Source organism: Lactuca virosa, chromosome 6 (genome assembly GCF_052849685.1).
Source record: "Lactuca virosa cultivar CGN04683 chromosome 6, Lactuca_virosa_CGN04683_v6, whole genome shotgun sequence".
Lineage (NCBI taxonomy): Eukaryota > Viridiplantae > Streptophyta > Magnoliopsida > Asterales > Asteraceae > Lactuca > Lactuca virosa.
The window spans coordinates 211847017-211907964 of NC_136431.1; the positions used below are offsets into that span (position 1 = coordinate 211847017).

The 60948-nt window shown below is 37.2% G+C and overlaps 1 protein-coding gene across 1 annotated transcript; it reads left to right on the plus strand.

Moving 5' to 3' along the window:
- Positions 1-56130: 56130 nt before the first annotated feature.
- Positions 56131-60323, plus strand: SCO1 (Translation elongation factor EFG/EF2 protein). The gene is made up of 5 exons (XM_079056370.1): positions 56131-56425; positions 56975-58114; positions 58207-58481; positions 59422-59934; positions 59999-60323. Exons 1-5 carry the CDS (start codon positions 56197-56199, stop codon positions 60167-60169), a joined length of 2328 nt encoding a protein of 775 aa, XP_078912496.1. The 5' UTR covers positions 56131-56196; the 3' UTR covers positions 60170-60323.
- Positions 60324-60948: the final 625 nt, after the last annotated feature.

A 60948-nucleotide genomic window follows, 5' to 3' on the forward strand; every position in this document is an offset into this window, starting at 1 on the left:
AACTGATATACCCTCAACTTCGAAAGTTTGTGATATGGACTTCGTAGATCTCAGAGACAGTCAAACTGATGATAGCGATGATGAAAACGAAGATCAAAATTCGAAGGAAAAGAAATCTTCGAAGGAAGAAGACATTCCTCGAATTGGGGTTGATCAAGTGTATGGTGATACACAAAAGTTCGAAAAGGTGATGAATGAACAAGGTGCTCACTTTCTTGAAACGAATACTGTGGTTTATCCAAATTTCAAGTGTATAGATGATGTCATTTTCCCAAATCAAGTGTTCGTAACTACTGGAAATGTTAAGAATGTCAAACCAGAATTAAAGAAGTTAGTTGAAGAGGATAATTTGAAATCAACAGACGAAGGTTTTTTCGCAAATCAAAGCACAGTTGTAAACAACCTAACAAAGAATTCGTACGTTTTTCAACGTCAAAAACCACAAAGAAAATGGGTTGAAAAATCAAAAATTGAAAAAGAAATTTCAAAACCAGTTGTAGTGGAAAATGAAAATGTGGTCAAACTAAACACCAAGGAATTCAAAGATCAAATTGATAAATTTTCGAAAGAAAATAACATTTCAAAAAGACAAGCTCGGAAGAAAATATTTTGGCAGACTATTGAGTCTCAAAAGATGTCAAATGAAATGACAAAACCTGTTAAGACTGTGAATTCAGCAACTTTTTCAGACAAAAAGAAAAATTCCGCTCAAACAAATAAATATTTGTCTGAATCACATTCACCCAAAAATGTTTTCCAAGCTAAAAATTCATCTTTTTCAACAAATAAACAACCTTCATCTGAATCAAATCATTCAAGGTCTGAAGTGAATAAACAACCAAAGTTTTCGAAAGTTTCAAAAACTACAATTTCTAGGAAATTTTCAAATGAATCAAATCCACCACCAATATTCTCTCAACGACAACATTTTAAATCGACTGTTGATACATCTTATGGTGAATCTTTTCTAACCAATCCAAAAGTTGATTTTGTTCCTAAAAAGCCAAAATTTTCTAATCATACGAAGAAAGAAACTATGAAAATATCACATGAAAAGGGGATAACTTCAAGGAAGAACATTGATTATTGGCTTGAAGGCAAAGGAAAAATGTATCAGTCGAATACATTTTCAAAGGAGCAAATTCACGAAGCCTATGAGAAGTATGTGAATACTTCATCAAACGGAAGTTCATCTTCTAAGGATTCGAACATATAAGTCAAAGCATGGAAACCAGTAGTGAAAGCAAAGAATGTACAATCACAAAATACGAAGGGTAATGTCAGTGAACATCCGAAACCATCAAAATCTTATGTTTCGGTTCCTTTAAATGATGATGTGAACTTAATTGATAGTCTCAAAACCAAAGTTTGTGATTGGGTTAAAAGTTCTTCATTACATTCGAAATTGAAATCTAATTTCCAAGGACCCAAAAAGCCTTGGGTACCTAAATTTTTTCACTAATTGTAGGTACTATGTGACGAGCAATATGATAATAAATGGTATATTGATAGTGGTTGTTCTCGTCACATGACTGGGAAGAAGGAGAATTTACGTGATTTTCGAAGCCTAAAGAATGCTGGAGTTGTGAAGTTTGGGAACAATAAAAAATGTCAAGTCAAAGGATATGGGAAGATAACAAACGGACAATTCACAGTGAATCGTGTTGCGTATGTTGAAGGTCTTCAACATAACTTGATAAGTGTTTCCCAACTTGTTGTGGGCACTGGCAATCAAGTTTTTTTAATGAAGAAGGAAGTGTTATTTCGAATGTCAACACTAACGAAGTTTTACTTAAATCCAAAAGGAAAGGTGACATGTTTACTTTGGACATCAATCCGATAGTAGGGAAACCTGCTATATGTCTTCTTTCAAAAGCAACATAAGACTTAAATTGGCTTTGGCATCGAAGACTTTCTCATCTCAACTTTCGAAACATCAATAAACTTGTGATACAAGATCTGGTAAGAGGTTTACCTGTACTTAAATTTGATAATGATTCTTTATGTGCAGCTTGTGAAGTTGGAAAGCAACATAAACAAGGACATCCAATTACGATAGATTAGAAAATAGTCGCACCTTTGGAACTGTTACATATTGATTTGTGTGGTCCATCAACAGTTTCAACAATCAACAAGAAACGGTACATATTAGTCATTGTTGATGATTTTTCCAGATTTACGTGGGTTTATTTTCTCAGGCTTAAATCCGAAGTTGCACAAATCATGATTGACTTTATCAAAAAGATGGAAACAACATTGAAGAAGATTGTTCGAAAAATTAAGAGTGATCATGGAACTGAGTTTAAGAACAATGTTCTTGATTCATTTTTGGTGGACAAAGGGATTTCGCATAATTTTTCATCTCCATACACACCACAACAAGATGGTGTTGTTGAACGAAGAAACAGATCTCTATGCGAAGCGGCAATGACTATGTTGGCATATGCGAATCTTCCATAATACCTTTGGGCTGAAGCAGTATCCACCGCATGTTTTACTCAAAACAGATCTTCCATTCATCGTCGTTTTAACATCACTCTATTCGAAATTCTCAACAATCGAAAACCTAATGTGAAATTTTTTCATGTTTTCGGATGCAGGTGCTTTATTATGAATCTCAAGGATAATCTTACGAAATTTCAAGCTAAAGCAGATGAAGGGATTTTCTTGGGATATTCGCATAATTCAGTCACATATCGTGTGTTGAACAAAAGAACACGAAAAGTGGAAGAAACTTTTAATCTTACATTTGATGATTACTATATTAAACAAACTGAAACGCATTTTGAAAATCATCCTATTCTAAAAGAAATACAAGATGAATCTGAACCTTCACAAATGTTGCATATTGATTATGATTTAATTTTTGGTATTTCAAATCATGCTGTTGATGCTGAAATTAATGCCAATGATAATCATCTCCCTGAATTAACAAAGCTTACTGATGATTCAACCTCAACTTCTCAAGAAATAGGCGAAAATATGCAAAATAATCCAGTGGCGGGGGAGCAATTGGATTCGAACACTCTTGTTGAGGGGGAGCATTCTTTCGAGGGGGAGAATGAGAGATTGGATGTTGATGTTGAGGGGGAGCATTTAGAATATAATGAAAATAATAATGATTTTAATGATGTTTGTTCGATTGCAGGTTCATAGAATGATGATTTATACGAAGATGCACCTTTGGACTTTGATCCAGCTTATCCACCAATGGAAAAGTGGACAAGAGATCATCCGAAGGATCAAGTAATTGGGAATCCACAAGAGGGTGTTTTAACAAGAGCTCAAATTCATGCAAAGAATGAGGTATTGAATACTCATCAAGAAATTTGCATGTTCAATGTTTTCATCTCTAAAATTGAACCAAAGACAGTTAAGGTTGCAATGGAACACTCAGATTGGGTTGTTGCAATGCAATCTGAATTATCTGAATTTGAACGAAACAAGGTTTGGAGATTAATTCCTAAACCTGAAAATGTTTCGATTGTCGGTTTAAAATGGATTTTCAAAAACAAAACCGACAAAGATGGAAATATCGTTCGAAACAAAGCCAGACTTGTTGTTAAAGGATATTCACAACAAGAAGGAATCGACTATGAAGAAACTTTTGCCCCTGTCGCAAGACTCGAGGCTGTTCGTATATTTCTGGCTTATGCAGCTCACAAAGACTTTGATGTCTATCAAATGGACGTGAAGTGTGCATTTTTAAATGGAGAGCTTGAAGAAACAGTTTACGTGGAACAACCCCCAAGTTTTATTTACGAAGAATATCCAGATCATGTTTATATTTTAGATAAGACAGTTTATGGTTTAAAACAAGCACCACGAGCATGGTATGCAACTCTTACTTCGTTTTTGAAACAATCTAAATTTAAACAAGGATCTGTTGACCCCACATTATTTTGAAAGAAAGTTGGGAATCATCTAATGCTTGTTCAAATTTATGTTGATGACATTATTTTTGGCTCAACTGACTTTGCTTTATCTAGAGAATTCGAAGATTTGATGAAAAGTAAGTTCGAAATGAGCATGATGGGAAAAATCAATAATTTTCTTGGACTGAATATTCATCAAAACAGAGAAGGAATTTTTATTAATCAAGAAAAATATACGAAGAATCTGCTAGAGAAGTTTGGATTGGCGAATAGCACAAAGTTACGAGTTCCTATGGCAACAGGCATAAAGTTGACACCTTCGTTAGATAAACTTGCAGTTAACATAACTCTTTACAGGAGCATGATTGGTTCATTACTTTATCTTACAGCGATTAGACCTGATATCATGTTTTCTGTGTGTAATTGTGCTAGGTATCAGTCAAATCCACGAGAAACACATCTCACTGCTGTGAAGAATATATTTCGTTATCTTAAAGGAACAATTTCGTTAGAATTGTGGTATCCTTCGAAAACAGGATTCTTTGTACAAGCTTATTCGGATGCAGACTTGGGTGGTTGTAATCTTGATAGAAAAAGCACAAGTGGCGGATGTCAATTTCTCGATGGCAAATTGGTGAGCTGGCAGTCGAAAAAGCAAACATGTGTATCAATTTCAACAGCTGAAGCAGAATATGTGGCTGCTGCTGCTTGCACATCACAAATTATATGGATTCAAAGTCAATTGCGTGATTATGCAATCAATATGAAAAAGATTCCATTATATTGTGATTCTCAAAGTGCAATAAGAATTTGTCATAATCCTGTGCAGCATTCGAAGACTAAACATATAGCTCTTCGTTATCGTTTCATCAAGGATCACGTGGAGGATGGAAATATTGAAGTACATTTCGTGAAAACAACTGATCAGTTAGCTGATATTTTCACAAAACCTTTAGATGAAAAATCCTTTGTGAAAATTTTAGAAGGACTTGGAATGATAGATGGAAATTCTGTTCCATGCGAAAAAGGAGAATGATGATTGACCAGGAATGATTCAGAGGTGCTGAATGAAAAACAAAGCAATAACAGTCACCGTTTAGAGGTTACTGTTCATAGTCAACGCTTCGAATCCCTTCGAATTCGTAAATTTATCATATATTTTAAGGGTTGATTCAGAGGTTACTATTCATAGTCAAGGCTTCGAATCCCTTCGAATTCGTAAATTTGTCACTTATCAGGGGATGATAAAATTTCGTGTATTTGCAACAAGTACAGTTAGCATTTAATTTTTGAAAAATTAAAAATCCAAAAAGATTTTCGTTTGTTTTTGTCATTTAATTTTCGAAAAATTAAAAAAAAAACAAAAAACAAAAAGCTTTTGTTTTGCTTTTGTTTTGTCTCTATTTTCGAAAAATCAAAACAACAAAAATATTTTGTTTCTTGTTTATTTTTAGTACTTTGTTGCAGATATTCATGATGATACACAATGGATTATGCTTGTAGTTCTAGGGTCAGGTACAGTTTTTGTACGAATCAATAAATTTTTTTGTATTTTGAACTAGTTAAGTTGTCCCTAGAAGCATGTTGCTGCATGTTGTCCAAAGCCTCCAATGACTTAATGTGTGTGTACGAAAGCCTTAATGAAATTATTCATACGAAAATTTCTTTCCAATAAGGCTTATATTCACATTAGTCTCTGAGCTACCTGACTCTTCTCAAACTGAGTTAAGAGTTTACTGTTTTGTCCAAAAATAACAGAGGTACCTTTCGTGTCTTACACCAATCTTTTTCACCCATAAAGTTCTTACACGATCACACACGAAGACATATGTCCGAGAGGTCTCTGATCAAACCCATCGAGACTTAGATATATCAAAAATCTGTGTTTATGATCTGACATCATGAGACCGTGATGAAAGAGAAACCCAATTTTCTAAACTTTTAAGGAATTGACAGGGAACTATGTTCCAGATTTTCACGAAACATTTGGTTTAGTACCACCATTTGAAACTCCAAATCATATTCAATTCGTATGAGTGGTCTTGATCAAACATTCGAAACCCATGATGTTTGTTACCCAACAAGATCCAGCACAAATTTTTTTCTTGAAAATGATTTCCGTGTGAGTTTCATTCGAACTTCAATGTCACTTCAAATTTATCAAAACAGACTTGTCCCTGACTACACTGGTCAAACAAGTAATTTCTGTTACAATTTATCACCTTATGTTTAGGTTGACATGTAACGAAATTTTTAAACTACCCACGAAGCATTATAAAAGAAGCCCTTTGATACTTATTTACAAGTATTCAATGCCAATTATGAAGATTCAAGCAACTAACTATTACTTGGAGGGTGATGTTTCTAAATAACCAGAAGAATTGAAGATGTTAATCGTTGCCTTAAAGAGCTCTGTTTTGTCTAAGGCGATGTTCAGTTCATTCTCTGTTCCAATGTCATGGCTTTCTCAAGACAGATCAACCGCTACTTACAATAAAGCTTCTGATACAATTACTTTCCATCTGGTGAATGACAAAAAGGTCAGATTATCAAAGAAACTCTTTTGCCAAATTCTTGAAATTCCGAATTCACCTCCGTATGTTGCTTTCAGATTTCCTCAAATAGTTCATATGTTTAATGAGATGGGATATCAGCCTCAGTTATCCAAGATCAGTGATTTTAAGAAATCTAGTCTTCCAAGTATCTGGAATTTCTTATTTGGTATTTTTCTAAGATGTTTAACTGGGAGAACAGTTAGTCTTGACAAAGGAAGAATGGAAGTATATCCCATGGTTGATGGGCTATACTATGATCTTCAAGTGGATTATTCTACATAATTGTGGAAGGAATTCCAAAAGAGTGTAGAACACACAAATGCTACTCATGGTATTTCGTGCGCAAGATACTGGAGCTTGATTTTACAACATTTTTACAACAAGGAAGGGATTTTGGTACCCCATGATGAAGAAAAAGTTGTTTTTCAACCATACCACTATCTGAAGGATGTCACAGATAGTGCTGAGGTTTTTCCATCTGTTGCTCGTATTCCAGATGCAATGCTCAAAAGACTTGATCCTTCGAATTCTGTTTTAGTGGCATATTTGAAGACTATTGATTCTACTATCGAAACTGGGAAACTATTGGACAAGGAAGGTAAGAAATCCAAGCGGTCAAAGAAGACTGAAACTACTTCTCATGAAGACAAAATCACAGAGTTGACTTCTTCTAAATCTCCAAAGAAGAAGCCTCTAACAGTTGAAGTGTATGTTGCTGAGACACAAGTGATTGAGCCTGTTGCTGAAGAAACTCAAGAACACGTCATCATTCCTTCGAAGACTGGTATGTTTCGAAGAATCAAAATGAAGTCAACACATAAAAGCAAGTCTCCAACACAAAAAGTGGTTCGAAAACTTCACATCACTCATCAAGGTGTTTTAATTCGAGAAGTGCCAGCACCCGTTTCTCCATTATCCAAGAAACGAAGGGCTGAGGATATGGCCAAACATTTGTCGAAGAAGAAGAAGAGGAAGACACGAAAGCTTATGCTTTCTACTGAGTCTACAGAAGATGATGATGAAAGAATTCCTGAAACACCAGAAGTAACTCTTCATGTAGAAAGTTCAACTCCTGAGCAGACAATAGTCATCCCACCCGAAGATTCAGTTGCCAAATCAGTTTCTGAGGAGGTACGAATTTCAGGCATCCCTGCAAATGTATCTGATACGGATGCAAATGTCAATATGGGTGAAGGAGATTCGAATAAAGAATATCAAGGTCATCCAACTTCTTTAACTTTCGAACATATTGTTTCTTTATCTCCGCCAATTATTCCAATTACATCAACCATTGATTCCCCTACATTCGAAAACATAATCAATCAACCCTTCACTTCTATTTTTTCTTCTCAATCCACTGATACACCCAAACCTAATTCCACCGTTCAAGAAACTGTTTTTATGGAAACAGAAACTGATAATGAGGGTTTTGGAGGTACGTTTGAAGAATTAGAGTTTCATGAAGACGAAGAGGAGTTTCCAGATCATATGCTGATGACAATGAAGCAATTTAAAATTTTGAATCAGAAGTTGAATTCTATAATTCAATCTCAAGCTGATCTGGAGGGTGGTTCGTCTGTTTCAAGTTTAGAGGTTGATTCATTGTTGAAAATGTTCGAAGCCAGAGTTGTAAGTAAAGTGTCTGGGATGATTACAGACTCTTAATCTCGAATTTTGGAGAAGGTTGATCATAGTGATCAAAATAATGAACTACACATCAATTCTCAAAATTCGAAGTTTGCCGGTGATATGAAAGAATTCAAGCATGTAACAAAGGAAAGACATGTTATATTTGTTCAAGAGGTAAAGAAAGTCAGGGAGGATGTCAATCTGCAGATTCATGAACTTCGTGAAGATATGCAAAAAGAGATTGCAACTGTTCAAAAAGATTATGCATCTCTGACTTAGAAGGTTGATATTATTTGTGACGCTGTCACAAGATTTGTCAAATTATATGAAAATTTGAGTCCTCAACTTACTCATCTTTCAACAATAGAAAGTGCCAACTTTTTGGAAGTGACTACTTTGCTAAAGGAATTAAAAGACCTATCTGTCCAGCCGGTTTCCTCTTCCCTGATTACTCCTGAATTTTTATCTCAAAAGTTCCTAAACTTCGAAGCAATTCTCAACAAGCAACTTGCTCCTCTATCTCGCATATCCAGCCTTCTTCCAACAACAAATGCCCCACCTGTTTTCACAGGGGTGCAAGGGGGAGAAAAAAAAACTTGTGATTCGAAGGCCAGTGGTAATGATGCGAAGGTTGTAGGAAAGATGTTTTCTTCAAAGATCCCAACAACAAAGCCAGTTATAGCATCTGCTGGGCCGATTACTTCAACAGTTGTAACAACCATGCCAATTACAAGACCAATTTCGAAAGGAATTGTGATTGGTAAACCTACTGATAATGTTGGGAGTAGTTCGAAAACAATGGAGGTGAAAGATGATTCAATCGTGAAAGATAAAGGGAAAACAATTGTGGTGGAAAAATCGAAAGAAGAAAGGAAAGCCGAAGCTGAAGCTAAAATCGAAAAGCGAAGATTGATTCAAAGCATAATGACTCAGCGTGCAAGTGATCCGAAGGGGATGAACAAAGGTGATCCGGCCAAACACTACAATTATGAAACAATTGAGGCCAAAGTAGCTTTTAATCATATGTTTTCGTTTGAGAAGAAACCAAAACAAAGTAATATGGTTACGAATACTGATTCAAGTCAGTTGGACTTTCCGATAAACGAAATGATGTTCATCATGCCTCAATTTAAAGCAGAAGGTAATTTCAAAGAAAAGGATGATGGTACACACATGAAAATTCGATTTCATGCTGTTCTTGCAAAAGCCCCTGAGGAAGTTTGTTCATTGATAAAGATCAAGAAAGTGATCAGTATGAAAAAGGATGTGGTATTCGAAAACACAGTCCAAAATATCAAGTATGTGGTTGCCAGGGCAAATGGAAATATTTGCCAATTTACAATTGCAGATTTTCCATTAATGAACTTGTATGATCTTATACAAGTTGCTTTGATTCTGAAAGACAAATCATTTTCATATCTTCAAAACACAGAACCTGATGAATTTAAGCTTGGGCTTGCTCACATCAAGATTTTTATCGAAAATTATTATGAGTGCTTGGCTCTAACATATGTGGAGTTAGCTACTACTAAAGGTATGGAAATTAAAGCTCCAATGGCTCCTACGAAGACTCAGGCAGAATTGAAGAAGTATGGTGATGGTGAAATCTGCTTAAAGCCTTTTGGAATGGTCTTCGCAGGAAAGGACAAAGCTGGAAAAGCAAAACGTTTCTTGTTCCAGGCATGTGAAGTGGAAAGGTATTCAACATCTCAATATACGCACTTAATTGTTCGTATGAATCATTGTAAGAAGAACAATGAAGGAGATAAGAAAGAGCTTAAGAAGATTATTTCTTGGTACACGGAAATTCGAAGAGTTATGCTGTATTCAATCCAGCTTCTTACGAATTAAGATGTTCGACTCTGATTACAAAGGGGGAGATTGTAAGGGTTAAAATGTTGTAATTAGTCGAAATATATTTTGCCTCTTCGAATGTTTTGTAATGTATTTTACTAAGGCGCTTTTATTCGAAACTTTAGTGTCTATGCCTTAGTATATTTTTTGTACGCTTTCTGTTCCCTATAAATATGGATATTTACTAGAGTTAGATAAGAGTTTTTACAGACCTGTCTTTGTACTCTGTAAACATTCGAAAGTGTAATAGAGCTGAAACAAGATCATATTTACATCCGGTGTTCAATTTCGCATTCTTACTTGATTTTATACTTTGATTCATTTTATATTCGATTCTATGATTCATCATGATGTCGCACACTTGGAGTGTGCTACCGCACAAGTGTGTGTGCGACCGTACACAGGTGTGTGCGGTCATACACCCCACACAAGATGTCCAAAAATGCCATTTCCAAGGTACAACAAGGCTAGGGGCATGTTTATCTCGAATATGGAAGTCAAACTCTCACTTTGGAGGTTGTTTTAGGAGTGTGCGGCCAAACTTATGAAGGTGTGCGGCCGCACTCCTTCAAGGGATGAAGAACATGATGAAACTTGATGAATCAAGGCTTAGATGAAGTGGTTCTTCAAGTACAACAAGCTAAGGGATGGATTACTCACGTTTTTGAAGTCTTGGGAGGGTTTGGGGTTGAAGAGTCTTGAGAGAAAAGGTGTTGTGTGCTGCCAGGTTGTTAAAGGATAGAATGGAAAGGGGTCTACCCTTTATATAGGGTGGGTGTGCTGCCTAGAAGGGAGTGTGCGGCCAAGAGGTGAGTGTGCGGCCGCACACCCATGTGTACGACCGTACACTCCCCATAAGGGTGTGTATGGCCTGATTTTGTCACTCTATGGCTTGCTGACTCGTTCCTAAACTCAACCTTGGTCATACTCGAGCATAAAATCACTTAAACGAACCCTCAAACAGTGCCAGAAGTCAACAAAACACGTTTAACTTTGATTGAATTGGCTAAGTGTGCGAGATAAAAGTTCCGGGTTGTCACATCATCCCCCCGTTAGAGGGAATTTCGTCCCAAAATTCAAGAATAAGAATATAACTCATGGTCTTGAAAAAAGATGGAGGTACTTAAGGTTCATGGGACTCTCGTGCTCCCAAGTGAATCCAAGTTCCTGGTTGACATTCTAGCGGACCTTCACTATCGGGATGTGATGTTATTTCGTTCGCTTGACTTCTCGATCCGTGAGCTCGGATGATTCTCTCACAAAGTGTAGACTCTCGTCTAACTCGAGGTTGTCGAGGGGAAATCGTAGGTGTCTCATCGGACAGAGACTCATTTTGGTTCGACACGAGGAAGGAGGAATGGACTTTGTTGAGTTCTCGGGGTAACTAGAGTTTGTATGCTTACGGGGCTTATCCTAGCAAGGATCTTGGACGGTCCAACGTATCCTGATTTTAGCTTTCAACGCCTTACGAAGCGTATCAGGCTTTTCCAGGGTGTGACCTGCAAAAGGACACGTCCACCAATCTGGAACTTCAAGGGTTTTTGACTCTCATCGGCGTAGCCCTTTCGTACGATCTTTTCAGTCGTTTCTCTTTGTGGATGATACTCTTCGTATGAATACTTTCGGGTTTCGAAGAGGCATGAATTTTTCGAAGTTCGCATCTAGTTGTCGTCACGAGCGACGGGAGTTTCGCGATCGAACGATTTAAGACAAAAGGGTTTGGTATAACATAGACTAATGAAATTACTTTCGGGTTTCGAAGAGGCATGAATTTGATGCTAACCCATGAAATTACACATTGCACCTTATTAGTCGTTAGTGGAGCGTGTGTGGTTAACCGGGACACTAATATGGGACTAATGAAGGATGAAAATGGGTAGCTCGTAGTTTGTCATAGATCAATGGAGCGTGTGTGGTTAACCGACGCATTGATTAGATGATAAATGACTTCGAGGGTACCAAGCTAATTTGCATGGTTATTCACACCTTGTTTGTGATCATCGGCATCCTAGTCACAAACTTGAAGGGCATAACTGAGATTAAACATGCCATTGAAAAAGTTCAATGAATCTAGGAATTTCAATTCATTTAAAACCTAATGCTTTTTTTCGTTTTTCATGATGGAAATTGGTAAATCGTCATTTACCTACCTTCAAATATTTTACAATTGGATTACGACATCCCTCTTCCGAATTGTAGAATATTGTGTGTGGTCCTAGCCTTAATATCTCATTTTGGGTGTTATATTAAGGACTTAAATCAACTAACTTGAATTTCTTCCCTTATAGATGTCTAGGTCAGACAACTATGGTCTGCCTTATCCCGTTGGAAAAAGCTATACACATGAAGATGATATTCCACAATATCATACTTCACTTCCTCCACCTCCTCAAATAATTCTCTCTGACCCACATGTTCGTCGACTTGAAAAGTTCAAGGTCACTCAAGCCCTATTGGCAAGCAAACATGAAGATAGAAGGTATGTGTGTGCACATGTCTTGGAGATGAAGTCACATATTGACAGGATGGGAATGTTAGGAGTCGTTGTGTCAAGGAAGTTGGCTGTTGACTTGGTTCTTCAATCACTTCCTAAGTCATATAGTGAGTTCATTAAAGATTACTATATGACAGACCGCGACATGATCCTTATCGATCTTACCTATTTGCTAATTGTTGCTGAATCTGAAATGATTTGCCACACTGTTAAAGAAAATTTGATTGGAAGATCTACTTCCCAAACTTCCATGGACATTGACAATGGAAACATTGGAAGTCCAAAAAATTCTTCCCGAATGGAAAAGAGAAAGGCTAAGTCTGAGATTGTCTTGTGTGCCATTCCAAAAGAATCTGTTTGCTTCTATTGCTAAGAGAGGGGGCATTGGATGCGAAGCTGTCGTATTTACCTGAAAGACCACAAGGATGGTAAAGTCAAAGTGTTTGACTCCGCTTCAGGTAAGTCCACTATCGAACTCTATTAAGTTCCTATTTCTAGATTCTTAATACATGATGTGATAAGATTACATTTTGATGTTTTGTAGGGTCGAAGAAGAGAAAGGAAGCTTAAAGAAAGAACAGGTTGGGTCTGATCGCGAAAAGATGGATTTTGATCGCATGATTCGATGATCAGAATTTTGAGTTGTTGCTTAGGAGTTATGATAGATTGCTTAGAAATATGTAGTGTCACACCCCCAAACCAGAACGGCATAAACGTTCGGGGGCGGAGGACGTCATGTACAGTATCATAACAATGCACAATAGTAAAACAAGCAACAACATCATCCATTGCATTAATAATATAATTTAATACAAGTGTGTTCTGTGAAACGTTTGAAAGACACCAAAATATGAATCAAAATAAAAGACGAGTCTTGAACATGCTCCGTCTTCTCAAAACCTGGTCCAGTGTACCTGTCTACTGGTGACCTGAGAATACAAGTTATTTTGAAAGAGTAGATCAGCATTTAAGCTGGTGAGTTCATAAGTATTTTTGTGTCAATTGTTTGCATTAGTTTGATGAAAGTGTTTGTAAGTGTTTTGATGTAAATGTTTGTATACTTCCTAGAAAATCCTATATTTTCTACTAAAATGGAAAGTAGTCTTCTACCAAGACCCGAATGTATTGTATGTTTATTCTTTTGTAAAATGAATGTTTTCCCAAGTATATGATTATCATTACTAGAAAATAGTTTACATTACCTTTTATGTGAGAAGATCACTATATGAATATAATGGGAAAAATGAAGATGTATGGTAGTATTGTATAAAGTAACTACAGATGTACTAAATACCTTAAAACCAATATGTTTAATTAAGGTAAATGTGATGAGGTTATAACCATACTTGTTTGACTAGTATAAAACATTAATGTTCCTGCTGTTCTAGTTATAGTATGTTTCTTCTTGTTCTAGTTATAGTATGTTCCTTCTTGTTCTAGTTATAGTATGCTTGAACTGACTCATGTATGAACTGACTCTTGTAAGTTTCATTGTTCTAGAAGTAGTAAGTAGTAATCCCCTAAACTGTACCTATTATAGTTTACCAGTATGATTGTTTGATTGATACTGATGTATAGAAAAGACTCGATTACTCACCAAGCATCTAAGTGAAGAATGAACCTTAAAAGTAGGTTTAATATCCACGTATGTATTTAATAAGTATAATTATGATTTAACCAACATTCAGACTAGTGATCCTACCCCGAGCCCACAACCAAACAAGGAACAGGATTTATGGTATCTAGCAATAGTCTTAAGTCTGTTAAAGCATACTTATACGTAAATAGATAGACGGATATGATTTGATATAAAAGAATTTTATAAAAGCTTTAAAAGAGTTTTCAACAAGTTTGAATATAAGAAATCCTTTTGAATGTAGTTTTCACATGTAAATGATTAACACAATATCATTGTGTTATACTTGTATTCCCCCCCCCCCCAAAAAAAAACATTTAAAAGTATAGTTGTAGGGGTATGAACTCACCTGTAGTGAGTGATTCGAATGAAAGATCGATATAGGATGCTAAGTATGCCAAGTGAAGTCTCGAGCACAAACAGATCCTATCAAGCATATAATGACACATATATGTATATAATTAGTGTATATAACAACTAATCATGTAATGGAACAACCTTAGGTACTAGGAAACACTCTTAAGGGAGTGTTAGAATCACATATGATTGATTGAAAGTAGTTCACGGCCACACTAGAAGTGTTCATGGCCTTACAAGGGTTCACGGCCATAGAACACATGATGTGTTCACGGACCAACCTTGATCTTATGAAGGGTTTACGGCCAAGGAAGGAGGGTTCACGGTCCTATCATGCATCTATGAAGGGTTCACGGCCACATGAAGGGTTCACGGCCATGAACTCTTGAAGATCTTGCATTTTGGTGTTTGCTTCATGTGTGGAATCAAGTGTTTCTAGGTATGAACAAGTAAGGGATGAGATACTTACTTTTTGGAAGCCTTTGGAATGTTCACGGTTGAAGAAATTTGAGAGAGAATGGGGTGGGTTCACGGCTAGAGTTGAATAAGTGAAGAAAATGAGCCATTTCATATATATATATATATATATATATATATATATATATATATATATATATATATATATATATATATATATATATAGGATGTTCATGGCCAAGAATGGGTTCAGGGCCGTGAACTCCTTTTTGATGATGTTTCCGGCTCGATTGCAACTCTAAGAACTCAATCTAATAATTCCTAACACACAATCATTAAGTGTACTAGGCTTAGAAACTCTCAAATAGACCCTTAACAAGGCAAAAAGATAACAGAAACAAGTCTGACTTTTGATTGAATTGATTGACTTTACAAGATAGAAATTTCGGGTTGTCACATCATCCCCCCGTTAAAGGGAATTTCGTCCCGAAATTAGAGTTTAAGCAAATACAAATAGACTAAGGGAAAAGATGAGGATATTTCAGTTTCATTTGATCCTCGCGCTCCAAAGTGAATTCAGGTCCCCGCTTTGCATTCCAGCGAACCTTCACTATCGGGATACGACTTTACTTCGTTTGCTTGACCTCACGGTACATGATCTCTACTGGTTCTTCCATGAAATTGAGGCTCTCATTGATCTCGATTTCATCGAGTGGGATAACAAGAGTCTCATCGAATAGACACTTTTTCAGGTTCGAAACGTGGAAAGTAGGGTGTACGTTACCAAGTTCTTGAGGTAGTTTGAGTTTGTAAGCTATAGGGCAGATCCTAGCGATGATCTCAAAAGGCCCTATGTATCTTGGATTTAGCTTCCCACGCTTTCCGAAGCGTATCAAGCCCTTCCAGGGTGAGGCCCTTAATAAAACACGGTCACCAACCTGGAATTCCAAAGGTTTCCTTCTCTTGTCTGCATAGCTTTTTTTGTCGGTCTCTAGAGGCTTTCAATCGTTCACGGATCTGAACAATCTTCTCTGTCGTTTCCCGAATGATTTCTAGACCTGTGAGAGTGATGTCAGGAACTCGTCCTTTAGCTAACTGTGTATCACCCACTTCAGCCCAGCACAGAGGGGATCTGCACTTCCGACCATAGAGGGCTTCAAATGGAGTTGCCTTTATGTTCGTGTGATAACTATTATTGTAGGAGAACTCGACAAGGGGTAAATGAGTATCCCATGCCTTTCCAAAGTCTATCACACAGGCTCGCAACATATCTTCCAGAGTTTGAATAGTCCTCTCACTTTGTCCATCGGTTTGCGGATGGTAGGTTGTACTCATGTCCAGCCTAGTTCCTAGGGAACTTTGTAGCGACTGCCAGAATCTTGAAGTGAATCTACTATCTCTATCGGAGATAATGGATATGGGAACACCATGCAGTCGTATAATCTCCCTAATGTATGTTCTTGTTAGTTTCTCTATCTTGTCAGTTTCTTTGATAGGCAGGAAGTGTGCGGACTTTGTTAACCTGTCTACGATCACCCAAATAGTATCGAGACCACCCGTTGTCTTGGGCAACTTGGTTATGAAGTCCATTGTGATCCGCTCCCACTTCCATTAAGGTATCTCTGGTTGCTGAAGTAAACCTGAGGGTTTTTGGTATTCGACCTTAACCTTGGCGCAAATAAGATACTTGCTCACGAAGGTAGCAATCTCTGCTTTCATGTTAGGCCACCAGTATAACTTTTTGAGATCCAGCTACATCTTATCTGAACCTGGGTGGACGGAATATCGAGTATTGTGCGCTTCAGTCGTGACCACGTCTCTGAAACCACCGAGCTTCGGTGTCCAGATCCAATCCATGAGATACAAGGCTCCGCCACCCTTGACTTCTAAGTTTTTATCCATCCCTCTCAGGGATTCACCCACCATATTTTCAGGCTTCAAGGCTTCTAGTTAAGCCTCCTTAATTTGTGTGGACAGATGTGAATTGATAGTCATAGTCAATGATTTGACTCTATGACCAGAGTATTCTTTCCGACTTAGGGCGTCATCTACTACGTTGGCTTTGCTGGGATGATAACGAATTTCGCATTCGTAGTCACTGAGTAGCTCGACCCACCTTCGTTGTCTTATGTTGAGCTCCTTCTGGTCGAATATATGTTGAAGGCTTTTGCGGTCTGTAAAGATAGTGCTTTTTGTACCATACAGGTAGTGTCTCCAGATCTTCAGAGCAAATACTACTGCTCCTAACTCAAGATCATGTGTGGTGTAGTTGACTTCGTGCGTCTTAAGCTGTCTCGAGGCATAGGCGATGACCTTTCCTCGTTGAATAAGAACACAGCCAAGCCCTTGGTTGGATGCATCACAATGAACCACAAAGTCTTCTATCCCTTCTGGGAGGGATAGTATCGGTGCGCTGCATAAGGCTCGCTTTAGCGTTTGGAACGCCTTCTCTTGTTTCTCTTCCCAGTCAAAGGTCACACCTTTCTGGGTCAATGTAGTAAGCGGTTTCGTGATCCTAGAGAAGTTCTGAATAAACCTGTTGTTGGATTAGTGTCTAAGTCCATAACTATAATTGGTATATACTTAACCCGACTCGGCATGATCCATTTGGGTTGCACTTCACCGGAACAATTGGATAGACAAAATGAGAAAAAAGGATACTAGTGATTTATATTAATATATTATAAGTTCTAATATATTAATATGAAATCATATTATTTAATTAGTATTGATCAAGAATTAATCTAGTGATCAAAAGGAACTAATTAAATATGGACTCTTATATATATTTGGTGGACCAAGTTGTGGTGGACCAAGTTAATTTAGGTTGGGCTAAGCTTTCATGGATAGTCCATGGAGTGTTTAACTCATGGATCCTATGGAAATGAAATGTCATGGGTATTAGGGTTTACATGAATGTAACCCTAATCCTCCACACTATATAAAGAGGTCATTCGTTCATGAAATGGACACTAGTGCATAGAAATAAGGGCAAGGCCGATTTCATAAGAGGGAACCTAAGTATCCTTATTCTCTAGTTATTCCAAGTTGGTTTTGGTGATTTGTGATTCCACTTGAGGCTTCCACACTATTGGGGTTAAGCTCTAAAAGTTCAATACTTCAAGCTACAAGAAAAAGGTATGTATTCCATCTAATTTAATTATGCAAATTACATATGATTATATGCTAGTTAGGGTAATACCTTGGACACTTCAGGTTTGCATGTATAATAGAGAAAACATAGATCCAAGGTATTTAGGGTTGCATGTACACCATAGGAGTGTTAGAATTCTCAAAACCCATCAGTGGTATCAGAGCCTAGGCTTGTTTTCAATTATACTTGATGCAACAGCTTAAAAATCGAAAATTCTGGCTGTCTGGGCACTGGACTCGCCGATTCCACTGATGGAATCGCCGAGTCTATGAAGAAAATCATCCTACTCGTCGAGTAGGTTCATACACTCGACGAGTAGGAGCCCCTGACAGCATATTTTCGAGTTTTAAGGCTGGAATTGGTCTAGAATCATTACCTTAAACTGTTTTGGACCTATAAAACATGTTTTTGATGTGGTAATGATTATGGTAAACCAATTTCAAAGTTATTATCAAAATTTCAAGCTTTATATGATTTTATGTGATTCTTGAAATTGTTGATATGATTGTTCATACACTTATGAGTTTTGGTAGATCATAGGAATTATTTGCAAAATTGGTTGTTAGTTATTTCTTGATCTAAATGTTTTTTAATGGAGTCCATAATTTGTCCTCAAGTTATGGATTACCAAAAGTTTTTCCTTTTAAAGATCCATTAAAATGCATAGGTTACAAAAGTTGAAGAGTCTTTTGTTTTATAAACTCCATAACATGTCCTTAAGTTATGGATGTTCAAGTTATGGATTACCAAAAGTTTTTCCTTTTAAAGATCCATTAAAATGCATAGGTTACAAAAGTTGAAAAGTCATTTGTTTTATGAACTCCATAACTTGTCCTCAAGTTATGGATGTTCAAGAGTCTCTTCATTAAAGTTTTTAAAACCTTAATTAAACTCATAAGTTATGAAAATCCAAGAGTTTTTGAATAGTTCAAAACTTGCCCTCAAGTTTTGGAATTTGTAAAGTTTCCCCTCATGAATACTTTAATTCTAAGTTAAGCCCTTAGAATTTTAAAAGTTAAAATTCAACCCTTATACTTTATAGTATTATAAGTTAATAATATATATATATATATATATATATATATATATATATATATATAAGAGCAAGTCAGTCTTACCGTTAGTAGGCCTCATGCACGAAGTCGGTCTATAAGGGGGGTATAAGGTTACTGCCTATAAAATGGCAGTTTAATGGGTGTCCACTCTCACTCACCGCTTCCTTGACTGGTGGAGGGTCGTTAGCCGAACGGGTAGGACAAAGACTATAATTCTCCCTTCATTAAAAGTATTAATGATAAATACTAAGTAACTAAACACTTATGAATTCCCAATCTTAGTTACTTAGGAAAATGTGAATTTGGTGCTAATCCATGAAATTACACTTTGCACTTTACTTAAGTCGGTTAGTGGAGCGCGTGTGGTTAACCAGCACACTAGCTTGATTTAACAAGGTAGGCAAAGGGTAAATTAATGTTTATCATAGGATCGGTGGAGCGCGTGTGGTTAACCGGCACATCGATTAAGTGATAAATATTAAGGGTACCAAGTATATTTGCATGGTTATTCACACCTTGTTTTGTGATCCTCGGCATCCCAGTCACAAAACTTGAGAGGGCACAATCGAGATTGAAACATGCCATTGAAAAGTTCAATGAATCTCAAAAGATCTAGGAGTTTTAAATCCAATTAAAACCTAATATTCCTATTTTGCTTTTCATGGTGGAAACTGGTGAATCGTCATTCGCCTACCTTCAAATATTCTATAGCTTGGATTATGGCATCCCTCTTCAAAGTTATAAAATATTGTGTTGGGTCCTAGCCTTAATATTTCATATTGGGTGTTATATTAAGGACTTTAAATCAACTATCTTGAATATCTCCCAAAAGATGTCTGGTTCAGACATTTATGATCTTCCCAAAACTCTTGGAACAAGCTTTCCTAATGAAGATGATGTTCTGTGGTTGGATAATGGAAATCATACTTCTCTTCCTCCACCTCCTCCAATTATTCTCCCTAACCCACAAGTTCTTGAATAGTTCAAAGTCACTCAAGCCCTATTGGCAAGCAAGGTCTATGTGTGCTCACATATTGACAAGGTGGGAGATTTGGGTGTCAAAGTCTTGAGAAAGTTGGTTGTTCAATTACTTTCTAAGTCACATAGTGAGTTTCCTTTGGGACTACTATGAAACAGACTTTGACATGAGCCTTAATGATCTTATCTATTTTCCTGGTTCTGCTGAATCATCAATGATTTGAAGGACTGGTGAAGCAAATTTCATTAGAAGATCAACTTCCCAAACCTCCATGAACATTGACAATGGTAACATTGGATATCCAGAAAAGCCTTCTCTTCCCAATGGAAAGGGATCGACCATAGTCAACTCGGTTGACCAAATGGTAAAGAGAAAGGCTAAGTCTGAGATAGTCCCATGTACCATTACCAAAGAGTCCATATGTTTCTATTGCCAAAAGAAGGGGCATTGGTTGCGAAGCTGCCCTAACTACCAGAAAGATCCGAGACAAGGTCTAGTCAAAAAGTTTGACTCTGCTTCAGGTAAGTCCACTATCTAACTCAATTAAGTTCCTATTTGAAGATTCTTAATACATTTTGATGTATGGCAGGATCAAGTAAAGGGAAGGGAACTTAAAGAAAGAGTATGTTGAATCTGATCGCGAAGATGGATTTCAATCGCATGGTTCGAAGATCGGATTCTTGAGCTACTACTTAGAGAGTCATGATAGATTGCTACGAAATATGTAATAGCATAGTTTCCATTTAAAGTTGAATTGTAAGGAAAAAGATTTTTCCGCATCTTATAAATAAATAAAGTTTTTGTTTTATTTTATTTTATCTCCTTGCAATGGCATTTATGGAAATATGATGTTTATATGTTTCTCGCAATAATGGAAATATGAAATTTATTCTTTAATTTGTGGTAGTGTCTAAATTTACCAAATAAGGAAAGATTCTCATCACCCAAGTTTTCAATTGGACCGAAACTTGGAATCATGCAAGTTGTATAGTATGATGAATGAGAACTTTCAGCTTTGGAAAATTAAGACTAATTCCTCGTTCATATGGATATATGAGTCAAGTGAAGGACTAAGGGATCGAGTACACATTCTTGTGCACTGGTCAAGTCCACCACAAAAGATCAATAAGACTATTCGTCATGATTTACTAAAGTTTAGTAAATATGGTTATACTTACAAGTTTAAGTATAATTCTGAGACATTGGAAAAGTTTCGATGTATGGCAGAACGAATGAGAATAATCAAATTAGGCAAAAAGGTAAAAGTATCTCAAATCTGAAAAGATGAGAGAGTACTTTAGTATCATGTTTTGTGATCATCTTAATGATTAAGAAATCATATCACAATTAGTCCTCTAAGGACATCTTAGTGCATTCCTATGGCTAAGAAGAGGAATCTTGAATTGTTGAAATGGTTAAAGCAAGAAGATGAGTCATACTTCGTTCCAAAACAATTCTTATAGTCATACTCCAAGATTGTAACGTGAGTGGCATATCTTAAAGAAGGTTGATAACATTTGTCAAATGTAAGAGTAAATTGTGTTTCTAATCTTGTACATTTGAAATTGGTAAGTTGTGATGTTTTAGATAAAACAAAGACCAACTTAGGCCAGTTGTGTGAAGTGTTTTGTCTTGATAAAGAATCTGCACTATCTCTTGAATATTTGGCAAGCGAGTCTTATATGTCGAGAGGACAGTGGGAGTCTAAAAGATCTTGAAAGGATCTAATCAAGAATAAAAAACCTGTATTTTATCACTAGCTCATGACTTGAGGTTTATAACTTATCGTGTTGACATATTCCTATTTCTGGGCCATTCTAGTTAAAGTTGGCTTTGCATATGAGTTATGAGAGTTCTCAATTGGTTGCATAACAACTTTGAAGCAATGGCAGGCCCTTGTGCTGCCAGGTGGCAAGAAGTTAAGACTGCACAAGTTCAATCCATATTAGTCTGGATTTGTCACTAACCTTGTCTTGTGATTATGGTTTTGACAAATTCATATGGATAGGAACACATACACCATAAAATCTAAGTGTCATAAGGTTTCTCTCCGATTCATGAAAATGATGGTGCGGAAACGCTTTCACTAAGTATATAGTAATCGTGATATTTGCATTCTCAAAATCGTTAGTGGAGCGTGTGTGGTTAACCGGCACACTAACATGGACTTGTGAGGAATGGCAAAGGTCTAAAAAACTGAGACTATGATTACGGTATCCCTTTTTATAGTTCTGAAATTGTTTAGACACACATGTGTGCTATCTAAGGAAAGGTGTATGATTTTGATAAAGTTTTATCAAAGCATCTCGTATCAGAAATCTGAACTTTGGTAAGAAAGTCAATAAACTATTGATTTCTAGAAGTCCAACTGATTTCTGAGTACATGTCAAAGCTAGTGGGAGCATAAGTGTTATGCTAATAATCATCATGTTAGTGGGATCATGATAATTATGATAAGTGTTGCAAGTTAGCAGTGTTAATTATAGAAAACAAAAGGTTTCAATTGGGAAAAAGTTGTTTTGCTATAATTAAGGGAGAGGAAATTATACTTCATTTCAATTCTAAAAGCTTAGATTGAGGTATTAATCATCTTTAGTCAAGGATATATATATATATATATATATATATATATATATATATATATATATATATATATATATATATATATATATATATATGAATTTTATGTTGGGATAGCTCAACATAAGGAAATTCTATATATTGGTCCATTATTTGCGTTCTAAAATTCGATTATGATTACGACATCCCTTTTCATAATCTGAATTATGAGAACTTGGCAAATAGAAATAGAAATAGCAAAAGACTGGTCTAGTATCATGTCTTTATGTGAGACATCATGAATCGTGTCCCATATGCTTCGGGCATAGGATCGATTACATGTGCTACAATATTCATCCTTTTCTAAATTTTCCAAATCCTCAGGGCATTAAGAGGGGAAAAGTCTAGAATTGGATATGACTAAAATGATTAAGTAATTGTCGAGGACAATCTAAGGTTTACCAAAGATTGGTTGCTAATGGACAGTTGGAAGTATATTGTTAATTTTGGAAGGACCATTTTGACATATTCCGAAAAGAGGCAACTCTTGTTCATAAGTGATAGTCAAAATGAGAATATGGAAATATTCCCATAGGAAACTTAATGCAAGAAGGATGTTCAAAGCAATGTACTTTGAATTTGAGACTTTGTTTCCATGGAATGATCTCCATTGGAATACTCTGTAATGTCTGTTGACAAGTCTTTGTGACTTTGTGCATAATCATTACAAGAGGATCAATGCATATAAGTTTAGAATCTAACAGATTTAGGTAAATGGCAGGAATTTGGAATTCTTGCATTTGCGGTAAGGATTTGGGATTGTGAAATGACAATCATTGGAATTATGTTGAATCGATCTATTTCATAGAGTAAAGATCATAGAAAAACTTAGTGTGCATACTTGGTGTATGGCATAACTAATGTTTGGACAAACATAGTGTGCATACTTGGGGTATGGCATGACTAGTGTTTAGAAAACATAGTGTACATGCTTGGGGCATGGGACAACTATTGTTTTAATTCAAGTATAAAGTTGATAATTTGAAACAGTATACAATGAATAATGTGTAATCAATATGGTGATAAATAATATGTGTTCTATTTATATTCATAAATTCTGAGACCATATTGGATTCGGTTATTATTGTGTTTCGCTTTGCATGTTTTGACTTCCAGAATAACTAGGTCTTTCTTCCCGAATGACTAAGTTATTCAAACCATCCACAGTCGATAATATGTTGGAAGTAGGTATTAAGGCAAGACTGTCATGAAGCTGGTTTGTAGATGTCCAAGGTAGTGGACATAGCGAGAGTTGCTACAACATTCATGAGTACTCATAAGTTCTGAGTATTGGGTTCAACCCACACTCATTTGAATCACTTCATGGATTTTATCACGAGTGATCATGAGACGATAATATCTTATATTCTTCAAACCTAGAGATATGAGTCGTTACCTATGAGTTGGTTATACATTGATTGCACGAAAACGCATTTGGTAACTCGATGTTATAAAGCGTGCCTTTGTGTATGATTCAAAAAGTAGTAGAACAAGCATATGAGTCGAAGTTTATCCATTCCTTTTACCCTTAATAGGATAAAAGCGATATCTGTGGGCCCCTCAATGATTTAGTGATGACACCCCGAAGTGCTTGGCCAAGCCTGGACTGATTTGATTTGTTCAATTAGTTGGTCGTCATATATCGGAAATCGGGAAACAACAAATAGACAGAGAGAATGATCATAATCCATGTCTCAGTCCATATGATATCTAGAATGGAGGAATATATGATCCCTTATCTAATGGACGCGTCATTGATTTGTTCAGAGTTCGACATCGACTTTAAGAGCTACGATTGCTAGTTAGGTTTTGAACTCATACACAATAATAGTTTTAGACTTATCCAAGTGGAAGACTGTTGGATTAGTGTCTAAGTCCATAACTATAATTGGTATATACTTGACCCGACCCGGCATGGTTCATTTGGGTTGCACTTCACCGGAACAATTGGATAGACAAAATGAGAAAAAAGGATACTAGTGATTTATATTAATATATTATAAGTTCTAATATATTAATATGAAATCATATTATTTAATTAGTATTGATCAAGAATTAATCTAGTGATCAAAAGGAACTAATTAAATATGGACTCTTATATATATGTGGTGGACCAAGTTGTGGTGGACCAAGTTTATTTAAGTTGGGCTAAGCTTTCATGGATAGTCCATGGAGTGTTTAACCCATGGATCCTATGGAAATGAAAGGTCATGGGTATTAGGGTTTAGATGAATGTAACCCTAATCCTCCACACTATATAAAGAGGTCCTTGGTTCATAAAATGGGCACTAGTGCATAGAAATAAGGACAAGGCCAATTTCATAAGAGGGAACCTAAGTATCCTTCTTATCTAGTTATTCCAAGTTGGTTTTGGTGATTTCATAAGAGGGAACCTAAGTATCCTTATTCTCTAGTTATTCCAAATTGGTTTTGGTGATTTGTGATTCCACTTGAGGCTTCCATACTATTGGGGCTAAGCTCTTAAAGTTCAAGACTTCAAGCTACAAGAAAAATGTATGTATTTCATCTAGTTTAATTATGCAAGTTACATATGATTATATGCTAGTTAGGGTAATACCTTGGAAACTTCAAGTTTGCATGTATAATAGATAAAACATAGATCCAAAGTATTTAGGGTTGCATGTACACCATAGGAGTGTTAAAATGCTCAAAAGCCATCACCTGCGATAGTAGCCAGCGAGACCTAGAAATTGATGAATTTCCGTAGGCGTCTTCGGATCTGACCAGTTCTCAATGGCCTTTATTTTGGAAGGGTCCACGTGAATTCCATCTTCGCTAACCACGTGACCCAAGAATTCGACTCTTCGAATCCAAAATTCGCACTTAGAGAACTTCGCATAAAGCTTCTCTGCTCGTAGGGTTTCTAAAATCTGACGTAAATGTTGACTATGTTCCTCCTTACTACGATAATAGATAAGAATGTCGTCGATGAATACAATAACGAATTGATCTAAGTAAGGACGGCACACCCGATTCATTAAATCCATGTACACTGCGGGCGCATTGGTTAATCCGAATGGCATTACTATAAACTCGTAGTGTCCATAACGAGTTCGGAAGGATGTCCTGGGAACATCTTCCTCTAACACTCGTAACTGGTGATACCCGGATCTCAGATCAATCTTTGAAAAGTAATTCGCCCCTTGCAGTTGGTCGAACAAGTCGTCTATGCGAGGTAGAGGGTATCGGATCTTGACGGTCAGTTTGTTTAGTTCCTGGTAGTCGATGCACATACGGAACGATCCGTCTTTCTTCTTCACGAATAAGATCGGTGCTCCCCAGGGTGAGAAGCTTGGTCTAATAAAGCCCTTGCTAAGCAGTTTGTTCAATTGACCAGATAGCTCCTGCATCTAGGCTGGTGCTAAACGATAAGGCAATTTGGCTACTGGGGTAGCTCCTGGAACTAAGTCGATTCTGAACTCGACTTGACGTTGTGGAGGTAATCCTGGTAGTTCTTCTGGAAAGATGTCGGGAAAGTCGCGTACTTCTGGGATGTTCTTTATGTCTTTCGTCTCTTGGCTCATATCGACTACATGAGCAAGGAATGTATGACATTCCTTTCGTAAGTACTTATGGGCTTGTATACTTGAAATGATTCTAAGGTTCGTGCTTGGTTTTTCGCCATAGATAACTAGAGTTTCGTTAGCCGATAGATTAAGACGAACGGCCTTCTCATAACACGTGATGTCAACACGATGAAGACTCAACCAATCCATGCCGATAATGATGTCGAAACTTTTAATTGAGACATGCATGAGGTCTATTGGAAAAGAAAGGCTATCTAGAGTTAGTGTACATCTTATGTATATACAGCTAGTGCTCTCAGTTTTTCCGTTAGCCATTTCTATAGTGAACGGTTCTTTCAGTGTGTGTGATTGTTGTTTAAGTAAGTGTGCAAATTTTTGGTTCACGAAACTCCTCTCCGCTCCACTATCAAATAGTATGCATGCATAAGAGTTGTCGAGGAGAAACGTACCAGTGACCACAGTAGGGTCTGCCACCGCTTCCTCGTGGCCTATTGCCAAACCCTTCCCACTCCGCCAGCGTTCCCTGCCTTCGGGCAGTTCCTCTTGAAGTGGCCCACATCACCACACCCGTAGCAGGTCTGGCCTGCTCCACCACTAGGGACCTGGGTGATTGGCCTAGCTGGAGCTTTGCAGAAACGGGTAGTGTGCCCCTTCCTGTTGCATTTTACACACTACATTTCCTGGCAGGGTCCATTGTGGTGGAAGCTGCACTTGTTGCACTTTGGCAAGCTTCCCGCATACTGCTGATGGGTTTTTGAGCATTCTAACACTCCTATGGTGTACATGCAACCCTAGAAACCTTGGATCTATGTTTGACTATGATACATGCAAATAATTATTTTTCCAAGGTTCTTATCCTATCTAGCATGGCATGGGGAACTTGAATCAAATAAAGCTAGTAGAATTACTTACCTTATAGTTGTAGTTGATTGCTTGGAGTTTTAGAGCCTAGCACCAATAGTGTGGATGCCTCAAATGGAAATCACAAATCACCACAAACTTGAAACTTTGAGAGAATAGTAATCACCTTCTTGAAATCGGCCCTCTTACTTTACTCACCACAACTCGTGTGATTTCAAGAACCAAAGCCTCCTTTATATAGTGTGGTGGATTAGGGTTACATCCATGTAAACCCTAATACCCATGTCTTCTCATTTCCATGAGATCCACGGATTAAAGCTCCATGGAGTATTCATGGACTTTCCATGCAAGCCTAGCCCATTCCAAATAAGCATTAGCCCACACTATATAAATACAAGAGCCCATATTTAATTAGTCATACTTTTGATCTCTAAATTAATTCTAAATTAATTATAGATCAACACTAATTAAATAATATGATTTTATATTAATATATTAGGACTTATAATATATTAATAAATCATAACTTATACTATTCTCAAACGATTATCCATAAATTGTTCGGGTGAAGTGCAACCCAAATGGACCATGCCGGGTCGGGTCAAGTACATACCAAATATAGTTATGGACTTAGACATTATATCCAACAACTGCTTCATCGGCGCAGTGGTAGTAGGTGCTATCGCGGCATGAACAGCCACAACCTGCTGCTTTTTGGCAGAGTTCTGCGCCACATTGTTCTTCTTCTTGTTGTCCCAAAACTTCCATTTTTTGTCGCAGTCCAGTGTGCCTTGCCAGGGTTCCCCTGATACCTGCTAACCATGCTCAAAGCAGAGGCTACATCAGGTCGAGTACACGTCATAGCATACATGATCGATCCTACAGCTGAAGCATAAGGTATTCGACTCATTTCTGCTATCTCAGCCTCAGTACTCGGGCTTTGTGTCTTACTCAATCTGGCGTTACTCTGGATGGGTAACTCTCCTTTCTTGGAGTTATGCATGTTGAACCTTTTCAACACTTTGTCCACATAGGTGCTTTGACTAAGTCCAATTAGTCTTTTACTCCTGTTTCTCAAAATCCTTATCCCTAGGATATAGGCAGCTTCTCCAAGGTCCTTCATAGCGAAACACTTCCCAATCCAGGACTTTACTTCCTGCAGGGTTGGGATGTCATTTCCTATGAGTAGTATGTCAGCCACATACAGTACCAAAAAGTTGACTATACTCCCACTAGCCTTGATATAGACACAAGATTCATCTTCACTCATTGAAAAGCCAAATTCTTTGACTTTCTCATCAAAGCAAAGATTCCATATGCGAGGTGCCTGTTTTAATCCATAAATGGATTTCTCGAGCTTACACACTCTACTAGGGTACTCTGTACTGACAAAACCCTCTGGCTAAACCATGTAAACATCTTCAGCCAACTTTCCATTAAGGAAAGCGGTTTTGACATCCATTTGCCATATTTCATAATCATGAAATGCAGCAATGGCTAACAGAACCCTAATAGACTTAATCTTGGCCACTGGTGAAAAGGTCTCATCATAATCAACTCCCGGAGTTTGAGAATAACCCTTTGCAACCAGTCGTGCCTTATAAGTGTGTACATTACCATCCATGTCGGTCTTCTTCTTGAAGATCCATTTGCACCCAACTATCTTACGATCAGGTACATTGTCACCCAAGTTCCAAACTTGATTGTCATACATGGACTGTATCTCGCTATCCATAGCCTCTTTCCATTTAGCAGCCTCAGGGCCTGCCATGGCTTCCGTGTAGCTGTTAGGCTCATCCAGATTTACCAGTGTGTTATCACTGATAAGTGTCTCACCTTCTGCAGTAATATGAAAACCATAATAATGCTCAGGTGCATTCCTAACTCTGGTGGAACGCCTCAGAGGTATAGATTCTTCAGTCGGCTCAACAGGAGTTTCCTCCTCATGTTGAGGGCTAGGGTTTGAGGTTCCTTCACCACTTGACTCTTGAATTTCCTCAAGGTCAATTTGCCTCCCACTGTCTCCTTGGCTCATGAATTCTCTCTCTCGAAAGAATCCTCTTCTTGCTACAAAGACCACATTATCACTGGGTCTGTAGAAGATGTAACCAAAGGATTTCTGTGGGTAGCCGATGAAAATACACCTTTTGCTTCGGGGTTCGAGCTTATCGTGAGTCTCGCGTCTCACGAAAGCCTCGCAACCCCAAATCTTGATGTGGTCTAGATTGCGAACTTTTCCAGTCCACACCTCGTGAGGTGTTTTGGCAACCTTCTTTGTAGGGACTAGATTAAGGATATGGGCGGCAGTCTCTAAGGCATACCCCCAAAATGAGATTGGTAGCGAAGCTCGACTTATCATGGAACGAACCATGTCCAACAAGGTCCGATTGCGCCTCTCAGCTATACCATTCAACTGTGGTGTCCTAGGAGGTGTCAATTATGAGACAATCCCACATTCCTTAAGATAGTCAAGGAACTCAGTACTAAGATACTCAGCACCACGATCGGATCAAAGCATCTTAATGTTCCTGCCCAACTGATTCTCCACTTCTTGCTTAAGCTCTTTGAATTTCTCAAAGGTTTCTGACTTATGCTTGATTAGGTAGACATATCCATATCTACTAAAATCATCAGTAAAAGTCACATAGAACCGATTAGCATCTCTTGTGGCGGTTCTGAAGGGTCCACACACATCCGTGTGTATGAGGTCCAACAAACCTTCACCCCTAGCACAAGTGCCAATAAAAGGTGACTTTGTCATTTTACCAAGCAAACAAGATTCACAACTATCATCTGACTTTAGGTCAAATGACTCCAAGACTCCATCCTTTTGGAGTTGGCCTATGCGTTTCTTGCTTACATGTCCAAGACGACAATGCCATAAGGATGCTTTATCTAAGCTAGTGGAAGAGTTAATACACAATACATTATTTCCTAGATTATCTACAACAGATACAGTTTCATACACGTCATCACAAGGTAATGCTTTAAAATAAAGAACATTATTAAAGAAAGCATCAATACTACCATTATTATTATCAAAATAAAAGGTAAAACCTTGTTTATACAATGCTTGAAAGGAAATAACATTTATTCAAATCTAATGTAAACCCACTATTTAGCACTAAGGAATAAACTCCTATCTTGGTGACAGGTGAAGCTTTCCTGTTTCCCATGATCAAGTTTATCTTTCCCTGCTCCACATTCTCACTTCTTTTTAGTCCCTACAAATCACAACATATGTGAATACCACAACCTGTATCAAGGACCCAAGACTTAGAATGAGGTGAGTTATTAGACAATATAGTGTATATACCTGCATGGTTGGGTTTTACTTTCCCATCCTTCAAATCTTGCTGGTACTTTGGGCAGTTTCGCTTCCAGTGCGACTTTTCATGGCAATAGAAGCATTCAGCCTCATTAGGGTTAGCAGAAGGAGTGACAAAACCTTTCTTGGTTTTGCTTGAAGAGGAGCCTTCAAGGGTCTTACCCTTGGTACCCTTAGAAGGGTTCTTTCTCTTCTTCCCTTTGCCATGCCCGATTGCCAAGACATTGGCTGCAGTTGGAGTAGGAGTAGGAGTAGTAACAACCGACTTACCCTTTAGACCACTTTCGGCGGTCTTCAAGAGTCCTTGAAGTTTGCTGAGGGTGACTTCTTCCTTGTTTATGTGATATGTCATGTGGAATTGATCATAACACGATGGCAAGGAGTGCAAAATGATGTCTATTTTCAGATTCAGTAAACGGTCCACATACATTTGCATTTTCTGCATGTGGCCCGTGATGGGTTCACCATCCTTCATTCGGGTTGTTATCATGGAGGAGATTATTTCATATCGCTTTTGACGAGCACTTTGATGGTAGCGTTCCATTAAGTCCTGGTGCATCTCAAAAGGATAATAGTCCTCATAGGACTTTTGGAGCTCGGCTGTCATGGTGGCCATCATGATGCATGCCACTTTTGTAGCATCTCTTTCATGTACCTCATATTCAGCAAGCTCTTCAGGAGTAGTAGTTGGCTCAGGTACCTTCAGCTCCTTGTCGAGAACATATTCTTTGTTCTCATACCGAGTGACCATCCTGATGTTTCTGATCCAATCTGTAAAGTTGGACCCATCAAAGATGACTCTCCCACAAAGATTCATGAGAGAGAAGGAGCTAGTAGGGTTTGAGCCAGAAGCATTGTTATTGGAAGACATCTGAAAAGAAGAGGGAATAGATTAGATTAGATATAGAGATACTCCTTAACAAAACACCCAAATGTAATATTAAGGCTAGGACCCAACACAATATTTTATAACTTAGAAGAGGGATGTCGTAATCTAAGCTATAAGATATTTGAAGGTAGGTGAATGACGATTCACCAATTTCCACCATGAAAAATGAAATATTTAATTAGGTTTTAATTGGTTTAGAAACTCCTATATTCTTTGAGATTCATTGAACTTTCTTCAATGACATGTTTCAATCTCGAGTGTGCCCTTCAAGTTTTGTGACTGGGATGCCGAGGATCACAAAACAAGGTGTGAAGTAACCATGCAAATTACTTGGTACCCTTAATGTATTACCCCTCAATCGATGTGCCGGTTAACCACACACGCTCCATCGATACTATGATAAACATTAAGTCACCCTTTACCTACCTTGTTAAGTTCAAGTTAGTGTGCTGGTTAACCACACACGCTCCACTAACGACTTAAACAAAGTGTAAAGTGTAATTTCATGGATTAGCACCTTATTCACATTTTCCTAAAATAACTAAGATTGGGAATTCAATAAAGTTTAGTTACTTTAGTATTATCATTATACTTTTAATGAGAATTTATAAGTCCTTGCCCTTCCCGTTCGGCTAACGACCCTCCACCGATCAAGGAAGCGGTGGGTGAGAGTGGACACCCATTAAGTTGCCATTTTATAGGCAACAACCTTATACCCCCCTTATAGACCGGCTTCGTGAATGAGGCATACTAGCGGTAAGACGACTTGATCTTATACATATATATATATATATATATATATATATATATATATATATATATATATATTATTAACTTATAATATTATAAAGTATAAGGGTTGAATTTTAACTTTTAAAATTCTAGGGGTTGGAACTAAAGTTTTTAATATGACTTTACATGTTCCAAAACTTGAGGGCAAGTTTTGTAAACTTTCAAAACTTTTCATTTCTCATAACTTATGAGTTAATGGTTATTAAAAATGAAGACTCTTCATTTTTTTGTAACCTATGTGTTCTTTTAATGGTTATTTATAAATGTGGCTTTTGGTTATCCATAACTTAAGAACTAGTTATGGACTCCATTAAAACACATAAAGATCAAGAATTAATCTAATCAATTATTAGCACATAATTTCTATGATCTTCTAAACTCATATATTTATGAATGTTCATATCTAAAATTTCAAGAATCGTAAGTACATATACAAAACTTGAAATTTTGATACGAGCTTTTGAACAAAACTTCGATTTTCAAGTTTTTTTTTTGTTTTTTTTTTTGCATCAAGTATCAAATAAACAAACCAGGCTCTGATACCACTGATGGCTTTTTGAGCATTCTAACACTCCTATGATGTACATGCAACCCTAGAAACCTTGGATCTATGTTTGACTATGATACATGCAAATAATTATTTTTCCAAGGTTCTTATCCTATCTAGCATGGCATGGGGAACTTGAATCAAATAAAGCTAGTAGAATTACTTACCTTGTAGTTGTAGTTGATTGCTTGGAGTTTTAGAGCCTAGCACCAATAGTGTGGATGCCTCAAATGGAAATCACAAATCACCACAAACTTGAAACTTTGAGAGAATAATAATCACCTTCTTGAAATCGGCCCTCTTACTTTACTCACCACAACTCGTGTGATTTCAAGAACCAAAGCCTCCTTTATATAGTGTGGTGGATTAGGGTTACATCCATGTAAACCCTAATACCCATGTCTTTTCATTTCCATGAGATCCATGGGTTAAAGCTCCATGGAGTATTCATGGACTTTCCATGCAAGCCTAGCCCATTCCAAATAAGCATTAGCCCACACTATATAAATACAAGAGCCCATATTTAATTAGTCATACTTTTGATCTCTAAATTAATTATAGATCAACACTAATTAAATAATATGATTTTATATTAATATATTAGGACTTATAATATATTAATAAATCATAACTTATACTATTCTCAAACGATTATCCATAAATTGTTCGGGTGAAGTGCAACCCAAATGGACCATGTCGGGTCGGGTCAAGTACATACCAAATATAGTTATGGACTTAGACACTATATCCAACAACTGCTTCATCGGCGCAGTGGTAGTAGGTGCTATCGTGGCATGAACAGCCACAACCTGCTGCTTTTTGGCAGAGTTCTGCGCCACGTTGTTCTTCTTCTTGTTGTCCCAAAACTTCCATTTTTTGTCGGCGGTTTTGGATGGTTCTGGGATGGCAAGGGTTGTTGTTGTCGGTGTGCGGACTCCGTGATCGATGAGCCGATGTGCCAATCGCTTGGCACTGTCGAAGGACATTCCCCTGAAATGGAGGCACCAGCCCCCAAATATACCTCTCGACCTTCTTTCCCTCAGTAGGGACCATTCCTTTACATAGAGCCACCAGATCACTGAACCTGGCGGTATAGGCAACTATGTCGGAGCCCTTCATGGTTAGGCTCCAGAGTTCTTGTTCAAGTTTCTGAACCTCACCCCTTGGGCAATATTCCTCAATCATAAGCTCCTTAAGAGCTTCCTAGTCCATTGCATTAGCCACTTTCAAGGTAAGTGACTTGACATGGCTATTCCACCATGTCAGGGCTCTGTCCGCGAAGGTGCAGGCAGCAAATTTTACTTTGCTCCCTTCCGGATAGGAGCAGATCTCAAAGATCGACTCCTTCTTTTCGAACCATTGTGAGAGAGCAATGATTCCACCGCTGCCGTTGAAGGCTCTGGGTTTGCAGTTGGTGAAGTCCTTATACGAACACTCTCTAGAGCGCACGAGAGCATCACCTTGAGTGGAATGCACAGTTGTTCCACTCCCGCTAGTACCGGTCGTGTTGAATTGAGCTAGGGCTGCCGTAACAGCCGCAACCACTGCAGCTTGGATAGATGTTGGATCGTATTGTGGAGGAGGTAGTGGTGGTTGATTTGGAGTTATTGGAGTAGTGCGTCTGTTTGATCTACACGGAGGCATCTTGTAGCTATAAGTTCACAAAGATGAATGAAATTGTAAGCATTCAATACTGAGAATAATGAGAGTGATCCATGGACTAAATCACCATAGCCCAACAAAACAGATGAGAGTATGATTTGAAATAAAGATCTAACAATAGAAGGATGAAAGCATTTGGATAAAGATTTCCCATGAGATTAGATGTCTGTCAATATCACTGGTATTTAAAGATGTAATAAGTTCGGGAAAAATGACCTTGGAGTAGGTCTTACATCACACCAGAATTGAGAAAAATTTGACAGCACAAAGACCTAACAGACTGAAAGGTCAAGGTCGTAAAATAAACATGAAATTACTACTAGAGTCTATACATAGACCTAATTTATCTAAAAGAGAGAGTAGAGTAGTATCTACTCGCGAGGAAGGTTGTTCTGGTTGGTACTTGACTCAGCCCTGCATTCAGCCAGCAGCTTTTCCGTTTCCCATACACGCCTTTGCAGAACCACTTAGTATCGACGAAGATCCCTAACTTCAGATTGGCAGGCATTAAGCTCTACCTGTAGGGCATCAGTGCGAGTCCTTTCTAAGTTCTGGTCATCGATCAGATGACATAGACGAACTGTGTTGCCTCCGGAGTTTGCACGGATCTCCATGACTTGGTCGAAGTTTGCTCTTCCCTGCTCAGCATTGCGAGCAACTCGACGCACCAAGATAGGAAGGACCATGTCTGCTGAGCCTCCCTCGTTGAGATTGTAGAAGCTTCGGTCGCCATTATAGGGAGGTGGTTGTCCCTGCTCGTGGCTCCACCTGCCCAAGTTCACCGCCCACAGAGGCGTCGGGCCTTGAAAAGTCGGACGAGGGTTAGGATTCTCAATAACTTGGGGTGGATTATAGACCTCCGGTTCTGAGTCCGAGTCTTCTTGGAAATCCTCTTCGTTCTCTTCATCGGAATTCTTCTCGGGGTCTTCTTTTGTTGGGACCACCGAGTTTTCTTCTTCGGGATCTGCATCAAGCCATCCACCATGCCCTTGATCGGGAAAGTACAGGTCGCCAGGGAGATGAAATCCAGCCATGTTATCTAAGCGTGAAAGGGGTGTAAGAAACATATAATAGACGTACTACTATAGATAATTATAAGATGATCCTTACTAGTTACAACAATATTTGCACAGTGCATACCAATCATATGTAACCAAGATAGAATAAACCTTCGAATAAGTGACCCTAACTCTAAGTCCACAACCAAACAAGGAACAGGAAGTAAAGCAAAGATCACAAATTCTAAGTCTATGACACCTTAGTCACATATAACCTTAGCGTATCCACTCAACAACTATTGATATACTAGTAAAGGCCTTTTAGTTTGCACATAAGTAATTATAGTAACACAAAATACTACTATAGTATTTTAAGTTTATGTTATGTTCTAAAGTTTTCATTGTAGTAGTGTTGGTAAGTTTTTAGACTTGCTGCAACACCACAACCATTCCTAGGCACATGCTAATCACATCTCGGAAAGATATAGTTGATCAGGCTATATCACTCCCAGATCTGATTATATGTCCCCAAGCTTACTTGTGCTGTCCAACAACCGCAATACGTTTGTTCTATTTTAGTATGACACAGATTCTAGTATGAATGCTTGTATGAATACTTTACTAAAATATTTAATTATTATAAAAGTATTAACTCTTGGTCAGAGTGTTTTAATCCCGATGTGTTTATAGTTGTATATATTTTATGGGTTGATATACTCAATTCACTATAAACAAAGCTCTGATACCAATCTGTCACACCCCCAAACCAGAACGGTGGAAACGTTCGGGGGCGGAGGACGTCATGTACAGTATCATAACAATGTACAATAGTAAAACAAGCAACAACATCATCCATTGTATTAATAATATAATTTAATACAAGTGTGTTCTGTGAAACGTTTGAAACACACCAAAATATGAATCAAAATAAAAGACGAGTCTTGAACATGCTCCGTCTTCTCAAAATCGGGTCCATTGTACCTGTCTACTGGTGACCTGAGAATACAAGTTATTTTGAAAAAGTAGATCAACATTTAAGCTGGTGAGTTCATAAGTATTTTTGTGTCAATTGTTTGCATTAGTTTGATGAAAGTGTTTGTAAGTGTTTTGATGTAAATGTTTGTATACTTCCTAGAAAATCCTATATTTTCTACTAAAATGGAAAGTAGTCTTCTACCAAGACCCGACTGTTTTGTATGTTTATTATTTTGTAAAATGAACATTTTCCCAAGTATATGACTATCATTACTAGAAAATAGTTTACATCACCTTTTATGTGAGAAGATCACTATATGAATGTAATGGGAAAAATGAAGATGTACGGTAGTATTGTATAAAGTAACTACAGATGTACTAACTACCTTAAAACCAATATGTTTAATTAAGGTAAAATGTGATGATGTTATAACCATAATTGATTGACTAGTATAAAAAACGACGATCAAAGACGTCGAAATGGTATGACATTCGTCATCCGTAGACCTGCAGATCCCACTGTAGCTAGCAGCAAGGTGTAGGATGGTCAATCCCGTATAGATCTATACACAAACTCACGCTCTCCCTCCAGGAGACTCTGGTTACAAAACGTGACACAGCAGTAAATTGCCATGCCATGAAGTAGTGGCTCACATTAATGTTATCGTGTTCTTGTTATAGTATGTTCCTTCCTGTTCTAGTTATAGTATGTTCCTGCTGTTCTAGTTATAGTATGTTCCTTCTTGTTGTAGTTATAGTATGCTTGAACTGACTCATGTATGAACTGACTCTTGTAAGTTTCACTGTTCTAGAAGTAGTAAGTAGTAATCCTCTAAACTGTACCTATTATAGTTTACCAGTATGATTGTTTGATTGATACTGATGTATAGAAAAGACTCGATTACTCACCAAGCATCTAAGTGAAGAATGAACCTTAAAAATAGGTTTAATATCCACGTATGTATTTAATAAGTATAATTATGATTTAACCAACATTCGGACTAGTGATCCTACCCCGAGCCCACAACCAAAAAAGGAACAGGATTTAAGGTATCTAGCAATAGTCTTAAGTCTGTTAAAGCATACTTATACGTAAATAGATAGACGGATATGATTTGATATAAAAGAATTTTATAAAAGCTTTAAAAGAGTTTTCAACAAGTTTGAGTATAAGAAATCCTTTTGAATGTAGTTTTCACATGTAAATGATTAACACAATATCATTGTGTTATACTTGTATTCCCCCCCCCCCCATTAAAACATTTAAAAGTATAGTTGTAGAGGTATGAACTCACCTGTAGTGAGTGATTCGAATGAAAGATCGATATATGATGCTAATTATGCCAAGTGAAGTCTCGAGCACAAACGGATCCTATCAAGCATATAATGACACATATATGTATATAATTAGTGTATATAACAACTAATCATGTAAGGGAACAACCTTAGGTACTAGGAAACACTCTTAATGGAGTGTTAGAATCACATATGATTGATTGATTGAAAGTAGTTCACGACTACACTAGAAGTGTTCACGGCCTTACAAGGGTTCACGGCCATAGAACACATGATGTGTTCACGGCCCAACCTTGATCTTATGAAGGGTTTACAGCCAAGGAAGAAGGGTTCACGGTCCTATCATGCATCTATGAAGGGTTCACGGCCACATGAAGGGTTCACGACCGTGAACTCTTGAAGATCTTGCATTTTGGTGCTTGCTTCATGTGTGGAATCAAGTGTTTCTAGGTATGAACAAGTAAGGGATGAGATACTTACTTTTTGGAAGCCTTTGGAGTGTTCACGGTTGAAGAAAGTTGAGAGAGAATGGGGCGGGTTCACGGCTAGAGTTGAATAAGTGAAGAAAATGAGCCATTTCATATATATATGTAGGATGTTCACGGCCAAGAATGGGTTCACGGCTGTGAACTCCTTTTTGATGATGTTTCCGGCTCGATTGCAACTCTAAGAACTCAAGCTAATACTTCCTAACACACAATCATTAAGTGTACTAGGCTTAGAAATTCTCATATAGACCCTTAACAAGGCAAAAAGATAACAGAAACAAGCTAACTTTTGATTGAATTGATTGACTTTACAAGATAGAAATTTCGGGTTGTCACATGTAGCAACATAGTTTTCATATGTACTTGCATTGTACGGAAAAGTTTTCCTCATTTTGTAAATAAAGAAAAATTTTGATTTTATCTTATTTTACATTTCCTTGCAATGACATTTGTGAAAATTGATGTTTGTATGTTTCTATTTTTAGCAATATGGATTTGATTCTTTCGTTTGTGGTAGTGTCTAAAGTTGCCAAATAAGGAAAGATTCTCATCACCATAGTTTCAATTGGACAGAAACTTGGAATCATGTAACTTGTATTGTATGATAAATGAGAACCTTCATATTTGGGAAATTAAGACTAATTCCTTGTTCACATATAGATGTGTGTCAAGTAAAGGACTAGGGGATCTAGTACACACTGTTGTGCACTGATCAGGTCCACCACAAAGAACGATAAGACTATTCGTCATGATTTACTAAAAGCTTAGTGAATATGATTATGCTTACAAGATTAAGTGTAATTCTGAATCATTGAAAATTTTTCAATGTATAGCAGAACGAATAAGAAGAATCAATTAGGCAGAAAGATAAAAGTTTATCCAATCTGAAAGGAAAGGAGAGTACTTTAGTATCGTGTTTTACGATCATCTTAATAATTATAGAACCATATCACAATTGATCCTCTAAGAGCACCTTAGTGCACTTGTATGGCTAAGAAGAGGAATCGGGAATTGTTAAAATGGTTAAATCAAAAAGGTGAATCATACTTCGTTCCAAAATCAAGTCTTAGAGTCATACTCCAAGATTGTGTCTTGAGTGACATATCCTAAGAAGGTTTGTAACACATCATGAAATGTGGAGTAGAAAAGTTTTCTTGCTCTTGCACATTTGATATTGGTAGTTGTGATGTTTAGATAAGTAAAAGACCAACTAAGACCAATTGAGTGAAGTGTTAATCTTGATAAGAAACCGCACTAACTCTTGAATATTTGTTTGTCAAGGAATGTTCCTTGACAAGAGAATCTTATATGTCAAGAGGTCAGTGGGAGTCTTAAAGGCCTTGAAAAGCTTCAAGAACAAATCAAGCGTAAACCTATTGTTAATCACTAGCACACGACTTGAGGTTTGTAACCTATCGTGTTGACATATTCGTGTTCCTGTGCTCATTCTAGTTAATGTTGACTATGAAAGTTCATTAATTAGTAAGGGTGAGCTGCTTAACAACTTGGAAGACATGGTAGGCCCTTGTGCTGCCAAGTGGCAAGAAATTAAGAGTGAACAAGTTCAGTCCATATGATTTTGAATCTGCCATAGACCTAGGGAAGAAAGTAGGTCCAAACCCGGACCGGATGGACCCGGACCCAGAAAACCCGGAACCGGTTAACGGTATTTTGTGGAACCGGAAACCGGACCGGTATATAGGAACCGATTCCGGTTCGGTTCCGGGTACGGTATCAGGTACAATGGGTCTAGAATCGGAAAACCCGAAACATCAAAGTGGGTAGGTTGGAACCGGATAAAGTGGGTTTAGAACCGGAAAACCCATAAAAACAGGAATTTTTTGGTAATTACTCACTACTTAGCGGGTTGAACTTTGAAAATTTTCATATTGATATCTCGACCTTGGGGGACTGTAACTCATTGAATATGAAACCAAAATTGACAAAATTATAGTCTAAAATCATGTACAAACTCTAAACTACACTCTGGAGAAAACCACATGTCAATCTGACTTTAAACGAATTAGATATGCATGTGTTAACATTTTCACAGAATACAAAGTACAAAAACAAATAGCTGAAAAGTTGAAAATTTTCAGTTTTGATATTCCGACTTCGGGGGACTGTAAATCATTGAATATTAAACCCAAAATGACAAAATTATAGTCTTAAATCATGTACAAACTGTAAACTACAAGTTGGAAAGAACCACATGTCAATACGACTTCAAACGAATTAGATATGCGTGTTTTAAAACTTTCACAGAATACAAAAAAACTGAAAAACTAAAAACTTTCAGCTTTGATATCTCGACTTTGGGGGACTGTAAGTCAATGAATATAAAACTAAAAATGGCAAATTTATAGTCTAAAATCATGTACAAATTCTAAACTATATGTTGGAAAAAACCGCATGTCAATCGGAGTTGAAACGAATGAGATATGCATCTTTTAAACGTTTCACAAAAAACCGGTTCCGGCCCTAAAAGTGGTTCCGGTTCCTAACACCGGTTTCGGTTTTAAGACCCGGTTTACCCGGACCCGATGGACCCAAACCCGGATTACCTGGAACCCGGATAAAGCCAATTTTTAAACCCGAAACCGGAATCGGTTCTATATATTCTGGTTCTAACGGTTCCGGTTCCGGTTCCTGTCCGGTTTTTCGGTTCTAAATCTCATCCCTACATAGAACTTATCTAATGACAATGGTTGGAAATGTCAGTTGCACATGGATAGGGACACATACACCATAAAATCTAAGTGACATAAGGTTTCTCTCCAATTCATGAAAATGATTGTGAGGAAACGCTTTCACTAAGTAGATTTTAAGGAGACAGCAGTTGTGTTAATTGCATTCACAAATTCGATTATTATTATGGCATCCATCTTCATAGTTCGAATTGTGAGAAATGGCAAATAGTTTGAACATTCGGAACTTATTGTTGTAAGTTCTTCATAGTTTAGACACACATATGAACTTTCTAATAAAAGGTGTATGAGCTTAGATAAAGGCTTATCGAAGCATCTCGTATCAGAAATCTGAAATTTGGTAAGAAAGTTAATAAGTATTGATTTCTAGAAGTCCATTTGAGTTTTGGATACATGTCAAAACTAGTGGGAGCATAAGTGTTACGCTGGTAAGAATATAATTATCATGATAGTGGGAGCATGATTATTATGTGAAGTTATGCAAGTTAGCAATACTGGTTATAGGAAATAAAGGTTAAGAATTTGCAAAGTTAAAATTTTTTGAAAAGTTGTTTTGCTATAGTAAGGGAGAGGATACATATACTTTATTTCGAATCTAAAAGTTTAGATTGAAGTATTAATCAAACTTAGTTATGGATATATGAATACCATGTTGAAATATTTCAACATTGGAAATTCTTTATATGGAAATATTATAGCAAAAGACTGGTCAGGTATCATGTCTTTATATAAGACATTATGAATCGTGTTCCATATGCTTCGGGTATAGGATCGATTGCATACGCTATAATATTCATCTGTTCTAATTTTCCAAATGCCTAAGGCATGGAGAGGGAAAAGGGACCAGAACTGGTTATGACTGAAAGTTATTAAACAACTGTTAAGGACAATCCAAGGTTCGTTAAGGATTGGTCACTTGTGGGCAGTTGGAAGTATAGTAATGGATGGACCATGTTGACATTATTATGAATAGACAAGATTCTATTTATAATGAATTGTCATATGGCATATATGGAAATGTTTCCATAATGAGAGTTGGATATCAAGAATCTATGAGTAAGTTAGAAACTTTTATGCAAGAATGATGTTCAAAGGAATGTGCTTTGAATATGAGACTTCGTATCTATGGAATTGTCTTGTAACAATTTCCAATGGAAAGTTTTGTAATTGGCAAAATCTTTGTGACTTGTGTACATAGTTGTTACAAAAGGATCACTTCATATAAGCTTAGAATCTAACAGATTACAGTAAGTGGAAAGGACTTGGTATTCTTACACTTGCGATAAGGATTTGGAATTGTGAAATGAGTGTCATTGGAAATGTTTACAATTGATCTATTTCACAAAGTAAGGACCATATGTAAACATAGTGTGCATGCTCGGAGCATGGGATGACTATTGTTTTAATTTAAGTATTAAGTTGATCAGTCGAAACATTATACAATGAATAATGTGTGATCGATATGGTGATTAAATAAAAGGTGTTTTATTTATATTCAAAAGTTTTGAGACCATATTGGATTCGATTATTCTTGTGTTTCACTTCGCATGTTTTGACTTCCCGAATAATAAGATTATTCAAACCATCCACAGTCAATCATAATTTGGAAATAGGTATTGAGGCAAGACTGTCATGAATCCGTCTGTAGATTGTCTAAGTGTTAGACATAGCACAAATTTGTTGCAGTATTCATGAGTACTCATGTAATAAGATTTGAGTATTGGATTAAACCCACGCTCATCTGTATCCCTTCATGGATTTTATCACGAGTGATTGTGAGACGATAATATTTTATATTCTTGAAACAGAGACATATGAGTTGTAGTTTGCAAGTCGGTTGCACATTGATGATGGGTAAACGCACCAGTAACTTGGTGTTATAAAACGTATTGTTGTGTGTGATTTGATGAGTAAATAGAGCAAGCATATTAGTCGAATTTTATCCGTTCCTTATACCCTAAGAGGGATAAAAGCGATATTTGTGGGCCCCTCGATGATTTAGTGATGACAACCCTAAACGCTTGGACAATCCTGGACTGATTTGATTTGTTCAAATAGTCGGTCGTCATAAATCGGAAATCGGAAAACAACACATGGATAGAGAGAATGATTATAATCCATGTCTCATGTCCATACGATATCTAGAATGGAGGAATATATGATCCCTTATCTAATGGATGCATCATTGACTAGGTCAGAGTTCGACAGCGGCTTTTGAGAGCTATGATTGCTAGTCGAGTTTTAAAGTCGTACTTGCAGTTATAGTTATTAGACTTATCCAAGTGGGAGACTGTTGGATTAGGTGTCTAAGCCCATAACTATAATTGGTATGTACTTGACCCGAGAGTAGCATGGTCCACTTCGGGTTGCCTTCACCAGAACAATTTGACAGGATGGATATTTAAGAAAGAGGTTATTTGTGATTTATTAATATATTATAAGTATAATATATTAATTGAGAAATCATATTATTTAATTAATATTGGTCAAGAATTAATTTGGAATTAATTTAGTGATCAAAAGAGATTAATTAAATTAAGGGGACTGATTAAGTAAATCAGTAATACATAGAGTTTGGGCCAATGATCCATGATTGATTAGTGATGGACTAAGTTTATGTGAGAGTCCATGAAGTGTTAGTCCATAAGGCTTATCATATGGATTATTGGATTAAAGGCCCAAGGAATGAATTAGGGTTTAAAAGTTGAAACCCTAGGAATTCCACACTATAAAAGTAACCCCTTAGCTCCAAATTCACCACCCCAAGGGTTCTAAGAGAACCCTAGCCGATTTTGGTGGTTCTAGCCTCTCTCTCAAAGTCCTCCATTTGTTCATGGTATTTTTGACTTGTTTGAGGCATCATACTTGAGGTGCTAAGCTCTTGAAAGGTCAACAAGCTACAAATAAGAGGTATTCTTCTAACTAGTTTTATGATTCATGTACCAAATTTGTATGCTAGATAGGTTTCGTGCTTTGGATAATTTTTGTTGCATGTATAACTAGAGAAAACTTAGATCCAAAGTATTAGGGTTGTATGTGCACCATAGGAGTGTTATAGTACACATAACCCAACAGTATGGAGGTCGTAGTTGCCTCCAACAGCCCCTAACTCACCAAGAAAACATTTTTGGACTAGATTTCATGTTTTAAACTCTTGTTTTCGGGTTATACTTCTTCTAATCAGTTTAATCCCTTCTAATGATGCATTTTTAGTTCCCTTATCACTTATAATCAAGTGCGGGTAGCTAGAATCAAGTCTCTAACCTCAAAACGATTAAAATGTTCACATTCACCTCTTTAACGGGAAAACTGTTTTGAAGCCTTGTTGTGTTGGGTTTTTATTCAAAAATCCGGTTTCACAATCGGTAAAAATGACAACGGAAACTTTAAAAATGTTGAATAAAACTAAAACTATTTTACCCACCAAGGATCATTTTGCAAGAGTTAGAAAGATTAAAACAACCATAGAAGGAAAAAACATAACAACCTTTGAAGACTTTGATCCTCATGGGAGGTTGGAAGTTGATGAAGTGTGGTATGAAACTCTAAAGCAAGAGTTCTCTACAAGTATCCACCAAGCAAGAGTAGAACCATCAAAACATGCTAGTATTCACTTGTAATTTGTTGTTCATAAGCCTTTGAAATATATACCAAATATATGTTCAAAGGTTAAGCAACAAAGGGAATTTTTATAGCATCAAAATGCAAGAGAATGGAGGAGAATAAGAGGGCATAAATCTCGAAAATTTGGCAGCCCCATAGAGCACTTGTTACTCTCGGTTTTAAGGCCAAAAGAAGAAGAAAAAGAAGCTTGCAAGAAGCACTCCCAAACCCTTCCATGCCCTCCCTTATATAATGCCCAAAAAACAAAGGGAAACCATAAAGTAAAAGAGGAGACAACTTTGTCCCCCAAGCTTGGTATGAATAGACAAGGCATGCATGCCTTGTCTCCTCCTTGATTTCGAGAAAAGCATGTCCAAAAGAAGACAAAAGTTGTCTCATGGCTAGTTTATATACACATTCATGTTATCTTTATAAAAATCAATTATTTTTATAAAGAATTCCCAACATATATATTTATATAACTAATCATATATAAAAATCTTATTTTATACAAAACTATCTTTTACATAAATTGTAACTAGCTTATTTTATATAAAGCTATCTTTTATATAAATTGAACTAGTTTATTAAGATATAAATATAACTTATAAATAATCATACTCTATGATATATTTCATAAGTTGTTATTTCTCCAATAAATATTATTTCAAATAATAAATACCTAATTAGTAAAATATTATTTCCATGAAATAATAATTTTCCAATTAAATACAAGTGTTGATTTATTTATTAATAATCAAATTATACTAATAAATAATCAATTGACGGTAACTTGCTATATGGTGTGACCCTATAGGATCATATATTATTAGCAATATCATTCTATAATGACTCTTGGGCATACTAGATCTTTCATGTTGTTGTCGATTTTATCAAGTTCTAACCCTCTTTGATCTTCTGTAATGATGTCTAAGGGTTCTCTTATCATTTATGATCAAGTGTCGTTAGTTAGAAGCAATTTTATAACTCGAAATATTTGCAAAGCTTCATATACTCTCTATTTTTAGGATTTTGGTATAAGACAAGTTCACTTTCTTTGTTTGACCTCTTGAAACTGATTTATAGAATGCTTAGTGTTACTTAGATCAGTTCTTGATTCCTTAACCTTGCTTGGTCTTGTGTTGAAATTTAGGACCAAGAAAAAAACACCTTTTATCTTGTTTTTGCCCTAAACCGAATAGCTCCACTTTTGAATGTTTTGGTCCATGAAATCTGATTTTCAACTAAGTTTTATTATTAAAACACAACTGATATCATGTGTTATAAGTTTGGTTGGGTGTGAGTTCTTGAAACGAATAATAAGCGTGGTTTAGTATTGTGTGTGTGTTGACATGTGTTTGATGTATGTGTGTGTGACATCCCCATTTTCACGGTCAGAAAAAAACCACTTCATTTATTCTTATTTTAAAAAAGAGTTCATTTTTAACTGCGGAATATGTCCATTAAAAGTATTTCCGAAGAAATTTTTTTCATTGATTATTAAAACTTGGGATGTCATAACTGATACAAGAAACATAAACATCAACCTGATTATAATGGCCTATGTTTTCTTTAATCTCTCATCAGATCCAAACATCAAATACCTTCGTACCGCTACCTATGATACAAAAAAAATAACAAACTGAGTGGGTCAGGTTGGGAAACCTGGTGAGTACATAGGGTTTTTAACCCACAATATTATAATTAATTTGTTATAATTATATAATTCACATCAAACAATTAACCCGACTACCCATTCCCGTTATTCTCACTGCCTAATCCTAGACCGATGATCTTAAGGGATCTATCCTAAAGGATCTCTAAGTGAACAATATTGAATCGGGGATTCCTTAGCAATATATGCTACTAAGATGGCCATGAGGTGAACAGAATACCCACATGAATAATTTACTCAAACCTATAGGTCGTAGTCCTGTTCAGATGTGGTTCCTTAACATCTACGTGTAAAATGAAAGTAACTATACACTCACTTGTTAAAAGTGAATGACTAGTGATTTTGGCAGAGCTTCCCTGTAACAGTCCAAAAACAGTGATACAATTTTGCATTGAAAGACTATTAATTTCATTCGTTAATTGTTCCAAGGACCATCACAAAATATAATATCCAAAATATCATATTGAAATTATTCAATTGTAGAAATCATGAGGGGAGGATGTTGTGCCATCACGCCGAGCCCTTCCCTTTCGAATCAGAAGTACTTGAAACCATAAACATAAATTGTAAGCACAAAGCTTAGTGATTTCCCCAAAGTACCACATACCATACATACAACTGGGCCTAGCCCTAGGGTATATTTCAACCCAAAAAACAGATATCGGTCCCGCCATGGGGTATATTTCAACCCGAACAAACCATAGTGGGCCCCACCCTGGGGTATATTTCAACCCGACACACAATAGTGGGCCCCGCCCTGGGGTGTATTTCAACCCGATAATATGATAGTGGACCTCACCACGGGGTGTATTTCAACCCAATCATACAATAGTGGGCCCCGCCCTAGGTGTATTTCAACCTGATCACACAAACAAATATGTATCACATAGCAGCTAGAATTCTAAATAGCTGAATAATGGTCCGACATTGGTGTCTTCGATCCATCTCAAAAGTCAACCCAGCTAGTCGCCACGTCGTGGCCGCAAACCGTCAAAACAGGCGGGTCCTGACCAAGTCACCACGTCGTGGCAACCTCAACCACGTCGTGATGATGCGTCTGGACAACTTAAACCATTAAGTCCTTTTTCCTTCAACTACAAAAACTCTAAGGCTCAAATCTGGTCCTTCCCATGGTCTTGATGGGTAAAGTTTCCAACTTTATCCCTCAAACCCTTCCATAAGCCAAAATCCCAAACCCAACCACTAATGGTGACTTAATGCATCAAGATTATCATTAAGCACCAAATCCTTAGATTTGCACCTCTAAAGTTTCGAGAATGGTTTCATACTCCAAGGTGACCTTAAAAATCATGGCTTTATGGACTTGCATGTCCAATATATGCTTTTTCCATTTTAGGTCAAAAATAGGGTTTAATGACTAAAATCCCATGCATGACATAAAAACTTGATTATAATTCAGATCCAAGACACTACTTGCTCATTTTGACCCGAATATTCATAAAGTTGAAAATTTTATGAGATTCTATCACTTAAGTCCATCTAAATCATGGAAAAGGGGGACAAAAACAAGAGATCTAGCAACATGACTAGAAAAGGATGATTCTTGAGCACTCACCAAGGTCCAAGAGATAAGCTTAGATGAAGAAATGATGCATGCCAAGTAACCACCTCACCAAAAGCTTCCTTCTACTTCTAAAATCATCAAAAAGCACCAATAATGAGCTCACAACTTCAATAGACGCTAGGGTTAGGGTTTTTGAGGTTGGGAGGAAGATGGGGGATGAAACCCTAGCCTAAATGTTCCTTATATAGGGTCTAAGACCCGAGATTAGGGTTTTCACTTAAAACACCTGCCACGTCGTGGCGGGTCATTTAAATCCCACGGTCCAAACTAATACGCCACATCGTGGTAATGCTCCACCACGTCGTGACAACCCATTTTAAAGAAAATACAAGAAAATTGATTCATACCTGGACCAGATGTTACATTCGCCTAACACCTTAGCTTTTCCTTTTGACATGACTTAGGTACTAATATCACTAAGTCTTAGTCTTATATTCATTATGACTAATGATAGTTTAGATTCATCACTAATCCCAATGTTTACATCAAGATCTATCAAGTTAGGAACAACTAGTTAGGATCATATTGGAGGTAGGATCCATTTGGTATATGGAGTATACTTTTTGGAAATCCCACTTTGAACACCTCACTAAATCAAGCCTAAATATCATTCTTGTAAGTAGATTAATAAGTATGATGACTTGGAATTACTGATAAGTCTTATTTATAGGTTCATAATAACGATTATGAACATAAATATAAGTTACACTTGAAATAAAATAAGTGTAGCTTAACTTACAATATTTTTAGCGAAAACCGGGGAATTACGCAGGCAGAATTCCGACTCGAAAGCTTCTCTTCGTCGAGCTTCTAAATATCTTAGAGCCTCGTTAAAATGTTTAGAGGTCCAGAAAAGTTAGAAAAGAAGAAAGAATAATGTTTTGAGAGAGAAGGTGTAACATCCTGTTTCCTGCCATTTCTGAGTCATGGGCTGAAAGTCGATTGTGTAAGGCTTTGGGCCTTAAGGATGCAAAGTTTAGTCCCTGTGGAAGGAGGTAATGATAGTTAAGAGATTTAACCCTTGAATTGTGTTTTGGGCCAAAGAGTAAAAAGGGAAAAGGCATAGGCCGGGTTCTTGCATGAAAATTAGATTTTTGTTCAAGAGGTTTTTAGTCAAAGATATTTAGATAATGTTGTAGGGATCTTCAACACCTTTATGTGGATATAAAGAACGTCGAGAACGAATTTGGAACGAAGAAGTTATGACTATTTGAATTTAGGACGATTTTAAGTTAAGTCACGTACGTTGGGCGTACGGGGAGTGCGTTGGGCGTACGGGGCAAGGCAGATCGCAGGGGATCAACCTCGTACGCTGGGCATACCAGGAGTATGTTGGGCGTATACGATCAGACCCTAAACCCTAATTTAAGGGTTTTGACCCCTATTTAAGCTCCTTAACTCCCCCAAACCCTTTCCATTCTCATCCTCCACCCCTTCAACGTCCTCCCTTGAAACCCTAACCCTAAATTGAGCCTTGTGAGCAAAAGAATGTGTTTTTAAGTGCTTTAGAGTATTCTTGGTGTATCTTGGAGAAGAAAGAGCTCATTGGAGGGGTGTTGGTTGCATTGGAGCTTCTAGATCCAGACCTTGTTCACCTTGATTTTTCTTCTAGAGGTATAAAGTTTGAATCTTGATAAGGCATTTGTTATATTTAGCTAGTTTTGGGTGTTACGAGTTTTTGGTCACTTTAAGTGCATAAAGTTTAGATCTTGAAAGTTTGTGACCTTGTTATGGATAAATTTGGAAACTTTATCCACCTAAACATCATATTGATCCAGATCTGAAGGTTGGAGACTTGGACTTAATGGATTAAGTTGAAAAAGATGCACTTTTGGTCCCTTGGAGACTTAAAGACTAGATCTTGGTTGTTTGGACCATTCTAATGGATAAAGTTTGAAAATTTATCCATTATGGAGTTATTAGGAACCATAGAAATGTGATCTTGACCATTTTATCCTTTCCATGCAAGAGTTATGATGTATTAATGGATTAATAAGTTAGGATTTTGGCTTTTGAACCTTTTCTAGTCATGGAAAGTCATAAAGGTGGAAACTTTATAACTTAAGTCGATGTTTTGAGTCTAGATTTGGCCTCTGGACAAAAGGTCTTAAGTGTTAAAGTACTTAATGGAAAAGTAAGAACAAGTCGCATATGTGGGCGTACTCAGTTGCCCTGGACTTTGAATTTTGTTGACTTCCGCTGACCTTTGACTTTTGACCAAGTTTGACTTTGGGTCAAACTTGAGGATTTTGGGTTGTTGATTAAGACTTTACCTGGTTTTGGTGATTAGCGGATTCGTGGGTGCAAGAAGTGCTAAAAAGGGATCGTATCGCAGTGTTTTAGAGTTCTTCGATTCAGGTGAGTATTCCTCACTGTATTTGTGTGTCGAAGGCACCAATTGATATCCTGGTATATTGATCGATGTTATGCTAAATATGTGGTAGATCTGTATGATTACCTGATGATTACTGATACGCGTTAGAATTGTAGATCTGTATGATTACCTGTATTATTGGCTATGTGTTAGACTGGTAGATCTGTAGGGCTACCTGTATTTACTGGCTATTGATTTTTATGGTATAAGTTGATGTGTTATGGTTGGTTGGGTTGAGGCGGTTGTAACACCCCGACTCCCAAGTATAAATTTTAAAGCTTTTATATTCATAATTATAGACCTACTCGACGAGCTGGCTACCCCAACTCGTCGTGTAGAAACTGATAAAGCCACGTGGATCATAGAACCTACTTGACGAGTTGGAGGACCCAACACGACGAGTTGAGGCTGGACATGAAAACCCTATTTTTTAGCGTTTGCACCCTTTTTAAAGGACCTTAAGTCCTTCCCTCCAGCCTCCTTACCACTTTTCACGTCCATAATCAAACCCTAATCGAGCTAACCTACTCTTTGAGTGTGTGAGAGGCTAAAAGTGTGTGTGTGTTTGGTGCATTTCTTGAAGAGACTTGAAGATTTAGAAGATTGGAACGAGAAGGAGCTTGTAGATCCATCATCTACTTCATTTTGGCATTCATTTGAAGGTAAAAAGTCATTACCTTGATCATTTTCTTGTTAGATCTCTTCATTCAAGAGTTTAGGGTCATTTCTAGCTTGTTCTTGAGGCATTTCTGGTATCGAGCACATTTTGAAGTGAGGAGTTCAGATCCGGACTCCTCTAGGCCCTCATGGACCTAAATACTTACGCTTTATGAAGCTTTGGCCCTTCTCCATGCTCAAAACCTCTTCCTAAGACTAGTTTTGAGTGTTTTAGCTTCTTGAAGCCTTGCATGCACGTAAAGTTAGCAACTTTACGTGGTAACTACACCCTAGGAGGCTAGAACTACAGTTTGGAGCCTTGGCCTCACTTAAAAGCGTCTGAATGAGAAAAGGACTGAAGGAACTCGACGAGTTGGATAGTCAACTCGACGAGTTGGATGAGGGTTTCCTGCTTTCTGGATTCTGCATGAACTCGACGAGTTAGTAAGATAACTCGACGAGTTTGTTAGGGTTTTCCTGATATTCTGGATGCTTCATGGACTCGACGAGTTACTTGGTAACTCGTCGAGTTGACTCGGGTTTTTGCAATTTTCTGAGTTCTGAAGGAACTTGACGAGTCTGTAAGCTGCACTTGACGAGTTGGGTCAACATGGACTATTGACTTTTACCGTTGACTTTGACTTTGACCAAGGGTTGACCGGTTTGACTTCGGAGGATATTTTGGTGATTTGGAATTTATGGGTTTGGATCAATGGTGGTTGTAGGTGTTTGAGTTGAGAGCCGTGTGTCGGGAGTTTGATCTTTTCAATTCAGTTAGACATTGAGAGGTTAGTTCTTCTCACTAGGGATGAGCTTTAGAACCGGAACGGTTCGGAACCGGAACCGGTTTCCCTATATTATAAGAACCGGACCGCCGGTTCTAGCACCGGTTCCGGTTCCGGTCCCGGTTTTTCGGTTATTTTTCAAACTAGAACCGGTTAAAATGTTATAAATGATATGTTATCTTTCGGAACCTATAAATGATTCAATATTTAACCAAATTATGACTTTTTACATTCTAAATTGAAGTACAAACACTAAATTACATGATGAAAAAAGAATCAAGTAATTCCGACTTCATATGAGTGAGTTACACGCATTTTAAAAGCAGGACAGATTCCAAAAAATAAAAACAAAATGCTGAAACAGAAAATACGCAACATTGGTATGCTGTCTTCCGAGGTCTATAACTGATTCAATATCTAACCAAAATATGTGTTTGTACAGTCTAAAATGAAGTACAAACACCAAATTACATGCTGGAAAAAAAATGAAGTAATTCCGACGTCATATGAATGAGTTATGCACATTTAAAAAAGCGGGACAGATTTAGAAAAACAAAAAATATAAAAAACGCAGCATAAATATTCTTTCTTTCGGGGCATGTTTCTGATTCAATATCTAACCAAAATATATGTTTGTATAGTCAAAATAGAACTACAAGCTCCAAATAACATGTTGGAAAAAAAATCAAGTAATTCTGACTTCATATGAGTGAGTTATGCACATTTTAAAAAACGTGAAAAATGTCAAACCGGTTCCGATTTTTAGAACCGGGACCGGTTTTCATAAAAATGGAGAACCGGTAACCGGACCTTATTACCAATTCCGGTTCCGGTTCGGTTCCGGTTCCGGTTCCGGCGGCTCTAATGCTCATCCCTACTTCTCACTATATCAACAGGGTCGAAGGAACCAATGTCGGCCCTTCTGTTGGATTGTTATCTTTGTTATCGCATAATGATATGCTTAGTGGCCTGTTAGGTCGGTATCCTAGTATATAGGATGATGCTATGTTTAGTGACATGTTAGGTCGGTATCCTGGTATATAGGATGATGCTATGATTAGTGATCTGTTAGATTGGTTTGACTGTTTATACATGCTAGCATTTGTTATCTATGTGTTGATTGTATGCTTGGGGGTGGGTTGAGGCAGACCTGCTTTGTCTTGTAGGCCAACATACCCAGGGTGGCCCGGATAGACTACAGATCCAATGGGGCATACCAGTCAGGCCGAAGGCCTGGAGAACTCTCCAGACAGGATGAAGGCCCGGTAGGGCGAACCAGACATGCTGAAGGTTCTGAGAGTGGGCCAGACAGACTGAAGGCCCGGTGAGGGCGGTCCAGTCATACTGTAGACTCTATATGCATGTTGTTTGTTATGATATGGTTATAGTTTGTATGGCGTTGGTATTTTGGGGGAACTCACTAAGTTTCGGGCTTACAATTTGGATTTTGTTTCAGGTACTTCGGATGATCGCGGGAAGGCGAAGGCTTGATCGTGCACCTCCTCGCATTTTATGATTTTGATTTCTGGGATACTCTGATATGAAACTATTTTGAAAACATTTTGTAATAAATAATGGTTTTTGGATGTTTGAAAAAGTTTTAAATTTTTATGAATTTTATGGATGTTACAGTGGTCCTGCTTTGTGCTGAAGGCCAAGATACCTATAGCGGTCCAGATAGGTTGAAGGTCTGCGAGGCGGTCCAGTCAGGCCGAAGGCCCGGAGAGCGGTCCATATAGGTTGTAGGCCCGGCACGGCGGTCCAGTCATGCTGAAGGCTCTGAGAGTGGTCCAGATAGACTGTAGGCCCGGTGCGGCGGTCCATTCAGGCTGAAGGCTCATGTATGCATGTTGTTATTTGTATGGTTGTGTGTGGTATTTTAGGGGAACTTACTAAGCTTTGTGCTTACAGTTTCAGTTTTATGTTGCACATCATCCTCGATTTTATGAGATTATGATTTTGGGATACTCTGATTCATGTTTATGACTTTTGGAAATTATGATTTGTAAACGCTTATGGTTTTGGATTGGTTTCAAAAATGAAAAATTTTACCATGATTTTTCAGATGTTACAGAAGGGATTAATTTGTGTGGGAAGAATGCTGAAAATCGAAGGTATTTATAGGATTTTTTTTTTTTTTGGGGGGGGGGGGGGCGTGCCTAGGCATGCCACGTCTGGTGACATGGCTGCTTCCTTTTCTGTCACGTGTCGATGCTGTCTTCGTCCACATACTCCCTTATATAACAACCACATGTCAGCTTATTATGGCGCCACGTCTCGCAACCTCGTGGTGCCATGTCACCATGTCTCTCGAAGGGGTGGGCTCTCCGACCAGGCCATGTGGTGCACTCCGGTGCTACCACGTCATCAGCGTAGATAAATTTTCGCAGAGCTTCGGACCATCATAACTTTCGGATACGAGCTCCGTTTTCGATGTTCTTTATATCCTCGAAATCCTCTCGATGAGTTCTACAAATTTCATTAAAGTCTGAACATATAACTCTTACTCTAACTAAAATTCATATTTAGACCAGTTTAGACTTTAAAGTTTGTGCGGAATCCATAACTCTTTCATACGAACTCCATTCTCGACTGCCTTTATATCGAAGGGTTCATATTTACGAGATCTGCAATTCTCATTTAGATTATTTTAGCTAACAATCAACTGATTTGAATTTCGATTTATGTGCCCACACTGCCGTGCTGAAACTTCGAAAAATCATAACTTTCTCATGCGAAGTCAGATTTAGACGTTCTTTATATGCATGCTCTTGGTTTTACGATTACTAAGACTCTCGTTTAGATTTCTTAGGCTAACAAGAAACCTATCTAAAATTCACTTTTTATGACGCACACAATCGTGTCGGTTTAATCGCGAAACTTCGAAGAAACATAACTTCTTCATACGAAGTCAGATTTCAGATTTCTTTATATATATACAGAATCCTTGTCACATATACTATAACTTAGGTTAATGTTATTTATCCTAAATAACCTTCTATCAAAATGTCATTTTTATTGCTTATTATTTCTTAATTGTCTAGCCCGAATCTGTGGGCGTTACAGTGTATGTGTAAACCCAAGAATATGTTTGAATCATGCATACCCTAATATATATATACAAATATATATATATATATATATATATATATATATATATATATATATATATATAAGATGTATAAAAGTGTGTGGTTTAATGCTTATATAATCAATAAGAGAAGGTGTGTTTGTGTGTGTGCACAACATGATAATACAAGAATGTTATGAAGTAAAAGTATAAATAAAGTACAAAATACGAATTATCTGGAAATGATTTAAGTAGAGTTATTGGTACATGGTGTAGGTGTTCATAGAGGGAGTTCAACGTAGCCAATCTAGTGGTTTGATCTTTATTTGGTGATAATTGGTTCAAGGGTCTGATTAGTGTGAGGAGTTGAGAGTGTTGTGGTGTTTCTCCGGTTCTACAATTCATGTGAGTTTCTCACTATTCTACATATCCCATTGTATATTCTTTGTATGATAGGATAGAGGTACTGTTAGAGTACGAGTATGCTAGTTATCTTGGATGATTCCTTGTTATGCATGAGCAGTGTATGCATGTTGATTGTATGATACTGTTATGTAGGGATGAGCAGAAGCAGGTACCCGACCATATATAGTGGAACCGAAACTGACAGTTCCTAAAAAGTTGCAACCGGAACAGGAACCAGTTACATCAGTTCCTAAAATTTTGGAACCGCTCCCGGAACTGCCAAAAGCGGTTTCGGTTCTGGGTACCCACTTAGTAAAAACTTTCAAACTATTTGAAGCCAAAAATCATGAAATTCTTGGCATTTGTCTATTTAAAGACTTCATAAATACTGTTTTGAAAAGTTTCAAACTTTGTTGGTGTTTAAGAGCAAGCCAAAATACTCCAACCTTTTCAATTGAAACATTGAGCTGAAGTGGGAATGAACAAAGGCACGTTCTTTATTTATAAGCTAAAGAGTCATTCATAGGTTTGTTGCCCGAAACAACGTGGGATAACCTTATTTCTCATTAGAATCCATTTTCGAGCGTATCTAAAGCGCACAACCACTTACTATTGCTTTTGTTTACTATTAAACTAAATATAATTACAATATGATTTGATTGTATGTCTTATTAATTCTTAATAAATCTTGATATCTTATTAAAAAAGAATTAAAACCAACTTAAATATATTTAGCAACTTGAGCTTTATGTCAATATAAACAAGCTAAATAGTCTATTAGTAGAATATGTAAATCCTCAAGAATAATTTTTTGTGTTTCACTGCTTTCTTTCTTTCCTAGGGGTTGTATATAGCCTGAGGAGCAACTTTGAGCAATTTGGACCAACTCCACCTCAATAAAACCCGCAAGACGCCTTGTGGTTAAGGTCACATCATGTTGGAGAGAAGGTGCTACGTTACCAATAACATGAGAAGTATACATCCTAGCGCTAACTTATTTATTCATTTGAAACGACAAATCTATTCTATTCATAAACTTCACCTATATCCACTACCAGATTTGAACCCTTAATGAGGGAACAACACCGGATAACGTTAGGTAGAAGCTCGTTGGTGCTAACTTATTAATTATTATAATAAGATTTTTTTTTTTTTCATTTCAACATTTTCGTTTGATAATTGTATAATACGTCAATAATTTCCAAGCCACATAAAATTTATCCTTTTATTTCTATCCGAAACACAAAACCCCCCTCATATATTGAACTGTAGTCGCCGTTATCCCCTTCACCATTACCCGAAAAATTCTAGTGGCGGAGATTACACATGGCGGCAGAATCTGTTGCCGCAGCTTCACTCTGCAACTTCCCCGGTAACAAGGGTAGTTCCTCAAGCAGGCCGCTCCGTCGCTTCTTTCTCTCTCCCGCCACCTCCCTCCGTCGCCGTAGTCTTACCTCATCTTTTTTCGGAACCCAACGGCTGACAACAAACATATCGACTTCTCACTTTCAAAAGAGGAACCTTTCGGTTTTCGCCATGGCTGCTGGTCCCGAAGGTCTCTTTTATACAAATGAATTACATGAATTTTGAAGTAATTAATTGAGAAACTTGAGTAAAATCGAAATTTAACATGTTAGGGTTAATTGTTCTCGTAGTTATTAAATTCATGCTATGCTCATTTTCTTACTAGTTGAAATTCATTTGCAATTGTAGCCGCTAGTAATTGATTCGATATAATTGCCAATTACGTGAAAACAAATCCAATCATTTTCCAATTCTCTCTGTTCCTTAATCTCAATTTTCTAGCTTTATCTTATCTTGAAATCAGATTCACGAAATAAAAACTAGCAACATGAAGCAAATGAAAATAAAACTTCAGAATTCTAAATGAAAAACGAAAACTTGCTCTTTTCCTCTTATTGTATGCCGTTTATGATGAATACTGTCCGATAATTGTATCATCCATGGCTTAATTTGTTAAAGTTATATACTTGTACCCTTTACAACAGATTTTTGAACTTCTTTGATCAATAATTCTTGTAATCCATCTATTACTTGTCATATTCAAAGACAACATATTTGAATCGTGATTCTTAATATACAGATGGAAAGCGTGGGGTTCCATTGAAGGACTACAGAAACATCGGCATCATGGCCCACATAGATGCAGGAAAAACCACAACAACAGAACGTGTTCTTTATTACACAGGAAGAAACTACAAAATTGGTGAAGTACATGAAGGAACAGCTACAATGGACTGGATGGAACAAGAACAAGAAAGAGGAATCACCATAACTTCAGCAGCCACCACCACCTTCTGGAACAACCACCGCATCAACATCATCGATACACCAGGCCATGTGGACTTCACCCTTGAAGTAGAAAGAGCCCTTAGGGTTCTTGATGGAGCCATTTGCTTGTTTGATAGTGTTGCAGGTGTTGAACCACAATCAGAAACCGTTTGGAGACAAGCTGATAAATATGGAGTTCCAAGAATTTGCTTTGTTAACAAAATGGACAGGTTAGGAGCAAACTTCTTTAGAACACGTGACATGATTATCTCAAATTTGGGTGCTAAACCACTTGTGTTACAACTCCCAATTGGGGCAGAAGATGTGTTCAAAGGGGTTATTGATCTTGTAAGAATGAAAGCCATAGTGTGGGGAGGTGAAGAACTTGGTGCTAAGTTTTCATATGAAGATATTCCTTCTGATCTTCAAGAATTATCAGAAGAATATCGCGCTTTATTGGTTGAAAATATTGTTGAGCTAGATGATGTTGTCATGGAGGCGTATCTTGAAGGGGTAGAGCCAGATGAGGATACAATCAAGAAACTAATCAGAAAGGGTACAATCGGGGGTAGTTTTGTCCCAGTTTTATGTGGATCAGCTTTCAAAAACAAAGGAGTACAACCTTTACTTGATGCTGTTGTTGACTATTTACCCTCACCTCTTGATGTTCCCCCTATGAAGGGTACTGATCCGGAAAATCCAGAAATTGAAATTGAAAGAATTGCAAATGATAATGAACCGTTTGCTGGTTTAGCTTTCAAGATTATGAATGATCCTTTTGTGGGGTCCCTTACATTTGTGAGGGTATATGCGGGAAAACTTGCTGCTGGATCTTATGTTATGAATGCAAACAAAGGAAAGAAAGAAAGAATTGGGAGATTACTTGAAATGCATGCGAATAGTAGAGAAGATGTTAAAGTTGCATTAACTGGTGATATTGTTGCTCTTGCAGGTAAGACTATCTACATTTGTAAGGGTATATATGGGAATTGAGTATTGTTGTTGTTATTGTTATTGTTATTGTTGTTGTTTTTGTTTTTGTAGGGTTGAAAGATACGATTACTGGAGAAACATTGTGTGATCCTGAAAAGCCGATTGTGCTTGAGAGAATGGATTTCCCTGATCCGGTTATTAAAGTTGCTATTGAACCAAAGACTAAAGCAGATGTTGATAAGATGGCTAATGGGTTGATTAAGCTTGCACAAGAAGATCCATCTTTTCATTTTTCACGTGATGAAGAGATTAATCAAACGGTTATTGAGGGAATGGGAGAATTGCATCTTGAGATTATTGTTGATAGGCTCAAGCGGGAATTCAAGGTTTGTTTTTCTTCATTTTGTTTATATGATTTCAATTACTAATGCAAAAATAAAATAAAAAATACTTTCATTTTCTCATATTATAGCATTGTACTACCCAAATATAACAATTTTTTTTTCAAATACAATAATTGGGTATTCCAAAATATAATGTTTTAGTAAGAAAAAATCAAAAATCCAATGCTATAATTGAGTAGATTTTTGAAGGTACAATCTCTTAAAAAATAAGAAGGGGGGCTTAATCAGTAAATTTTCTATTAGGCAATGACCATTTTTCTAATTTTGTAAAACAAATGGACCATTTGCTGTAAAAAAAAGTCGGCACAGGGACCTTTTCTGTAAATTTTTATTTTCTACAAAGGGACCAAACCTGCCAACATACGAAAGTCTTCTGGCAAAAGTGTCAAACCCAAAGAGTATACTATTTAAACACAGGGACCAAACCTGTAAATTATAGGGACATCTTTTGTAATTTATTTTCTACATAAGGACCAAACATGCCAACATACAAAATTCAAATTTAAGGGGGTGAAATTAACATTTTACAAAGTAGACGGGTGAAAAGTGAAACTCTACAAAGTAAGTGGCGGAAAGTGCCACGATACGAAAATCTAGGGACCAAATCTACCAACATAAGAAAGTTTTGTGATCAAAGTCTAAAATAACAAACTTTTGTGATCAAAGTCTAAAACCACAAAAGTATACTATTGGCCAAAGTCTAAAATTAAAAAGTTTGGTGCCCAAAATCTAAAACCTAAAAGTATACTATTCCTAAGTCCTAACTAAGTTGCTTTTTATTACATATAATATAATAATTATAGAATGTTATCCAACTACAAAACAATTTTTTGAAAGTACAACGTTGTAATAGAAGAAAGCATACAATGATTCCATGGAATCATGTAATCATGGAATGTAATCACTGATTCCATTCCATCAGGTGGAAGCCAACGTTGGTGCACCACAAGTGAACTACCGTGAGAGCATATCGCGTGTATCCGAGGTCAAATACGTCCACAAAAAACAATCAGGCGGACAAGGGCAATTCGCGGACATAACCGTACGGTTCGAGCCTTTAGAAGCGGGAACGGGATACGAATTCAAAAGTGAAATCAAGGGTGGGGCGGTCCCACGTGAGTACATTCCAGGTGTCATGAAAGGGCTAGAAGAGTCAATGTCCAATGGGGTAGTTGCAGGGTACCCTGTGGTTGACCTTCGGGCAGTTTTGACCGATGGGTCCTACCATGATGTTGACTCTAGTGTCCTTGCGTTCCAGCTGGCAGCACGAGGGGCGTTTCGGGAAGGTGTTAGGAAAGCTGCTCCAAAGATCTTGGAACCGATTATGAGAGTTGAAGTTGTGACACCGGAAGAACATTTGGGTGATGTGATTGGGGATTTGAATTCGAGAAGAGGGCAGATTAATAGCTTTGGTGATAAGCCTGGTGGACTTAAGGTATGTTTATTGACTAATTTACCCCTCATAGAAAATGAAAATTAATTGATGTTGTGAAATGTAGGTGGTGGATTCGTTGGTCCCACTTGCGGAAATGTTTCAGTATGTGAGTACTTTAAGGGGAATGACAAAAGGAAGAGCTTCTTACACAATGCAATTAGCTAAATTTGATGTTGTGCCTCAACATATTCAGAACCAGCTTTCTGCTGCCAAAGAAGAAGCTGTGGCAGCTTGATCTTGATCTTGATCTTGATATTTGTGCTATTTAATGATAGGGGAATTTTCACTTCATATGTCAATATAGGGAAAAAAAACAAAGGATCCAAGTTTTGGTTAAATGATATACCATGTAACATTTTTAATTTATTAATTCGTGGTGATTTTGTGTTTGTTTTGTTGAAGTTGCTTTTTGAGATGATTTGAAATCGACTAGAGAGAGCGGGTCCTTAGTCTTCGGTAATAAGGTAAGAAAATAAGAGTTACTACCCCTTTGCCAAATCGCCATATTTCTCGAAATGCTTGACATAACGCATAACATCATCCTGCATAATAGGCCAGAAATATTTAATAAATTTGAAAGTGAAACCGTCAGGGCCTGCAGCCTTCTCGCTACCACACTTCCAGACAGCCTCCTTCACCTCATTAAGCTCAAATGATGCATCTAAAAGAGCTACATTACCATCATATAACTGCTTAAAATTGGGATTAATAAGCAGAGACCGGTCATGCCGAGACTCCCTGAATTTAGAGGAAAAAAATCTAAAAGTTTCATGTTTAATGGAATCGATATCTGTGATCCGCTACCCGTTAATCATAAGCCTCTGAATATTATTCCTTCTGTTCTTGATTTTGATCGCTTTGTGGAAGAAACTCGAATTCTCATCCCCATCCAAGATCCATTTGACTTTTGATTTCTGTCTGATATCAAGGCTTTTAATTTTTTCCAACTCCATAAAAAGCCACGAATTAAAAAAGCGAAACGGATGTGGACCGAAATCCAAGAGCTCGGTGCGA

Excerpts from the sequence above, each read along its gene's own strand:
- SCO1 (XM_079056370.1), top strand. The coding sequence starts at position 56,197 with ATGGCGGCAGAATCTGTTGCCGCAGCTTCACTCTGCAACTTCCCCGGT. Across the intron at positions 58,115-58,206 it reads TGATATTGTTGCTCTTGCAG|GGTTGAAAGATACGATTACT; the intron begins GTAAGACTATCT and ends TTGTTTTTGTAG. Across the intron at positions 58,482-59,421 it reads GGCTCAAGCGGGAATTCAAG|GTGGAAGCCAACGTTGGTGC; the intron begins GTTTGTTTTTCT and ends CCATTCCATCAG.